The sequence below is a fragment of the Eucalyptus grandis genome, chromosome 3, assembly GCF_016545825.1.
Source record: "Eucalyptus grandis isolate ANBG69807.140 chromosome 3, ASM1654582v1, whole genome shotgun sequence".
Lineage (NCBI taxonomy): Eukaryota > Viridiplantae > Streptophyta > Magnoliopsida > Myrtales > Myrtaceae > Eucalyptus > Eucalyptus grandis.
Window position 1 is genome coordinate 14,745,919 of NC_052614.1, and position 52,053 is coordinate 14,797,971.

General features: G+C 39.1%; 6 protein-coding genes across 10 annotated transcripts in view; 5 read left to right on the top strand and 1 right to left on the bottom strand.

Annotated features, from left to right (window-relative positions):
• Positions 1 to 2,390, top strand: part of LOC104436629 (palmitoyl-acyl carrier protein thioesterase, chloroplastic) — a 5,258-nt gene extending 2,868 nt beyond the window's left edge. Inside the window, 5 exon segments of the mRNA XM_039310201.1 lie at positions 381 to 463; positions 466 to 493; positions 850 to 1,021; positions 1,141 to 1,209; positions 1,901 to 2,390. Coding sequence (XP_039166135.1) covers positions 381 to 463; positions 466 to 493; positions 850 to 1,021; positions 1,141 to 1,209; positions 1,901 to 2,173 — 625 coding nt within the window. The 3' untranslated portion in view covers positions 2,174 to 2,390.
• A 5,120-nt stretch (positions 2,391 to 7,510) lies between these two features.
• On the top strand, positions 7,511 to 9,471 carry LOC104436630 (auxin-responsive protein IAA23). The gene is made up of 5 exons (XM_010049463.3): positions 7,511 to 7,831; positions 8,377 to 8,561; positions 8,644 to 8,755; positions 9,105 to 9,166; positions 9,262 to 9,471. The coding sequence occupies exons 1-5, from the start codon at positions 7,575 to 7,577 to the stop codon at positions 9,288 to 9,290; spliced, it is 645 nt and encodes a 214-aa protein (XP_010047765.1). The 5' UTR covers positions 7,511 to 7,574; the 3' UTR covers positions 9,291 to 9,471.
• Positions 9,472 to 10,711: 1,240 nt separating this feature from the next.
• Positions 10,712 to 15,591, bottom strand: LOC104436631 (tudor domain-containing protein 3). 5 transcript variants are annotated; one of them, XM_010049465.3, is made up of 8 exons: positions 15,191 to 15,591; positions 14,874 to 15,041; positions 13,183 to 13,429; positions 12,864 to 13,055; positions 12,057 to 12,310; positions 11,750 to 11,970; positions 11,597 to 11,666; positions 10,712 to 11,113 (listed from the first exon to the last, which is right to left on the bottom strand). In XM_010049465.3, the coding sequence occupies exons 1-6, from the start codon at positions 15,560 to 15,562 to the stop codon at positions 11,803 to 11,805; spliced, it is 1,401 nt and encodes a 466-aa protein (XP_010047767.2). In that variant the 5' UTR covers positions 15,563 to 15,591; the 3' UTR covers positions 10,712 to 11,113; positions 11,597 to 11,666; positions 11,750 to 11,802. The 5 variants fall into 5 exon arrangements, with proteins under 5 accessions (XP_010047767.2, XP_010047769.2, XP_018725406.2 ...); XM_010049467.3 differs by having other exon boundaries at positions 11,589 to 11,666; XM_018869861.2 differs by having other exon boundaries at positions 10,712 to 10,873; positions 10,968 to 11,666.
• A 4,302-nt stretch (positions 15,592 to 19,893) lies between these two features.
• On the top strand, positions 19,894 to 29,596 carry LOC108958050 (probable 2-oxoglutarate-dependent dioxygenase AOP1). The gene is made up of 7 exons (XM_039309342.1): positions 19,894 to 19,957; positions 20,023 to 20,359; positions 20,498 to 20,819; positions 21,956 to 22,222; positions 28,665 to 28,780; positions 29,164 to 29,251; positions 29,342 to 29,596. Exons 1-7 carry the CDS (start codon positions 19,894 to 19,896, stop codon positions 29,594 to 29,596), a joined length of 1,449 nt encoding a protein of 482 aa, XP_039165276.1.
• Positions 29,597 to 39,350: 9,754 nt separating this feature from the next.
• Positions 39,351 to 41,584, top strand: LOC104430238 (probable 2-oxoglutarate-dependent dioxygenase AOP1). Its single transcript, XM_018867029.2, has 3 exons — positions 39,351 to 39,743; positions 39,882 to 40,203; positions 41,336 to 41,584. Exons 1-3 carry the CDS (start codon positions 39,370 to 39,372, stop codon positions 41,582 to 41,584), a joined length of 945 nt encoding a protein of 314 aa, XP_018722574.1. The 5' UTR covers positions 39,351 to 39,369.
• A 4,355-nt stretch (positions 41,585 to 45,939) lies between these two features.
• LOC104430235 (ESX-1 secretion-associated protein EspI) lies at positions 45,940 to 48,789 on the top strand. The gene is made up of 4 exons (XM_039309344.1): positions 45,940 to 46,079; positions 46,178 to 46,732; positions 47,850 to 47,993; positions 48,254 to 48,789. The coding sequence occupies exons 1-4, from the start codon at positions 45,940 to 45,942 to the stop codon at positions 48,627 to 48,629; spliced, it is 1,215 nt and encodes a 404-aa protein (XP_039165278.1). The 3' UTR covers positions 48,630 to 48,789.
• Positions 48,790 to 52,053: the final 3,264 nt, after the last annotated feature.

The following is a 52,053-nucleotide window of genomic DNA, read 5'->3' on the forward strand; positions in this document are numbered from 1 at the left end:
GAAAAATTTAGGGCTTTGTTAGTGACTTGTGCAAGTATGTACTCTACACGGTTTTAGATTTGCATTCTTTCCTATTGCCTATAACTTTTAGTATACTTTAGCTTGCATCTTTCTAAAGTCTATATACACCTGATCATTCTGTCGCGCAATTTGAAAATTTTGAAGTTTGGTGACCTTCTAGAAGATGGGTATCGTATGTGGTATTAGGAGACTGGTGACCACCCTATTATTTTTGGCAAGTAAAGACTTGTGTTGTCGGACTTGATTGTTGTAACCAAGAATCGTGGGTTCTATGTGATGCATGAGAAGGTTTGATGTGAAGTGATTTTTGGGTTAATATGAGCAAATGACAAATTATTAAATGTTTATGTTGCTTGCAGGGGAGATGTCGTTCAAGTGGATACATGGGTTTGTGGGTCTGGAAAAAATGGAATGCGGCGAGATTGGCATGTCCGTGATCTGAAGACGGAGAGACTCTTACAAGAGCCTCCAGGTATGAATCTCTGGAATAAATATAATTTGACTTGGCCTTTTTAATTACTCAAGTTTCCATAAATGATGGAAGAAAAAGCTTGTTTACTTGTATTAGCGTTCTCTAGTTAGAGTCTCACAATGGGCTTCATGACTTTGTAATTTTTTCTTTTTGCACTTTCAGCATAGATGTTTCCTTTTCACATCATGCTTTCAAATCGGTCTTTGTAATCAGTATTTTAGAGACATACACAACAATTGAACAGATGAGAAGTCAATGTTTTTGCTTCTTTGCGGCATTTGATTTGTACGATTGGTTGTGAAATGATGGGAGAATAACATGTGCATCTTTTGATATTTCTGGGTTGATATCTGCAGTGTGTGGGTGATGATGAATAAACATACAAGGAGATTATCAAAATTACCAGAAGAAGTTCGGGGAGAAATAGAACCTTTTTTTCTGAACTCTCCTCCTGTGGTAGCTGAGGACGATAGGAAGTTACCGAAGCTGGATGAGTGCACTGCAGATTTCGTCCGATCGGGTTTAACTGTAAGTTCACATCTTTATTGTAGATTTTAACTGTAAGTTCGCATTTTCTTTGTAGATATACTGGCAAAATCAAGTTAAAAGTGTTGAGATTTTTTCATTCCCGTGTTTGCTTTGTGCAGCCCAGGTGGCATGATTTAGATGTCAACCAGCATGTCAACAATGTGAAGTACATTGGCTGGATTCTTGAGGTATTCCTAAAGCGTAATAAGCCCCTATTTTGCCCCATCTCTCATTCTCTCCTTTTGTCTTATTGTCTCAATATTAATCAATGCAAGTTATCAAGTGTACTATCTGTCATAAGAATTAGCATACTATCTTCACTCAAAATCCGGATAAGGATAAAGATGGACTGCCATCTGCTCTGCTGTCCAATTAGATTAATCGGGATTGGTTCTGTCATCAATCACAGAGCCATGCGGCATCTGTTTGCATAGCTGTCCATGTTGCAGTTAGGATCACCATTTTTGTTGCATTTCCATTTTGATGACAATTATTGATAAGGTGTATCCGGGGCTCTCATTTGACATAATGATTAGGTAGCTTTTGATTCCTAGGCACATGGGGCTTCCACAAATGTTCCTGAGAAAAATAAATTAATGGATAAATCAGTGAGAAGTGCCTTCAAGGATTGTACTCTCCCGGAAGCTCCCCTCCTTTCTCAAAAGTGAAAGAGAAAATGGATTAAAGAACTTTTCTTTCACAAGCTTAGCGTTGGCAGCATATTTATATAACAGATTAGTGCCATGGGGCCGTATATCAAAGTGTTCCAGTTCATCTGTTGCTAATTTTGTTCTTTGGAGATTTTGTTTTTGGCTGTACTTGTTGCCTATGAGATTCACTTGTTCCGTTTACTGATGGGTTCATTTTTGCTAATCGCAGAGTGCTCCACTGCCCATTTTGGAGACTCATGAGCTCTCTGCCATAACCTTGGAGTACCGGAGGGAATGCGGGAGAGACAGCGTGCTGCAGTCCCTGACTGCTCTTTCTGGCAATGGCGTCGTCGATGACCTTGAAAACTCTGCTGAAGTCGAGTGCCAGCACTTGCTCCGGCTCGAAAGTGGGGGTGAAATTGTGAGGGCCAGGACCGAGTGGAGGCCGAAACCTGCCAATAACCGAGGAGTGGCGGGCGAAGTTTCCGCAGAAAGTGCTTGATGTCTCTGGTTCGCTGCCTGTCTTGCCCGTGTAGAAAATCTTGCTCGTGCTCATGCCCGCGGTTTCAGATCTATTTCTTTCTTCTTTTTATATATATAATGTCCCCGATTTGCCCTCTGGAGGGAAGAAAAGATTGAACAATACTGTAATCCTCCCTGTAATTAGCTTTTGCTCGGCCTCCATATGTTTATTCTACTCTCAACCTTCACGCAAGCTCCTCGAACATTTGCATTACGGGGGAGCTAAATCCCATTCCCGATACGTCCTCGTTGCCATTTTCTTGCTCGGGCAAAGCAGATTTGCGCTCAATCTTGTCGTGGAAATGGAAGAACCGCTCTCGTTTGAGACCCGAGACTTTGAAGTGATGGAGTTACAGCTTGATGGGCTTAGCATGGTGGCTTTGGCATTCTCAGGCTAGTGGTTCTTGCATTGACATCGTCTGCATTACACAGTTACTATCCAAATGCCGGAATTCGACACATCCTCCGGTTCGTGCTCACTTGAGTTACCTGGCCAACCCTTTTGGTGATTTGCCGTGATTCCCCGTCATGCTCAATCAGATTGCATCGCAAAGAGCAAATCAATCTAGTCAACTATCCTTTTCTTGGGCGATGGATAAAGTAAATCTAAACATCATCTCAGATGCATGCACGTACTCTAAAACCGGCTTGAGCGGGAAAAAGGTTCCCGGAAAGAAGAGACGAATGGAGTTGCAAACAGTTCGTGCATGCACATGGACATTCGTTCAGTCACTCGCCGCCTTGAAGTGCTCCTGTTCACATGGTCATTAGACTAATCAAGGGCATCAATCTCCAGAAAGACCGGTCTTTTCTTACTCGTTTGCGATACATGGAACACCACCCATTTCGATGACACATGCCAAAGAATTTGCAAAATATATTTTTTCCAAGATAATGTTAGATTGGTAGCAATCTATGGTCCCTCAAATTGCCGCCTGTTTCGTTGCGTAAACTAGATTCTTCCCTCCAGAGCGCATACGGGTTCTGAAGCCCCGTGAGCGCTTTCAGACGGCTGCCCGAATCGAATCAAGGGACTAAAATAATTTATTTAATTTCGTTTAGGGGTTCCGTGTTTTAGTTTTTAAAGTTGTTGGACTACGTTGGTTCACCTAAACGTAGGATAGCATGAGGTTTGTCAAATCTCATTCGCCTGACGATGGGACTTGGGCCGACACATGATGAATGTACAGGTTCAATGGATGAGAAATGTTGCCAATATGAAACCGGACAGGAAGAGATTATTACCAGAGAAAAATTCAGAAAAGTATACCTGATTTTTCATCAATTGACTATTTACAACGTATTTACTTTTAAAAATACATAAACTCATGCCTCCAACAAAAATCCAAAATTAAAAAGAGGAAGCTACCTTCTTCTTGGGAAAAACCCCAACCTGTTAATATTATTAAAAATCTAAAACTGATATATTTATGGCAAATTTACCATAAATTAAGTTTAAGACCAAAAAGAAACTGATATACTTATTATAAATTTATTATAAATTAATTTTTTGACTAAAAAAATCATAAATTGGTACATTTATGATAAATTTGTCATCAATAAGTTTTCGTTAAAATTGAATTAATATTATGGAAAATCGTAAATTGGTACACCCTTGACAAGCGAAGGGTAAAACCTTAAATTGGTCATCTCTAACACATATTTTGATGGAAAAATTTAATGGAAACTAATGAAAGGTAAATTTGATACATGTATATCAGTTTGCATTTTTCATGGTACCACCATTAGTGTAACAACTTGATCTTATGAGGGTGGGAGTGATCCTTGGGGCCAGAGAGAGCTTGGACAAGGTATGACTCTAACTCTAGAATGATGTGGTGGCAGGAATGAATCGAATCCCACATCACTTGGATATGGTGAGGTGAAGTGAAGTGTCATATATAGGACGATACTTGTCTTAACTTGTAACAAAACCTTTTATGGGGAGAAGCCTAGATAAACAAAATCATTTGGATTCCGGCCTAAAGTGGACAATATCATTATAAATGGTTTGGGCTTAACATTGTGGTATAGAGCCATAGCCCAGAGTGGTTGCCGAAGCCAGAGAAGTGCCATATATGGGATGTCACTTGTCTTAACTTGCAACGAGACTTTTTCTAGGGAGAAACCAAAAAACAATAAAAAAACAAAACCATGCGGGTTTCGGCTCAAAGTGGACAATGTCGTTGTGAGTGGGGCTTGAGCTTAACAATTAGCCTCCGTGTTTGCTGCACAATTGACTTCCACCTTTGCCCCCACCACGCCTCTGGAAGGCCATGGTCCATGGCGGGGCTGCCGTGGTCGTCCCATGGCTTCCATGACCTCAATCTGAGGTCGAGGCGGCTTAGCGATACGAGGTGACTAGAAGTGGTAATTTGCTCATGTGCATAGTTTCATATGCTTGAAGTTAACTTTGATAAGTTGTCACTTAGTGGCAATATACGGTAATTTTCAGCCTCACATGACTTTAGGATGAAATCTTGATCCTAACATTAGCGAATTTATCAAATTGCTGGCAAATCATCAAACCTTGGTTATATCAATCTTGCGAGTGTCAAAATTCAATCGACGCACTCGGCAAGACTAGTTAGATAAGTGTCACAGTTTATTGTCGATAACTTGAAATTGACTAATATATCGTGTTAGATTAATGACATATATCAAGGCATCTTACTCATATATATATATGCATGTTACAAGATCTAACATTTCTACATGCCTATTCGTAGTTCACGTAGCTCAATTTAGGTTGAATTAATTTAACCTACAGTTGTGTATATGATTCGACCGGAAATTAAAAATCCACGTGGCACTGTTACCACCTAATCCCAGCTAGTTAATAATGATTTAACGAAGATTGTAGGCGGAAAAAGCTGCGTGCGAGGGTTCCTGGTTTTGCAGGTTTGGGGGGTCTAGTGGTTTGACTCTGATTGATTGGAAATTTGGAATGGAAAAAGGGAAAATAGAGAAAAGGATTTGATTTGAAATATATGGAAGTAGAGTTGAGATTACTTGGAAGAATCTATATTGAACATTTGCTATATCATTATAATTATTTTTAAAATATAACTAGAAGTCATCTATTCAAACTCCAATAGCTGCTTGAAAATTACTCCAGGTCAAGGCTTCATAAATAGGTCAAATACCTGAATTTGACTGGTTCTTGAACTTCTTAGTAGTTTGTCTCTGCTGCCGTGCCCTACTATTATCAAGAGAAAAAAAAATATTAGGACTTAAATTCATAAATATGATATTTTAGAACTTTTTTGTATTTCAATCATAAGAATTTTGCAGCAATTCATTTAAAAAAAATCGATAATGATTTTGCAATCAATTTAATTATTAATGTATTAAACTTTGAATGGGTATTCGAATAATAATTTTTTTTCCCATTATATAGTGCAAATGATCTTTTCATTGGACTTATGCTTCTTCCTTATGTTAGCATCTTAAGAATTCTCAAGTACTTCTATTATACATTTATCTCAAAATGATTTTCGTATCTCAAAAATACCAAACTCATTATTCCAAGCTACACATTTACCTCAAAACTACATTTCTTGTCATAAAAAATTCAAAACTCGTACACCTACATAACAAGCGACTCATCTGAAGTGAATTAAATGTGAATTAAACTACTTTTCTTGTCATGAGAGCTCCCATGCGTTTCGGAAATCTACTGAAATCTCTCATTTTATTGGTAAGATCTTGGTAAGGGAGAGAAAGTGCAAATTAAAATTTGCCCTTCTTCCCAAAGTCAATTCATTTTCTTTAGATTGGGTTTCCTTACAACAAAATCGCTTTAAAGAACCATGTACTAAATTTTCACATCTAGTCCACATTAGACGAGTCACTTGCCATGCTATGGTGTTTATAGGATGGAAGTTAACATATAACATATTTGTTAAGGGTGTATCATTTAAGAAAGTTTTATGGTGCCCAAAATTAATATGGGGTAAATGTATCACAATTTACTTGTTTAGGTTTTCAGTGATACGATAATTTGTTGTGAATAAATGTGTCATGGCATATTAGTTTGAAATCTTCGTTGGTGTTATACCCTTTTATTTATAGCAATGTTTAAGCATAATCAAATCCTTCATTAAAAACGTGTCAAATTCTTACTAAAATACTTCATGGGAGCAATACTAGCAGCCTAGCACACAGAGTTCAGTGAAAATTGGTTGGAAGCATATTTTAAAGCATTTCTTTTTATGCGAGTCATCTTTGTGAAGACGACGAAGGCGACAACTCTGCGACAGCCAGGCAATTGCCACTTGTGTTTTGTCGCTGTAATCGAAGGATAAACTCCTGTTTAAAGATGTAATTAGATAAGGTCCAATGACTCTTCAATTGACTAAAACGTCTCTGAACTTTTTTAAAGGATACCACATTAAAAAACTTTAACCCCTCTCTTTCCGCATCTCCACCATGACCATGCTCACCTCCCTCATCTTCCGCGGCCGTGCCGTGATTGCCCTCTCTGATGACGTCGAGCAGCAGCGGTGTGGTGCGACCGGTACGGAGGCTTGCGACTGTGGCGGAGGATAGGCAACGTAAGAACAGTGGGAACGGGAAGGAGAAGGGCTTGATGAGAATGAAACCCAAAAAAGAAAACAGAAAAAGAAGGGGGGAGAAAAGAAGCTGAGCCATCTAAAACACTCATTTGTGATACTATTACCAAACCTTCTAATGAAGAAAAGGTTGATGTCATTTTCCAGCTTTTGCGTATTCATGTTCTCAATGATTCGTTACTTTCCACGCACTCAAGAGCCGACATCTCTTATTCACACGTCAAATTCAAATTTTACAATTGTGGTTGAGTAATGTAATCCGAAAATATTATGACCCTTTTTATTGACCATGCTCTACATATTACATAAGTCAAATTCGTGACATTTCACTTCGAATTTGTCAAATCTCAGCAGAAGGAGTTGCATTTTCTGGGACTAAACCCTTTTGCTTATAGCTCAAGTTATTGACTGCTGGAGCACCCCCTGCTCAATATTCTTCGAATTCACCACATTTTTCCAAATCCCAAACCCACTAGCTTCATTGTAGTTATGAAAAAGGAATAAATTGACCAAAGTTCGCCTGCCAAAATAGCGCAAAAAATTTGAAAACAAGAAAATTCCGGATTCCATGAACCGACATGTCTGACAGCTCCACTTCAAACCGTGTTTCCTTCCCTTCACAGCAAAATTCACCTACACGGACGAATACCGACCCCCCCTTTCTTTCCCACCCCCACGTGGCCTCAACCCATTTGATTCGTACAATGCTCACTATATATATATCTCATTCTGATTGAATTGCAACTCTTCACACACACAATATTCACAAGTGAGGAAACAGTGGATGATTTGCACGCGCAGCAGAAAATGCCATCATCGACGGAAACAGCCGACGGGTCGTCTGACTCCAACGCTAGCGGCATGGACACGGAACTGACCTTGGGGCTGTCCAGGGTCGGCAGCTGCAAGGCGGGGATCACCGGGGCGAAGAGGGCGTACGCCAGAACCATCGGTCTTGGCCTCGGAAGCGGCACCGGCAAGCAAAGTGGGGATACCGAGGTTGATGCAGCCGAGAATTCTGCAGCCTCGCAGGTGTCTAGTGCCGGAAAAGTCCCAGCATCCAAGTAAGATCCGCTGTGTTGACTCGTTGCAAGGGATCCTAATGTTTACAGAAGATTTTGTGTACAAAGTGGTGTGAAAGATAGTATTGTTTCATTTGATATGATGATTTGATGACACTATCTGAAGATTAACGCCAATTATTCGTAGTGAGACTAGTTTGTAATATTGATGTACTGGCACAGCGTAATAGTCTACAACTACTGTTTAAGCAAGCGGGCCATTCTCAAAATCTGATAGGAACTTCATCGCTGGAGCACCATTTTGATCAATTGGTATTCGTATTCTCGGGGCATCCAACATCTTCTCCACTTGCCTGCACAAAAACTCAATCGGATTTCTTACAACCTCTCTGTCCTAGTGTGCACATAATGCACCACCTAACCAAGAATAAATGATGAACAAAAATCAAATAGAAGACATAGGACTCTTTCAGAGTTTGATTATTTGACTCTTAACACTGTTAAGTTTCTGTATGAACTTTTCTAGTCTAGATCAAATATAGCAGATATAATCAAATTGACTTTTTCAATCTCCAATTCATATGAAGGGCACAAGTCGTGGGGTGGCCACCGGTGAGATCATTCAGGCAGAAGACATTGGAGAGCTGCAAATATGTCAAGGTGGCGGTGGATGGAGCTCCGTATCTGCGCAAAGTCGACCTTCGGACATACAACAGCTACGATGAGCTCTTGAAGGCATTGGAGGGCATGTTCAATTGCTTCACTGTCAACGGTAAGCATATGCCTATGCTTTAAGTCAGTTGTGCTAGTTTGATGTGTTCACGCTCTCATGGTGTCGTGGGATAATTGTGTAGGTAATTTTTTGGAAGGGAGCAAGGTAATGGATCCGGCCACGAGAATGGAGTATGTGCCCACATACGAGGACGGCGACGGTGATTGGATGCTAGCCGGTGACGTCCCTTGGAAGTAATGACCTTGTGATTTTCAGTGCATACTTAAATTTGCCGGGCACGCTCGCATAGATGGATTCATTAGGCGTCCCCAAAATTATGCGCTTTGGATTAGACTTTCAGATTATATTCAATAATTCCAGCTTGAAAGAACCTTAGGTCGCAAGACAGAATGTTTTGTAGCTTGATAGGGCTCCGCAAGAAAAATTCACTGTAGAAAGTGCAGATTTGCTCTCACTTTGCTTAAACTCTATCGAAAAAATGAACTAGCTAGTGTTCTTTCTTTTAGCCTACTCGCCGACAATTAGAAGGTTTACTGTTTTGATTAAGACTGACTTTTGCTGTATTGATGGTATAAATTGCAGAATGTTTGCTGAGTCGTGTAAGCGCATTCGGTTGATGAAGAGCTCGGATGCAGCTGGGATTGGTAGATAAATTTTGCTCTCGTAACTTATTCGTTGATCCGGGTATTTGAGATATCTTTTGACGGCATTATGCTAATCGAGATTAATGTTTGTGCAGCTCCAAGAACTCCAACATGTAGGGGCTGAGCGGGATCTGGCCAATTTGCTGGCCCGAGCGTTGGAAATGTAGGGAAGATCCTGGTTCTCTAATAGTCTTCTAGTTTAGCTGCCAATGTCTGTAAAATATGAAGCCATACATCCTTCTTCTTTTAGTAAGCAAAACATGAGATTAATCAGTTCTAATTGCTTCTAACAAGCATTTACTCAACTAGGCCATCGGAAAGCACCATCTTTTTTACTTTCGCTGGATAAAACACAATATTTCCTCTGCAGCGATGAAACTTTCTTCCATGTGCTACGACTTAAGCAGTCATTGCATATAATTAGAGAAAGAAAGAATCGGTGATCATAAATCATGAGATCAATATATTTAGTAACGATTCACTCGAAGATGCTTTCACACTCTACTTATATCAGCATAAATGATCAATGGAGACCTTTACGAGGAGCCCGCACTGAAATTAGTCTAGGGAAAAAAAAATCCAAATAAGGACCTAATTGGAATTATTTTCTCAAAAGAGAGCCTAAGTGAATTTTGTATCAAATAAGAGTTTGAAGAAGCTACATAAGTCTCGGATAAAGCGAAGTTGCTAGATTGGGAACCTTTGATTATTTTGGTGATCGGGATGTAGAATTTTTGTCCCAAAAAAAAAAAAAAAAAAAAAAGAGCGGTATGCTACCGCTGTTTGACTTTACGGGAGAGATGGTGGTGGATGAATGAGAATCATCAAAGGATGATGAAAGTCAAAGATAAAGTGAGGTGGGGAGAGAGAATGATCAACGAGGGAGACGAAAATGAGAAGAATCTGAAGACCAGAAATAAGAAGACCAAATGAAGAAGATGATGATGAGCTTCGGTCGGCTTCGGTCGGCTTCGGTCGCCTTTTTCTTCGAATCAGCAAAATGAAATGAAAAATCAGAATGAAGCCATCAGAAATCGAAGTTGAGGGAGAGCGATGTGAGGTCAGCGCCTGAGAAAAGAGTTCGCTTGCTCCAGGGAGAAAGAGATCCTCTGCTCCGTTCCAATGAAAATCCAATTGATTCTCTCGAGCTCTGGTCCCTTAGAAATCAGTCGTTCCAATCAACCTTCATGGTCGTGCTCACTCCAGTTTGATTCCAGTTTTGTTGCCCTAGAATGCCCCTGTCCCGATTCTACAGTTACTGTTCGATTGGCTCTCGTGAATTCTTCTTTACCTAGAGGAAAAATCAAACAATGTGACGGTTCCTCGAAACACAACCCCAATGACTTAAACTACCACCGGCAGTGGTGCAGCCTCAGACTGGCTTGACCTCTTCAAACCTTTATTTGAAAGATCTACTTCATCCCTTTTTGAGAAAATATAAGCCTAGCAGATTCTTCTTCAAAATTTTCCGCTAATCTAGTTGTCAAAAGCCACTCTTTACCCAGCTTTACAAGGTAACAAATACTCTCTTCAAGATCGACAAAGTTAAAACCAAAAGCAAAGTCGTGCTTGCATTCCATGCATTATACGCGAATGCTGTATAAGGTTCAGGACTGAAAATGTTATCCAACGTATGAGCTCATTCCGTGACACGGTTCTACTAAATCCCGATTTGCCCGGCCAATTTGTGAAACACCAAACCTATGGCTACAACAACAACCAAAAGGCGAGGATTTTAATTGCAGAAACTCATCTGTCTTCCTTCCTCAAACAAACTAAATAGTTGCCTCCAATTCATTACCCTTTCAAATCTCCGCATCAGTTTCTACACAACGGCATCCAACATCTACTCATCCTTGATTGTGAGAAATGCGATCACTCAGAAAGGAATGTATTGACATCAATAATAACGCTGAATCTTAGCCTCACCGACTGGCATCGCGACCACTGCAATAAAAGGGAAGAGACTATTAATTTAATTGATATATTCAAAGAAATTACCAAGACAAAAATGATCTACAGCTTATCTTAATTAATGATGATACACTACAAACTTAAAACAGAGTTAAGTGGAATCAAAGTGGGTGAGAGGACACCACTGCAAAGCAAATTTGACACTGGAAAAATAATTCATCATTTGAGTACGTTATGCCACTGCACCATCATATATTTTCTGATTATTTGACATATGCATTGTGAGGTATAGCCATGGTTAGTGCCATCTACAAGCACCTTATCTCAAGGGTCAGCAGCCTATTTCTATTCCTTTTATCTCATGCATTTCTTAGTTCAGTTGTGCTTATTTCAGTGGAAAGAGAAATAAAGAAACCCTTCCTGCAAGAATGAGAAAGTTTCTTCTGCGAGTAAGTAAACATGAAGCTAGCTGGGTTTGGTAAGAGGCCACTACTATAAGAAACCAAACCACTGTACATAGCCATTATCTCTGTCTTAGAATATTCACGAAGATAATCCCAGTGATGGCCGCAGCATTTCCAAGTATCTGCATGCAGCCAGAAATTTATAACTTTGCCATCTAAAGCTTGAATACATCACCAATTTGTTATACAAACATTAAAAGTATACCTGACATGAAGTTGTGAACGTCAAACCCATGAAAGATGAGAAGGGGCAGAAAATCAACCACGTCTTCCCCTCCCACGGGATCTTCCCCTCCCTCTTCCTCTCCCTCTACCCCTCCGTCCACCTCCGTATCCCCCTGAATGATTCCTATCATCGTCTCTTTCATAACTGAACATGTTCCTCCTGATTCTTTCTGCTTCTGTCTCATTAGGACCCTCTAGTACCTGAAAGGTTGAAATACTAGTGAGTCATGATGTCAAATTCTGCCAACGGAGAAAACAACAGTACCCGATGAAGAAAATATACTAACATGATGAGCATCTTCCAAGTCAAATTGATTCTGAAGCTGCCATGCCAATTCCTCATCATGAATCATATTTGGCTGCTTCGGAACGGCATTTCTTTGTTGCCATTCATTTAGAGTAAAAACTGGAGCCTCTTCTTCTTTACCCTTCCCTCTATTTCTTCGACCTTTAAAATGCTGATTCTGCATCCCTTGTTGGTTCATCTTTCGGAGGAGTTTCTGAGCAGCCGCTTGATTTTGAACAGGTGCAGAATCAGCAACTGAAAACAAAATCAGCTTCCAGTCAATAGCAATAGAAAGCCTCACAAAATAGAAAAGGCTAAAAATCACTTAGATGGGATCTTCTAGTCTTCTTGGGAACACAATCATATGGTCAGAATTAATCTAACCCATTTAGAGACTTCGATAAAAAGACAGCTACTTCAACAATTTTCATTAATAATGTCGTGACTCACTTTTGCAGTGCACCTATTATCCTCTGATATCATTCCATACTAGTAGCCTCACTTATTTAAGTCTATAAAACTGCACAAAGATGATTTAACACCACATCCTAGGTAGTTGATGATCTTTCAAAAACTGCACCTAAGATGATTTACCACCACATCCCTTCATGGCTTATAATAAAAGAAAAAAAAACAAAGAAGAAGAGAAAAGGATTCTGATGTTTCTAAGCAGAATGACTAACTACCCGATGCTGCCAGAAGCATTATTATTACCACCATTTTACTCTATAGAGAGCAAGTAGTCATTTATCATCGTAACATGCAACCTACACAAACATGCAATCTTACCAACTTTAAAAATTCTAACCTTCTTTTGGCCTCGACTCAGAGCGAGTTGGTTTTTCCTCATCTTTTCCTGTAGGTGGAGTGGTTCCCGAACTATTTCCCACAACATCTTCCTTTATTTCAAGATTCTTCTGTCCAACGACAGATCTATTTTCCAATGGCATGAGAGACTCCCTGCCTTCAAATTTCTTGCCATTGGAGGTTTCAGGGTTGTCTGCAGATTTACCACCTCAAGTTAAAATTGCACAAATGGGTCTTTAATGTCCATAAAAAGAAAAGAGAAGTCGTTCAAAGAGGATCATATATGACTTTTGCAGAGAAGAAAGCAGATGAAGACTGACTTGAATATCTTCTTTGATGAGTGGACTGACGTGCGGAAGCCCTGATCTGCAGCTTCTCAAATGGGGGAGGGCCACCTGCATCACTTTGCTGTGATAGTTTTAAAGAATCACGGGAGAAGCCAGAGTATTTTCTGTTCATTTGCCACTCGTCAAATAGAGACTGAACAACACCACCTAAGACAGTTAATGTTGTTGGAGTTAGACACAGAATCCCACTGTATACTGCAACTTTCTTTTCCAGCCGCACCTGACCACAGAGCAGGCACCAAAAACAACATCAGAAGTAGTTGAAGTTGATTTCTTCGACAGCAGTACAAAGTAAGCAAGTGACTGGAACTTGCTTTGCACAAGTTTCAACGAGAAGATTAACAAGACTAGAAACCACTACTGCGCAGCCATTAATACTTAATAGCTTAGACAAGAGGATGATTTCCTAATGCACAATTTCCAAATCAGTAGCTAAAATCAGTGGGTTTTTAGTGGATATGACCCAATAATTTCAGTAAATGCTTGTAGGGAAATACTGGATTCTACAGAGGACCTGTACTGCATTGTCAAAAAGAGCTCCAGGAATAGGACATTTGTCCAAACATAACATATGTGAACATGAATGTCACATTAAAATAGCAGAAACAGGAATCTCAGGTATGGGCGAAGAAGGACATTTGTCCAAGACAAAACTTATGCAAACATGAAAGTCATCTTAGAATTGCAGAAACAGGAATCTTGGGTATGAGCAACATCTGACTTGTAATCCCCTGTGATCCCCTTCCATCCACTTGTAGAACCAACGAGCAACCAGACTCTAGAAGACTATAGACGTTTCCAGTGCTAAAAACCCTGGAGATGGCAAAGAGTAAATTTTGGAACTTATATGAGGATCTTGATCCTTCTCCTACGTCAGTGAAAGGAAATGGCGACAAGCCCACAGAATAATGTCCTCACACCTGGTGACAATGAGGAAGTTTCTAATGCATTCAATCACTAAAGGGAGCAAATATGACAAAAACAGCCATGGCATGGACTTGTTGTGAACTTAGGGTATGTTTGTTTCACGGAAGATGAATAATTTGGAAAACATATTCCTAAAAATGATTGTTTGTATCGCTTACAAAAATGAATAAATATAAAAATATTTTCCTCTTTCCCGAAATTGTTTAGGCATCTAATTGCTATCGATAATCAAGCAATACGATTGATCATTTAAAAAAAAAAAAATGTCTTCCAAACCATTTATTTTCCACGAAACAAATGGAGCCTAAGAATCCTCCCCTCATGTCTACCTCTGTATCTCCTATCCTGACCAAGCAATTAACTTCAGACAATTCTTCCTATTTAGAATCAACAAAATCTAGATACACACTTCACAACTACAACTGCACGTCTAGTGCGAACTTCACTACAACGAGATAATGAAGCTAGGGTGTCCCAGTTCCCACATTAATTTCAACCATATCTTATCCGAATCATCTGTATGAAACGAACTATCCAAGCCACGTCAGCAATAAACAGTAACTTAATTGTGACTAACAAACTCAGTGGTAGTCTCTAAGATCAAAAACTGAAACGAACTAGATTCTATCAAAAATTTCCATACCTTCCGTGCCACGGATATGGCAACTTCAGGGCATCTATCAACTTACCAGAGAAAAACACATACCGATTATAGATAAGGCAATTTAAAGGAATACCTTAGTACCGGGAACGACATCATCGGGAAGCGATGGAATATGAGCATACTCAATTGCGGTCATCTCGCTGTGACCGTCCGTCAGCGTCAATCTCAGCATCCGATTACCACCAGAGCTCTTTGAGGCCTCGTCAATACTACTTCTCGCAATGTCCCTCACCGCAGATATCTGTTCGAGCACACAACAAAACGATCACAACCCTAAGCACAACGAGCGCGAAGCCGAAGCGAAACCAACCACGCGCCACTACACACAGGCAACGGAACCGATCGGAGGCGGTGACCTAGAAGCAAAAGCCAGCGTCGGGGCGGCCTAACCTGGAGGACCATGGGGCCGTGGAGGTGCGAGGCCTTGCGGTCGGGGAGGGTCCGGGACCCGACGGACCGCAGGTCGGTGTTGAGGAGGTCCGATTCGACGGCGACGGCGAGGGCGGCCGCGTCGGAGGGATCGTCGATGAGGGCGCGCTGGATCATGATGACGGCCCGGACGTGGGCCGCGTTGTCGAAGGACCATCCGCGCTGCCGGAGCCTCTCCACCAGCGCGGCTTCCGAAGAAGAATACGTCAACGACGCCGCCGCCGCCACCGCCGACGACGACGACGACGGAGCAGGAGCGGGAGCGGGAGCGGGAGCGGGAGCAGGAGGAGCAGGAGGAGCGGGAGCGGGAGCGGAGGACGAGCTCAGTTCCATCTCGAGAGAGAATTCTCTGCAAAAGCAAAAGCTGCGCGGCCGCGTTTTGTTGCGGGGGGAGATGCCGTTTAGGCGAGGAAGCGAATCTGCGGGCCGCCCGATCGGCCCGAGCCTGCGAGTTGCGGGCTTGAGGGTAGGCCCGCCCACGTGGCGGCCCTAGTCCTTTTTCTTTTTAATTTTTTTTATGGGAGAGACCGTAGCGAAAACAAGCAACGGGCCGCGCGCTGGGCGGGCCTTGGGGGTCTGGGTGGGCCGGTCGGCCTGCTTAGGTGAAAATACTTTTTCAGCCTACCCACGGTTTGGGAAAGATTGGATTTTCTACACGAAGTAATTAGCTTTGGACATGCCCGGCTTGTCCAAACTTGCTCGATCCCAGTTGTTTCGGGCTTGATGGGCCTCGGTGGGGCTCCCAAACCTCCAGACTCGTGATTGTGTCTAATTGATGGGGTGGATTTTGTGCGGGGTGGGGCGAGTCACCCTCAGTTGCCCCAAGGGCTTCCTTTGGATTCTTGGTGCTCAGTTAAGAGGTGTAACCTCACCAAAGGAAGGGAGCTTTCTAGGAAGGCTTTCACTGCTTGTCCGTTCGACATGTAGGGAAGACAAACTTCATTAATGAGTTCCTTATTTTAATGTATTGATGTTTGTATGCTTTCATACCTCTCGATGTACCTTCTTTCTTTTCCAAGATGAAAGAATACTTTCTAAATATTTTATATCCCAATGATCTTGAAACCTAGGCGGGGACCAATATGAACCCTTTTATGGATTTGCTTAGGTCCAATTACGCCTCAATCAAGAAAAAAAATATTTACATACAAACTTGGCCACCAGATTTTGTAAGATTTTTGTCAAAGTCCTAAAGAACTATCAATGGGAACTTCTAGTGAGATAATTTCCAATTTAAGGTCTATTTTCCTATAATGATTTAGGTGAAGTCAATAAATCTTTCCAAATTGACAAAGAGAGCATGTTGTGATGCATATTGCATTTTAGGTGGTAATTATTATTACCCGTCGAAAGCTTGCACTTTGTAAGGTCATGGAAGAGATCTTAAGATAATTTATGCCATAGTCTTAAGAAATTAAGAGCCAATATCACATTTGAAAATTGGTAATGTTTTTTATTTTACAAAATAGGAGTTTGTTAAAAGATTGGTTTGAAATATTTTACAACATGTTGATCTCCATATTTAAAGGACTCATTTCAAATTAATGAGCTCACATATAAATGTTTTTATATACAAGTTTATGGACATTTATAATTATTTATAAAGACACGAAATCATGATATATGATATAGCCATAGTTAATAATTATCGTATCTTTTTGCACCCTTAAGATAAAATGGACCCCTAAATAAATTTATTATTTAAATGCTAACTTTTTTAAAGTGACTCAAACTTGAGTTGAAGTAAAGGATGCGAAACCTCTTTGAAATATTGGCCAAAAAATATCATTGTCGCGACCTACCATCGGGGGAAGGAAATAAGTTTAGGGGTATTGCCTAAAGGACGGACCTAAGGCCTATGATTAGACGTGGGCTCTCCCAAGCCCATATTCCGAGTAACATTAGGGTATTTTTTAGGAATTTTGCAAAAATGAGTCGCTACTAGCCTATTGGGGTCGGCTAGAAATCAAGTGAGGCATGGGAGCATGCCACACATTTTACGCAATCAAAGAATCTAGGGTCGGAGACTTGATTACACTAATTGACCAATTAATGCCATTTCGGTACCTAATCTTGTTCATTTTAAAATAAAGAATTTTTGTCAAGTAGTTTGGATAGATTTTATATCTATTCACTAACATGTGAGGTGATCATGTGGGTGCGCAATCATTAAAGTAACAACCATAATTACTAATATCCTAATTGCAACAAAATTAAACAAGTACAATTAAACATAATTAGATATGCAAATTAAACATACGATATAATCAAAATACGAGCCAAAAGAGGTCTAATTACACTAAGAATGCAAAACATAGCAATTCCTAACCAAACCGTACACTTTTTGAATTTTCGTAATTTTTTTAAAATATTTTTTTAAATAATTACACACACACATTTTCCCATCGTGTTGGGCCCGGTTTGACCCGACCCACCCGGCCTAGTTAGTGGAAGTCGAGTCTGGTTGGAGACCGAACTTGGGTTCGGTCCGATCTGGGCGGGCCGTTGGCCCACTCCAAAGATATTTGGTCGGGCCCAACCCCTTTTTGCAAATGAGGCTACCCCACCCCCTTCAGGGCCCACATCCTAGATTAACTTTAGGCTGTTATTTTTGAAGACCTTACAAAATTTTATATGATATTAGAGTAAGAAGTGATTATCTCAAATCTTTGGAAAGCCCCTTTTCGCCTTTTTTGTCTCGAGATTAATATCTAGAACATTAAGACATCAATTCGGAGTTGATACCGATAATTGAATTTGTAGTCTCATTTTTTCTTGAGACTTGAGGCGTTGGTCATTGTACCAATTCGATGCAATACGTATCGGTGATGCAATTGATTTCCCCAGATATAGTTAGCATGCCTTATGGATACATCAATCGGTGCGGTAATGCAATTGTTGGAAATTTTCTATAATATGGACTTATATTAATTAATTAATTTTCTATTTTAAATAATCGGGTTAATGGATATTCCAATATTTGTTGAGCACAACAGTGATATGATTGAATTGAGCATTGGCATCTATTAATAACGGGCCTAGTTGAGCGGTAAAGTGTATGCAATTGTGTTTTTGTTTTTTAGAAGCCCATAAGGAGAATGGCCCAATTGGCACGTTGTTGATTAGGGTTTGCTAGGTCCCCTCTCTAGCCTATAAAAGAATATGTTATATCTATTAGTTGCTTTGATCCCATTGAAAGCTGTTATACTGAAATAGGTCATAGAGAGAAAGATCTGACATTCCAATAGATCTTGATTATCAGGTTGATCTAATTTTTTTTTTAAAGTGAAGTGATGGCTCAAACAGGTACGCTTTAATTCCATTGTGCTTATTGATCGTAGGTAAATTGCTCCCGGTTGTTCAATCATTTGATAACCAGAGTCATTCTTTGATAAATGATCTCGGTGTTTTACAGTCATATATGGATTCAATTCTTCTTGATTAATGAGTTAAATTATGTGAATAATTTTCTACATGTGGTATCAAAGCAAATCATATATGATTGTAGAATCCATTATTTTTAATGGAAAAATTCGAAATTTTCCTCTTTGAGCCAAATATCGGCATCATTTTTTCATGTGGAATTTTTGCTCGATTGATCCTGAAACTATAGGGCTTTCGTTCTACGTGTTGAGATCTTTCCAACCATATATAATTTGTATAATTTCGTTGAGAATTGAGAGAGAATTTTAAATTTGAAATTCTAGAGTTTATGCATGAAAAAGTTCCAAAATTTCCAAATTACTTGCAATTGATTGATGTTCGTTGTAAATTGTTGAATGGGTATTATTATGTATATATATTAGCATCATTTTGTTGCATTAAAATAAGTTTTTAGGGCTTAAATTTAAGAAATTCGAAATTCGGCCATGGAAGGTTTAGATCCAAAACTTTGAAGCTTGAATATGAAGATTTTCTTATTTGTTTTTCGTTTAATTCAATCTAGTCAATTATATTGATGTTATATGCAAGTCTCATGGAGAAATTTCATCAGAAATCAAGTTAATTTGTGTTTTTGGAGTTTCGGGTCGAAACCGGGTCGTCTGACTTGGTTTGCAGGAAATTCGGGACTCGGCTAGAGGTTGAGGAAGACCTCCAGCTGGGCTAGGCCAATAGATGGGCGTAAGCCCATCCTTTCCTCTTTTTTATTTTTTATTTTATTTTTTTAACGAATTAAAAAAAAGGAAAATTAAAAAATAATTCGAATAAAAAGAGAAAAGAAGAAGAAGAAAGGGGATGATGAAGTGATGATTTATAGGGGATGATGAAAGTGAGAAAAATGTTTTTCACTTTTCAAAAGTGGAAAACATTTTCCCTAGTTTAGAAGATTTTTTTCCTTTTATGAAAAACATTTTCCTTAAAGAATTTATTTTCAAATGAAACAAACGCCGGAAAATCCGAAAACGTTTTCCTAGAAATTATTTTTCGCGAAACGAATGGAATTAATTTAGAAGATTTTTTTCTTTTCATGGAAAATATTTTCCCAAGAATTCATTTTTCATAAAACGAACGCCTAAAGAAATACGGAAAATCTTTTTCCAAAAATATTTTCCATAAAATGAACGGAGAGCTTTAATGACATTCGCAATATGCCAAGTCGTGCATATATATACAAGTGCTTTTCAAGAAAGCTTCATGTTCTTTGCATTTTTGCACTCTAAGTCATGGCATGGCCCTTTAATCCGGCAGAAACTAAGAAACTGAGGGAAACGATCGCCGAGGATCGAAGTCTCGCAAGAAAAAACGAAGGCTTCGGCATGGGTTCAGGTCCGGCGCTCGAGCTTCCTCCATAGATTTTTCCGGATTGGGCGATTCGGAGCCTGGAAGCGGCGGCTGGGATTCCGTCCAAGATGCTGTCCGGCGAGCGCTGGAAGAGTATGGCTGCTTCTTGGCTCTGTACGACAAGGTCACCGAGGAGCTTCATGACGAGGTCTTCCATCAGATGGAGGAGATGTTCGGTCTTCCGGCCGAGACTAAGCGCCGGTTCGTCGACCCGACGAGGCCGTACGATGGCTACCTTGCTAACCTCCCTCCTAACCCGGAGACCATGGGGATGCGCGAGGCCCTGAACTCCGGCGCGATCGAACGCATGGCCGGTCTCCTGTGGCCAGAGGGAAACGCCAAATTCTGGTACGTACGGCGCGAATTACATTCGCGAACTTCCATCGGCCATGCTCGAGTCATTTACGTTCTGTCGAAAATTGTTCATCGTGAAGAACTTCAATTACAAAAAAACTTGGTGAATTCGCCTCTCTGAATCGCTTGCAGCGAGCTGCTGAACACGTACGTGAGGAGGCTGTCCGAGTTAGACTACACGATCCAGAAGATGGTGTTCCGAAGCTTTGGCGTTGAGCGCTATCTCGACTCGCACACCGCGTCGACGGTATATTCCCTTCGCCTCCTGAGGTACGGAGCGCCGGAGGTGGAGGAGGTTCGGCCCGGTGGCATAATTCATTACGACCCGAACTCCGTGACCATGCTGCAGCAGAATCACGTGAACGGATTGGAAGTGGAGACGAAGCATGGAGACTGGATTAAAGTCGCGCCTTCGGCTTCCTCTACTATCGTCATGCTTGGAGAGTCATTCCATGTGAGTCTCTCTCTCTCTCTCTCTCTCTAATAATATCTTCATTATATCCTACCTTTTACAAAATAAGATTAAACGAAGTGGATATGCAAAAAGTATAAATTTTGTCTAAACCATTAAAGCATATTCTAAAGAAAAATACTACGTAAGAGATTTTATACACAATCGATTTGAGAGGATTTGACAGAGTAGATAATTATAATCCTCATATCAAGGTTGTTTGTATGAAATTTTCTTTATGCCGGAGGTGCGCGTGCTATATAATTTTATAACTAATTTGTGAGCTATATTTTTCTTGGACCAATCAATTTGTGTTGATTGCTCATTCCTTTAAAGTCTTTGTTTACCTAACATTTGTTTCTTCTATCATTAAATTTATAAGTGATTTTAGAAATTCACAACTTTCCACTAACCACCAGGATGCTTAGAAAACTGAACAGTAAGTAATTGCAAATTGCCCTTTGAAATAGATTTGTGCCTTTATTTTGGGTTCTCGTGTGATTCTCAACAATCCATATGCATGATGCTTGATTTGGATAATTTGTCAATATTTTCAAATTGTAATTACCTAACGGAGAAAATTATGAGAAAAGTCTTAAATTTATTGCACTATCAATACTAAACTTTTCAATTTGACCAATTTAATCCTAAACCTTTTGATGATTTGCCAAGAGTGTCCCTCAAATCAATTTTCTAATTTTTTTTTCTCTTTTTTTCTCTTTCCCTATTATTTGCCCGTCATTGTCCATAGGCGAGGGCAACCTTCGCTATATGGTGGCGACCTCTAGTGGCCATTGTTGACGCCTCGTCGACCAGCATAGGGAAGTAGCAAAAAAAAAAAAAAAAAAAGAAAAAGAAAAGAAAAGAAAAGAAAGAGGGGGAAAAAGTGCCAAAATTTTGGAAAATAAAATAATTGGCAAAGGAAAAAAATGATTTATGATTGAATTGATCGCAATAAAATAAGTTGAGATTTTTTGGACAATTATCCTTAAGACAGGTGAGTTGTGTAGTAATAAGAGTACACAAGATGTTTACCCCGATTAAAATTCATGCAATAATCTCCTTGATTAAGAGATGCATGCACGGCTGTATGTATAACTTTCACCTCAGCTGTGACCTCTTTCATGGTCTTTTCTTAGGGATGGAGCAACGGAAGATTATACTGTCCTCGACACCGTGTGATGATGCGCGGGCACGAGGCCAGGCTCTCCATCGGGATCTTCTCCGGCGTCAAAGGAACCGTTCGGTGCCCCGACGAGCTTGTGGACGAGCAACACCCTTTGCTTTTCAAGCCCTTCGAGCCTGAGGACCTCGTCCGCATCTTCGCCACGCCGGAGGGATGGAACGGAGCTTCGGCCTCAAAACCTTTTATAGCGTTTCTAATTGAACGTGATCTTTCTTCAGATGTTGGTGATCGTTGTTTTTCTCCAATCCCCATCCCCCAAAACCGCAACCTTTCTCTCCCCATGTCATGTGGTAATAAAATTAATAATCGCGAGATTTAGCGGATGACCTATCTATGTACATCCATGGTTAAAATTCCTTTATCCCTGGAATAGAAATTTCGACCTTTTGTCGACGTCACAGAATAAAAACATACTAGGAATAAGTGTATTAAAAGTCTTAAAATTTTATGATTTAATTGCACTTTTTGAAATTTTTAGGATTCAAATGTACTTTTGTGACGAAGTTTAAAACTTTTAATGCATTTATCCCTTTACAATAATATGTACGTAACGGTTATTCAATACAGATTCATTGCATATAATTATATCACTTTTCTACCTTCAAAAGAAGGCCACGTTCCAAATGCGATTTTAGACAGCGACAATGGCTATGAAAAAGCCAATATCATATTAAAGTCAATGAAGGAAGGAATACACGATCGATTATAGGAGTAGAGTTTAATCAACTTATTCGTTGGCTATAGCCATAGTAAATACATACCGTGCTCAAACTAAACAATCTAGTCCGCTCCACATTAAATTTAGCCATTGCGAATATGGGAGAAAAGTGTTAAAAAAAGTTTTAAGCCTTTTGCATTTGTGCCAATTTAGTCTTAAGCCTTTTGTTGGTGTCAATTTATTCCTAAACTTTTTCATTTAGTGTCAAGTCATTTCCAGCTAATTTTGACCGGATTTTACTAATTGGACGCCGGCCAACTGATATGACATGATCAGTACTAACATTGATAACTTTTAATAATATTTAAATATTTTTGAATTTTTTCCTTTTCCTTTTCCTCTCTTTTTTTTGTTTTCCTTTTTTTCCTTCCTTCCTCCAACCGCCGTTGGACCTCGCCGATCGGCCAAAGCCGACCTCAACCTTGTCGGCCATTGGCGAGGGCGATCTCATGTTGGGCGGTGAGGCTCGCCCTCGTCGGATTTGGTGAGGGTCAAGCCTTGCCGGCCATCAGCTCTGGCCGGTCGCCAAGGTCTGGTGACTAGCTAGAGGAAGGAGGATGAGAAGGAAAAAAAAAAAAAAAAAAGAAAAAAAAAAAGAAAAAGAAAATTCAAAAATATTAATATATTATTAAAATTGTCCTCGGCATGCCGACCGGTGCCCGATTAGCAAAATCCAGTCAAATTTAGCCGTAAATGATTGAATTGGCACTAAGTGAAAAAAATTATAACTAAATTGACGCTAATAAAAGGTTTCTGACTAAATTGGCACAAATACAAAATGTTAAAGACTTTTTAAACACTTTTCTTGCCAATATGGTATTGAAATTGACAAAATTATTATTTGGCACTTAAAAGGCTTGTTTCTGTAAATTAAGTTGTTGTTGATTTAGACAATTGGCATGTCAGCTAACTACGGATATCATTGTTGGTGAAGGATCAACCAATTGACAGACCCATGAAATTGTATACGGCGTCAGAGCAAGATGTCATGATCTCAAATATTAGTGCGGGAATACTATAATATCAAACAATGTTTTTATCTAATATTTTAAGCTTTAAGTTGAATTTTGTAGCCTCGTGTTCCTCAAGACACGAAGTCTTAGTCGCCATGTTTGTTAGAGTTGACATGTATTGCTTTGCGATTAATCTCCTCGGATATAATTAACGCACTTTATTAAAACCTTGGGTAGGTGTCACTTGGGGATTGTTGCTTGAAACATATTCATCAGATGATTTTTCAATGGGAAATACAATTTCTGAGCTGGGCTTCATAACTTAATTATTACTTACTAGAAGTCAAACACTGCTTTGTTGTGGAAGAAAGCGATCAAATAATAAGTTTAAGTATTGGCTTTGCTCAAATGATATATTTGACGAAAAAAGTTCTAAATGTATTCTAATTGTGCAAATTCAGTCGTGAACAATTTTTTTCTTTTAGTCAATTTAGTTTAAACCTTTTATATTTGTGTCAATTCAATCTATCTAGCTAAATTTAACAGGCTAGCACTGACGTGGATGCTGGCCGTCACCAACCATCCGAACGACGCTGATATGGCAATTTTTTATTAATATTTTTTTTGAATTTTTTTTCCTTTTCTTCGTACTATTTTTCTTCTTCCCCCCTACCCTAGTGGTCGGTGAGGATCTTGTGAGTCTCCTTGGCCACCGGGTGAGGACTGTGAAGCCCTTGATGGCCGCCGGGTGAGGGTCCCAGCCCTCATTGAGCCTTGCCCAAATCTAGGAAGGTTAGGGGTTACAGGCAGCCTCGCCTAGATCTACGCGAGGGTAGGCTCGCCATGGCCTTGCCCACGGTTGTGAGGCCATGGCCGCCTTCACTTGCCTCCGTGAAGTCCTTGCGGCCCCGGCCTTTATGAGGTGCCTCACGGTCCTCCCCTTTGTCTCGTGTACTCTCTCTCTCTCTCTCTCCCCCAATGGTTGTTGGGCTTGCTTGAGCCTAGTCGCCGCACTTCAACGTCAATTTGAGGTAGTCGCGCCTCGCAAAGGCTTGGAGGCCGTAGGTGAAGGTGGCCATGACCTCGCAATCACATGCAAGGCCGCCTTCACCCCTGACCGGTGAGGCCATGGTGAGGTTGCCCTTGCCCAGATCACCTCACCTACATCTGCATGAGGTTGGGGGAAGAAGAAGAACAATAGGAAGAAAATTAAAAAGAAAAAGAAAAGAAAATATAACAAAATTAATAAAAAATTCGAATAAAATAAAATATTATTAAAAAAAATGCGGTGTCGGCGCGGCCGATGGTCGATGCTGGCTTGCGTCATGTTCGTGCTAGCCAACCAAATTTGGTTAGATAGATTGAGTTGGCATAAATGTCAAATGTTTAGAACTGAATTGGCAAAAAAAAAAAAAAAATGGGTTCAGGATTAAATTGGTACAATTGCAATAGGTTTAATATTTTTTTTTCTTGATAATTTTCCTTAACTATGAGATAGAGTATATCTACCTAAAAATGTCTTGTAGATAATGCTAATAATGAATTTATTTGAAACGAATCGTTGGCTAGGGATGGAGCAATGATCGAGTGCACCGCCCTGCACACCGAGTGATGATCAATGGGAACGGCGAGGTATTCGATCGGCTCGTTCTCGTTCATAAGAGGAGTGGTCAAGTGCCCGCAGGAGCTGGTGGACGAGCAACACCCTTGCTCTTCAAGCCTTTCGACGAAGTCGGTCTGTTCCGACTCTACGAAACAAAGCAAGAACTCAAGGACGAATCGACTCTTAAGACGTTTTAGTGCTTGAACATGGCTAATTGTTATTTTTATGAACGCTATGCTATTATTAGTGAAAGAGTAATCGGATGCTACTCTTGCATTATCGAAGTGTCATTATTTGTGAGTGTGTTTGTCTAGCACGGAGTGCTTGTACCCTGTGTGTTTGTGTATAGAGAATATGTTCATATCTACATGACCATATGGCATATGCAACGTACCAAGTGAGGACAGGTCATATCATGTGACGACGTTCTATGTAATGTGATGAAGATTGTGTCATGTGATGATATTATGTGGCAATGTTCTTGTGATGATATGTCGCTAGACAACATGATAGCTTGAATCCTTGCGTGGTGTGTATGCATGTCCGATTTACTAGATGATTTGATTCTTAAAGAATCCTAGCAGGCCTCTCCAGCATCAACAAGACCAAAGAGGGCCAAAATGGAGCTTCTGCAATTGATAACTTTTTTTTACAGAATTTAAAATCTCCCTTCCCGTGGAGAAATTTGTTGAAGTGCTTTTGAACCACCATGTGTCCTAAATTTTTTTTGATAAATTTGAGGCGTTCCTATTTTTTAAAAGAGGAAATTTGTTATGAAATACATGAATGGATAGAATACATGAATGAATATTCATTATATTCATCTTATCCAATGTACTTATTATGGTACCTTTGTATCAAATGTTCTACGTTAATCTCCCTATACAATGAACGTTCGTCTCCCTTATCCTGTACATGTATCATTCGATATATTGATATTAATGATAAGTACATTTGTGTTCTCCTATAAATAGGAGTTTAGTTTTGATGTACAATACACAATCACACAGAAACACGACAATGAGATACTAGAAATAAAGTTCTCTCATCTTGCTACTATCTCTAGTGTTCACTTGCTTTCTCTTCTTTAATCTCTTCTCTATTATATATTCGCAACGCGATATTTTACAACACGTTATCAGCATGAGGATCTACCGATTGAGTAAGTAACTTTTGCAAGCACGAAGATCTACCGACTGAGTAAGTAATTTTTGCAAGGTGGGTATTCTTATTATTGATCAACTTATACTTCATCTTTTTCTATCAATTCTTCATTTTTATTTTTCTTGGCCCGAAGCCAAAATTCAAATCTAAAAGTATCATTCTGCTCCTGAAGTAGCGGTGGATATTTGGAAATCCTTTTAATTAATTTAAGGATTTATTTTTGCAAGGATTATGACAAATATTGAAAAGTCCAAATTCCACATCCTGGAAGTGAGTGTAAAGAATTATCTATCCTGGCGCCTTGACATGGAAATGCACCTCCAAGGGCAAGGTCTCGCTAATACAATTACAGAGGATGGAACCTCAAATGAAAAGGATAAAGCAAATGTGCTGATTTTTATTCGCCGTCATTTGCATGAGAGCCTGCAGACTCAATATTTATCCATTCGAGACCTGCATATCTTGTGGAGGAGGTTGAAGGATAGGTATGATCATACAAAAACTGTTATCCTCCCTCAAGCACAATATGATTGGCAAAATCTCAGACTGCAAGATTTTAAATCAGTGTCTGCCTATAATTCTGCTTTATTTGATATCGTTTCTCGACTTGAGTTATGCGGTATCAAACTCACTGATGCAGAATTGCTTGAGAAAACTTTCTCCACCTTTCATGCTTCGAATATTGTATTGCAACAGCAATACTGGCAACGTCAGTTTGCCACATATTATGAATTAATTTATGTGCTTCTTACTGCCGAGCAAACTAATGAATTGCTGCTAAAAAATCATGATCTTAGACCTGCTTGCTCAAAAGCATTGCCTGAAGCACATGCTAACTTTGAGAAAAATACTGGCCATTTTAAGGGCTATAAGCGCAGGCAAGAATATAATCCTAGAAGGGATGGCAAGAAATTTAACCGCCCTAGGAAATCAAACTTTGGCCTGAATCATGGCAAAGAAAAGAAGCAAAACAAGGTGATTAATGAAAGTATTTGTCATCGCTGTGGCATGACTGGGCATTGGTCACGTACCTGTTGTACGCCAAAACATTTTGTTGACCTATACCAGGCATCTTTAAAGAATACGGGCAGCGTGGTGAATTTCATGCCATTGAAATCAATCCTACTCCCACAACCACTGTTGAAGTCAACGATATCCCCGTTGGTGGGACTCCTCTTGCTCATGAAGTAGCAAATGCATCATTGGATGTCTCTGATTTCTTTGAGGACCTCTGATTACTTTGATGAATCAGATTGGTGGATAATAATTTGAACTTTGAAATTTATGATGTATTACTTTTTTTTATTGTTCTTTATGAAATACTTATGAAGCTTATATAATATTTATCTTTGAAATTTTATTTGACTATATAACTAATATGCAACTTTTATGATACTTGACACCTGAAGTTGTCAATATAAATGCAAATGGAAAATACCGAGAAAAAGGAAGATGTTTGTTTGCTTGATAGTGCAACAACACATACTATATTTTGTAGTAAACACTTTTTCTCGAGTATGACATTGCGTAAGGCACAAATCCATACAATATCAGGTCCTGTTTCGATTATTGATGGTTTTGGGAATGCTACAATTATTTTGCCAAATGGTACAATCCTGCATATTGAGAATGCGTTTCTAAGCATTCAATCAAAAAAGAATCTGCTCAGTTTCAAAGATATATGCCGTAATGGGTACCATATTGAGACTATTTATGAGCAAGATAAGGAATATATTGTCATTTCCTCTTATAAGATGGGCCTAAAGACCATCTATGAGAAGCTAGAAGCTTCTTCTATGGGTTTGTATTGTGTCATGATTAAAGCTGTTGAAACCTTCCGCTACCATATCCTGGAGATTGGTAAGCCCTGATCAGTTTGGACTGTGGCATGATCGCCTTGGTCATCCTGTCGCTTCAATGATACGTAGGATAATTCAAAATACAAAAAGGCACCATTTAAAGGATATAAAGGTATTGTTGTCCAAAGATTATAATTGTGAGGCTTGCTCACAAAGGAAAGCTCATTATCAAACCTTCTATAACAAAGGTTAATTTTGAATCTCCTTTATTCTTGCAAAGAATTCAGAGTGATATTTGTGGACCAATACAACCACCAAGTGGACCATTTAGATATTTTATGGTATTAATGGACGCATCCTGTAGATGGTCCCATGTTTGCCTATTATCTACGCGCAATGTCGCATTTGCACGTTTACTTGCGCAGATTATAAAGCTCCGGGCACAATTCCCTGATTATCCAATTAAGAGCATAAGGATGGATAATGCTGGTGAATTTACATCAAAGAGTTTTGATACATATTGTGCTTCACTGGAATTGAGGTTGAGCACCCGGTTGCATATGTTCATACTCAAAATGGATTGGCAGAATCCTTGATTAAACGTATCCAAATCATTGCCCGCACTCTATTATTGAGAACGAATCTCAACGATACAGCATGAGGTCATGCAGTTTTGCATGCGGCAGCTCTAATAAGATTACGCCCCACTGCTAGTATTTTACAATCTCCCCTTCAAATGGTTCTTGGTTATGAACCAGATATTTCACATCTACGCACCTTTGGTTGTGCAGTACAAGTGCCTGTAGCACCGCAAAAAAGGACGAAAATGGGTCCCCAACGCCGTTTGGGCATTTATGTTGGGTTTAATTCACCATCTATTATTAGGTTCTTGGAACTAATTACTGGTGATCTTTTTACTGCCAGGTTTGCAGATTGTCATTTCGATGAGACTAGGTTTCCATCAATTGGGATACCTACAATTTCCATGACTGCAAAACAAAAACCAGTTAAGGTTTTCTCCTGAAATGAAAAAAATTTATCTCAATTAGACCCAAGGACTCCTGAATGTGAAAACGAGGTGCAGCGCATAATCCATTTACAGGCTATGGCCAATAGACTTCCTGACGCATTTAATGATGCTACTAAGGTAACGAAGTCTCATATTCCAGCTGCAAATGCTCCAGCTAGGATAGCTGTTCCTGAAGAACAGGCTAAAATGGATCAAAATGCACTTGAAGCGTGGCAGACCGATAGGATCAAAAGATACTGCTCCTCGAAAACGAAGGGGAAAGAATCAGGAATCCGCTCCAGAAGAGCTTGGCGTTGTGCTTGCTCCGAAAGAGCTTATTGCCCTTGAAGAGGCGCAAACCCATGAAAGGAGCACTAGCCCCGGGAATACCGAAAATTCCATTACATATTGTAATGAAATTTGGGATCGAAATGAAATCATCATTGATGATGCTTTTGTATTCTTAGTTGCTCATCAAATTATGGATGATGATTGTGAACCACAATCTATTATTGAATGTCGTCAAAGGCAAGATTGGCATAAGTGGGAGGAAACAATTAAAGCTGAATTAGCTTCCCTAACTAAACGAGAGGTTTTTGGACCTGTAACTCGTATCCCTGATAATGTAAAGCCCGTTGGATATAAATGGGTATTTATCCGAAAACGAAATGAGAAAAATGAGGTTGTTAGGTATAAAGCCCGACTCGTTGCCCAAGGATTCTCCCAGAGACCTGGGATTGATTATAATGAGACATATTCACTTGTGATGGATATGATTACTTTTCATTTTCTCATTAGCCTAGCAATCTTTGAAAGATTGAAAATGCGTCTTATGGACGTTGTGACGGCATATCTATATGGCTCATTAGACTCTGCTATTTATATGAAAATTACTGAGGGATTTAAAATGCCTGAAGCATGCACTCCCCGCAATTTATTCTCAATAAAATTGCAAAGATCCTTGTACGGGTTAAAGCAATCCGGTCGCATGTGGTATCAACGCCTAAGTGAGTACCTAATTAAGGAATGGTACAAAAATCATCCTATCTGCCCATGCGTGTTTATTAAGAAATCAGAAACCGGATTTGCTATTATAGCAGTTTATGTCGACGATATAAATTTAATTAGAACTCCAGAAGAGTTAGCTGAAACTGCTGAATATTTGAAAATGGAGTTTGAAGTTAAAGATTTGGGTAAAACCAAACTTTGTCTTGGTCTAGAGATTGAGCATAAAGCAAATGAAATAATCGTCCATCAATCAGCATATGTTGAAAGATTGCTTAAACGTTTCAATATGGACAAAGCTCACCCATTGAGCACCCCTATGGTTGTAAGGTCTCTAGATCCCCAAAAGGACCCATTTCGTCTTAGAGAATTTGATAAAGAGATACTTGGTCTTGAAGTACCATATCTCAATGCAATTGGGGTTTTGATGTACTTGGCACAATGTACGAGACCAGATATCGCTTTTGCGGTAAATTTATTGGCACGTTTTAGTTCGAGCCAACTCGAGACATTGGAATGGAGTTAAACATATTTTCCGTTATCTCCAAGGAACCATAGATTTGGGATTATATTATTTCAAGGATTCCACTAACTCTGGTTTAGTTGGATATGCTGATGCTGGATATAGATCCGATCCACATAAGGCTCGCTCTCAAACCGGGTATTTATTTTGTTATAACGGCACCGCTATTTCTTGGCGTTCTACGAAGCAATCGCTAGTAGCTACATCTTCTAACCACTTTGAGATTATTGCTTTATATGAAGCTGGAAGAGAGTGTGTTTGGTTAAGATCCGTTATAACACATATTCATAATTCTTGTTGCTTAATACTGGTTACCAATTCTCCCACTATAATTTATGAAGATAATGTTGCTTGTGTTGCATAAGTTAGGGGAGGATATATCAAAGGTGATAGGACCAAGCATATCTTGCTGAAATTTTTCTATACTCATGAACTTCAAGAAAGTCAACAAATTGATGTTAAACAGATTCGATCCATAAATAATCTTGCAGATCTTTTTACCAAATCATTGCCAACATCAACTTTTGAGAAATTAGTATATGGCATTGGTATGAGGCGAGTTCATAAGATGTAAGATTGATAAGCCCCATAAGTGGCTATATGGCTCAATTGAGGGGGAGATATTATGAATTATACATTGCAGCATTGATGTGTGGCTAGTTCACAAGATGCAATAATGATTAGCCCCAAGAGTGGCTATATATGCATTGCACTCTTTTTTCTTTATGTCCGGTTTTTTCCCATCGGGTTTTCCGGCTTAAAGTTTTTAACAGGCAATTAATGCATCCATAAAAGGGAAAGATCATAACAATTGTGCTCTGCACTCTTTTTCCCTTTTGTCCGGTTTTTATCCCACTGGGTTTTTCCGGCTTAAGGTTTTTAATGAGGCAGTATCATTCAATGTACATTTGTAATGAATATGATGAATATTCAAGGGGGAGTGTTATGAAATACATGAATGTATAGAATACATGAATGAATATTCATTATATTCATCTTATCCAATGTACTTATTATGGTACATTTGTATCAAATGTTCTAAGTACATTTCCTTATACAATGAACGTTCGTCTCCCTTATCCTGTACATGTATCATTCGATACATTGATATTAATGATAAGTACATTCTTGTTCTCCTATAAATAGGAGTTTAGTTTTGATGTACAATACACAATCACACAGAAACATGACAATGAGATACTAGAAATAAAGCTCTCTCATCTTGCTACTATCTCTAGTGTTCACTTGCTTTCTCTTCTTTAATCTCTTCTCTATTATATATTCGCAATGTGATATTTTACAACAAATTTTTTTTTATCAGAGTTTAAAGAAATTGGTAATTACAGAAGGAAAAAAAAAAAACAAAGAAACGTCGTCAGGGTTTAGTTGGTAATCACTCTGATTAGGGTTGGTAATTCTAAATAGTTAGTAAGCAAGGAAAATAGAAGTTAATAAATCCAGAGAAAAAGTTCACAAAGTCTTAAAAAAAGGAATTAAATAAACGTTGGTAAGCAACTTGAATGATCAATTTAGGGCGTTGTATGAAAGACAAATAAAAGTTGGTAAATAATAAAAAGAGTGGACATATTAAAAGAAATCAAATATTAGTTGGTAACTAACTCAAATGAAAATATGCAGCCGAAAAGCAGTTCGTAATTTAATCAAAAAAATTTAGTCAATCATTCCAGCAAAAAAATGTTAAGCTTATATGAGAGTCGGTAAATTCAAGACATTGGTAAGGAAGTTAAGCAAAATTTAGTAAGATATTTAAAAAAAAAAATTACTAATCCAGAATCTATAAAAAAAAAAAAAGGAATTAGCAATCTTGTAAAAGAGGTAGTGATTTATCAACAAGTTATCTGAAAATTTGGTGATAGGTAATTTTTTTTATCAAAAGTTTTTTGGACACTTATTGACTCTTTGAGAAATCTTTCAACACAAAAAAAATAAAATAAAATTCTTTGTTGTGGTGAAAATGAAATAATAAAATTGTCTTTGATTCCTTATTGGACAAACATCTCACCCATCGTGCCTCGGGGAAGGGAGGGGGGGGAGAGTTATTCCAAAAGTCTTAAACCTATTATACGGTGACTAACTTAGCCTCAAACATTTCAATTGTGTGAATTAAGTTCTAAACTTTTTAATAATTTGCCAATTTAGTCATTTTGGCCAATTGGTCGGAACTAACCTTGTTTGAGGCTAGCGAGGCTTGACCCTTGCTAGCTCACCAACCTTGGCACTCCTTGCTTGTGGCCGGATGCTGGGCATTGTTGAGGCTTGGCAATGAGTAGAGGAAGAAGAAAAGGAACGTAAGATAATTGACACTAACTACGTTGCCATGTTAATGATTTTTTGCTAAAATTAGCCGAAAAGACTAAATTAGTAATTCATCAAAAGGTTTTGGCCTAAATTAGTATAATTGAAATGTTTACGACTGAATTAGCTGCCATATAATATATTTAGGATTTTTTGAATGATTATCTCATTTCTAGATGGATGTGATAGGGTATTAGTACATCCAACCAATCACTATAAGTGTACAATCATGCATGAGATTACTGAGACTAACTTATAAAATTGATTTAATAATTAATGTGATAGGCTGTTCTAAATGCATTATGGAAATATAGCCGCTTGTTCTAAATGCTAAAATGTGTTGTATGTCGCATCACTTAATAATCAATTTGGTAATATTTAGGGTATTATAAGATCGTTGATGCTTGTCGCTAGTGACAAAAATAGACTGTAGGTCATCATCAATTGAGAAGATTCGGTTCCGATTATAAAAAGTAGCGAGGAATTGGTTTTGTCCAGCTTTCTGCCTATGGCTTGGGGTTTTAGTCTTAAAAAATTCCTAGGCGTCTCAAAAAGTCATTAAATAACTCAAATGACCTCATGTATCTTTATTATATTACTAGAAATTTACAATATTTAAATTCCTCGTAGTATTCGGCTCAAAATACCTTTGCCACGGTTTGAGCCCTACCAAGTCATTCACTTTTGTCGTTTGCGATGCAATAATCAACTCCACTCGCTATTTGACAAAAAATAAAATAAATCTTCAACTAGCTAGAGAGAACTCGAATACAGTAATTAGATAATATCCATTCAAAATATAATGATCATGTTTAGTATATATCTCTAGCTTAACAACGTCAAAGAAATCCAATCCAAATAGAAATTCTAATGGTGCGTTTGTTTTACGGAGAACTAAAAAAAATGTTTGGTTATATCATTTAGAAAAATTAGTCGACAAAAAATATTTTTATTATCAATAATATTTTATACCTAACTATTTTCGTTGGCGATAAAAAAAATTCATTCATTCACTTTTATTAGCGATACAAACTATTATATTTTATAAAATATTTGCCAAATCTTGAGCTTTCTGTTAAATAAATGTACGGATTTATGTTTTAACATCCGAACAATCAACAGATGATTACAATATTTCCATGTTGGAGTTGGATTCCTAATTTAAGTGGACTAAAAGGAATTTCCTATTTTGCATGTGAATTGTAAGAGGTGGAAATCTGCTCGGTTGTTATAGAATAGAGCAAACAAGATGAGTTTTAGGGTTTCTTTTTTTCTTTTTTTGTAAGTGTTCTGAGCAATAAGAATGGGAGGTGTTAACCGAGGTTGAGCTATTTTTGCATAGCATCTCCCCTATAGTATTGTCGCCACAATAGAGAATAACCGCCAGTTTGAGATGGATTGATGTGGTTCCTTTTTGCCCATGAACAAAGAATGGCCTGACAGAAAATCATATTGGCGAGTGGTGAGACCCCAATTCTTGATTGGAATGAACACCAAAGGCCTCTACCGTTCCATCCCATAGATAGATAAAGATAGAGAGGGATGACATAGGTTTTTTAGGGGCTTTTTTGTCTTTTCTATTAGATTTCCTTTTAGGTTAAAAGTGGTACCTATATATTAGCAATGACAAAACCCCAGCCGGCAAGACGCTGAAAAAGGAAATAGAGAGGCAAGAAAAAGAGAGAAAAAAAATGAGTTTTTTTTGTTTTTAATGAGAGTTCTCAATCTCTTTGTGCCATGATCTTGAGATAAGATCGTCGTTGTATTCCAACTTTTTCGGAAGTCTAGTGGATTCGCAGAGTGCCTCTGCGCGGAGACGTAGCCCAAGTTTGGGTGAACTTCGATAACAATTTTTCTGGCGTGTTCATCTGATTCTGCTATTTTATTACTATATTTTGTTTGGTGAATTGTTTGCGAGCATTATTTTTTTGGAATCGACGTGCGATTTCGTAACAGGAAGCGAATCTGCGGGCCGCCTGATCGGCCCGAGCCTGCGAGTTGCGGGCTTGAGGGTAGGCCCGCCCACGTGGCAGCCCTAGTTCTTTTTTTTTTTTTTTGGGAGAGACTCGTAGTGAAAACAAGCAACGGGCCGCGCGCCGGGTGGGCTTGGGCAAATCCGGCGGGCCGGTCGGCCTGCCGGGTGAAAATACTTTGTCAGGCCCGCCCATGGTTTGGGAAAGATTGGATTTTCTACACGAAGTAATTAGCTTTGGACGTGTCCAACTGGACATGCCCAGCTTGTCCAAACCCGCTCGATCCTAGTTGTTTCAGGCTTAATGGGCCTCAGTGGGGCCCCCAAACTGCCAGACTCGTGATCGTGTCTAATCGAAGGGGTGGATTTTGTGTAGGGTGGGGTGAGTCACCCTCAGTTGCCCCAAGGGCTTCCTTTGGATCCTTGGTGCTCAGTTAAGAGGTGTAACCTTACCAAAGGAAGGGAAGTTTCTAGGAAGGCTTTCACTGCTTGTCCGTTCGACATGTAGGGAAGACAAACTCCATTAATGAGTTCCTTATTTTAATGTATTGATGTTTGTATGCTTTCATACCTCTCGATGTACCTTCTTTCTTTTCCAAGATGAAAGAATACTTTCTAAATATTTTATATCCCAATGATCTTGAAACCTAGGCGGGGACCAATATGAACCCTTTTATGGATTTGCTTAGGTCCAATTATGCCTCAATCAAGAAAAAAAATATTTACATACAAACTTGGCCACCAGATTTTATAAGATTTTTGTCAAAGTCCTAAAGAACTATCAATGGGAACTTCTAGTGAGATAATTTCCAATTTAAGGTCTATTTTCCTATAATGATTTAGGTGAAGTCAATAAATCTTTCCAAATTGACAAAGAGAGCATGTTGTGATGCATATTGCATTTTAGGTGGTAATTATTATTACCCATTGAAAGCTTGCACTTTGTAAGGTCATGGAAGAGATCTTAAGATAATTTATGCCATAGTCTTAAGAAATTAAGAGCCAATATCACATTTCAAAATTGGTAATGTTTTTTATTTTACAAAATAGGGAGTTTGTTAAAAGATTGGTTTGAAATATTTTACAACATGTTGATCTCCATATTTAAAAGACTCATTTCAAATTAATGAGCTCACATATAAATGTTTTTGTATACAAGTTTATGGACATTTCTAATTATTTATAAAGACACGAAATCATGATATATGATATAGCCATAGTTAATAATTATCGTATCTTTTTGCACCCTTAAGATAAAATGGACCCCTAAATAAATTTATTATTTAAATGCTAACTTTTTTAAAGTGACTCAAACTTGAGTTGAAGTAAATGATGCGAAACCTCTTTGAAATATTGGCCAAAAAATATCATTGTCGCCACCTACCATCGGGGGAAGGAAATAAGTTTAGGGGTATTGCCTAAAGAATGGACCTAACGCCTATGATTAGATGTGGGCTCTCCCAAGCCCATATTCCGAGTGACATTAGAGTATTTTTTAGGAATTTGCAAAAAGGAGTCGCCACTAGCCTATTGGGGTCGGCTATAAATTAAGTGAGGCATGGGAGCATGCCACACTTTTTACGCAATCAGAGAATCTAGGGTCGGAGACTTGATTACACTAATTGACCAATTAATGCCATTTCGGTAGCTAATCTTGTTCATTTTAAAATAAAGAATTTTTGTCAAGTAGTTTGGATTGATTTTATATCTACCCACTAACATGTGAGGTGATCATGTGGGTGTGCAATCATTAAAGTAACAACCATAACTACTAAGATCCTAATTCAACAAAATTAAACACGTACAATTAAACATAATTAGATATGCAAATTAAACATACGATATAATCAAAATACGAGCCAAAAGAGGTCTAATTACACTAAGAATGCAAAACATAGCAATTCCTAACCAAACCGTACACTTTTTGAATTTTCGTAATTTTTTAAAAATATTTTTTTAATAATTACACACACACACACACACACACACACACATTTTCCCAGATCGTGTTGGGTCCGGTTTGACCCGACCCGATTCGGCCTAGTTAGTGGAAGTCGGGTCTGGTTGGAGACCGAACCTAGGTTCGGTCCGACTGGGGGCGGGCCAGTTGGCCCACTCCAAAAAGATATTTGGTCGGGCTCAACCCCCATTTTGCAAATGAGGCTACCCCCCCATTTCGGTAGGTCCATGGGCTATTATTTTTGAAGACCTTACAAAATTTTATATGATATTAGAGTAAGAAGTGATTATCTCAAATCTTTGGAAAGCCCATTTTTCGCCTTTTTTGTCTGAGATTAATATCTAGAACACTTAGACGTCAATTCAGAGTTGATACCGATAATTGAATTTGTAGTCTCATTTTTTCTTGAGACTTGAGGCGTTGGTCACTGTACCAATTCGATGCAATATGTATCGGCGATGCAATTGATTTCCCCAGATATAGTTAGCATGCGTTATGGATACATCAATCGGTGCGGTAATGCAATTGTTGGAAATTTTCTATTAATTAATTAATTTTCTATTTTAAATAATCAGGTTAATGAATATTCCAATATTTGTTGAACACAACAGTGATATGATTGAATTGAGCATTGGCATCGGCATCTATTAATAATGGGCCTAGTTGAGTAACAAAGTGTATGCAATTGTGTTTTTGTTTTTTAGAAGCCCATAAGGAGAAGGGCCCAATTGGCAAGTTGTTGATTAGGGTTTGCTAAGTCCCCTCTCTAGCCTATAAAAGAATATGTTATATCTATCAGTTGCTTTGATCCCATTGAAAGCTGTTATACTGAAATAGGTCATAGAGAGAAAGATCTGACATTCCAATAGATCTCGATTATCAGGTTGATCTAATTTTTTTTTTCAAGTGAAGTGATGGCTCAAACAGGTACGCTTTAATTCCATTGTGCTTATTGATCTCGGTATTTTACAGTCATATATGGATTCAATTCTTCTTGATTAATGAGTTAAATTATGTGAATAATTTTCTACATGTGGTATCAAAGCAAATCATATATGATTGTAGAATCCATTATTTTTAATGGAAAAATTCGAAATTTTCCTCTTTGAGCCAAATATGGGCATCATTTTTTCATGTGGAATTTTTGCTCGATTGATCCTGAAACTATAGGGCTTTCGTTCTACCTGTTGAGATCTTTCCAACCATATATAATTTGTATAATTTCGTTGAGAATTGAGAGATAATTTTAATTTGAAATTCTAGAGTTTATACATGAAAAAGTTCCGAAATTTCCAAATTACTTGCAATTGATTGATGTTCGTTGTAAATTGTTGAATGGGTATTGTTATGTATATATATTAGCATCATTTTGTTGCATTAAAATAAGTTTTTAGGGCTTAAATTTAAGAAATTCGAAATTCGGCCATGGAAGGTTTAGATCCAAAACTTTGAAGCTTGAATATGAAGATTTTCTTATTTGTTCTTCGTTTAATTCAATCTAGTCAATTATATTGATGTTATATGCAAGTCTCATGGAGAAATTTCATCAGAAATCAAGTTAATTTGTGTTTTTGGAGTTTCGGGTCGAAACCGGGTCGTCTGACTTGGTTTGCAAGAAATTCGGGACTTGGCTAGAGGTTGAGGAAGACCTCCAGTTGGGCCAGGCCAATAGATGGGCGTAAGCCCATCTTTTCCTCTTTTTTATTTTTTATTTTATTTTTTAACGAATTAAAAATAATTCGAATTAAAAAAGGAAAATTAAAAAATAATTCGAATAAAAAGAGAAAAAAAGAAGAAGAAAGGGGATGATGAAGTGATGATTTATAGAGGTGTCAGATAAGAGAGATCAAGTGAGAAAAATGTTTTTCACTTTTCAAAAGTGGAAAACATTTTCCCTAGTTTAGAAGATTTTTTTCCTTTTATGAAAAACATTTTCCCTAAAGAATTTATTTTCAGTGAAACGAACGCCGTAAAATCCGAAAAACGTTTTCCTAGAAATTATTTTTCACGAAACGAACGGAGTCTAATTTAGTAGATTTTTTTTTTTTTTCTTTTCGTGGAAAACATTTTCCCCAAGGAATTCATTTTTCATAAAACGAATGCCGAAAAATACGGAAAATCTTTTTCCAAAAAATATTTTCCATAAAATGAACGGAGCTTTAACGACATTCGCAATATGCCAAGTCGTGCATATATATACAAGTGCTTTTCAAGAAAGCTTCATGTTCTTTGCATTTTTGCACTCTAAGTCATGGCATGGCCCTTTTAATCCGGCAGAAACTAAGAAACTGAGGGAAACGATCGCCGAGGATCGAAGTCTCGCAAGAAAAAACGAAGGCTTCGGCATGGGTTCAGGTCCGGCGCTCGAGCTTCCCTCCATAGATTTTTCCGGATTGGGCGATTCGGAGCCTGGAAGCGGCGGTTGGGATTCCGTCCAAGATGCTGTCCGGCGAGCGCTGGAAGAGTATGGCTGCTTCTTGGCTCTGTACGACAAGGTCACCGAGGAGCTTCATGACGAGGTCTTCCATCAGATGGAGGAGATGTTCGGTCTTCCGGCCGAGACTAAGCGCCGGTTCGTCGACCCGACGAGGCCGTACGATGGCTACCTTGCTAACCTCCCTCCTAACCCGGAGACCATGGGGATGCGCGAGGCCCTGAACTCCGGCGCGATCGAACGCATGGCCGGTCTCCTGTGGCCAGAGGGAAACGCCAAATTCTGGTACGTACGGCGCGAATTACATTCGCGAACTTCCATCGGCCATGCTCGAGTCATTTACGTTCTGTCGAAAATTGTTCATCGTGAAGAACTTCAATTACAAAAAAACTTGGTGAATTCGCCTCTCTGAATCGCTTGCAGCGAGCTGCTGAACACGTACGTGAGGAGGCTGTCCGAGTTAGACTACACGATCCAGAAGATGGTGTTCCGAAGCTTTGGCGTTGAGCGCTATCTCGACTCGCACACCGCGTCGACGGTATATTCCCTTCGCCTCCTGAGGTACGGAGCGCCGGAGGTGGAGGAGGTTCGGCCCGGTGGCATAATTCATTACGACCCGAACTCCGTGACCATGCTGCAGCAGAATCACGTGAACGGATTGGAAGTGGAGACGAAGCATGGAGACTGGATTAAAGTCGCGCCTTCGGCTTCCTCTACTATCGTCATGCTTGGAGAGTCATTCCATGTGAGTCTCTCTCTCTCTCTCTCTCTCTCTCTCTAATATCTTCATTATATCCTACCTTTTACAAAATAAGATTAAACGAAGTGGATATGCAAAAAGTATAAATTTTGTCTAAACCATTAAAGCATATTCTAAAGAAAAATACTACGTAAGAGATTTTATACACAATCGATTTGAGAGGATTTGACAGAGTAGATAATTATAATCCTCATATCAAGGTTGTTTGTATGAAATTTTCTTTATGCCGGAGGTGCGCGTGCTATATAATTTTATAACTAATTTGTGAGCTATATTTTTCTTGGACCAATCAATTTGTGTTGATTGCTCATTCCTTTAAAGTCTTTGTTTACCTAACATTTGTTTCTTCTATCATTAAATTTATAAGTGATTTTAGAAATTCACAACTTTCCACTAACCACCAGGATGCTTAGAAAACTGAACAGTAAGTAATTGCAAATTGCCCTTTGAAATAGATTTGTGCCTTTATTTTGGGTTCTCGTGTGATTCTCAACAATCCATATGCATGATGCTTGATTTGGATAATTTGTCAATATTTTCAAATTGTAATTACCTAACGGAGAAAAATTATGAGAAAAGTCTTAAATTTATTGCACTATCAATACTAAACTTTTCAATTTGACCAATTTAATCCTAAACCTTTTGATGATTTGCCAAGAGTGTCCTCAAATCAATTTTCTAATTTTTTTTCTTTTTTTCTTTCCCTATTATTTGCCCGTCATTGTCCATAGGCGAGGGCAACCTTCGCTATATGGTGGCGACCTCTAGTGGCCATTGTTGACGCCTCGTCGACCAGCATAGGGAAGTAGCAAAAAAAGAAAAAAAAGAAAAAGAAAAGAAAAGAAAAGAAAGAGGGGGAAAAAGTGCCAAAATTTTGGAAAATAAAATAATTGGCAAAGGAAAAAAAATGATTTATGATTGAATTGATCTCAATAAAATAAGTTGAGATTTTTTGGACAATTATCCTTAAGACAGGTGAGTTGTGTAGTAATAAGAGTACACAAGATGTTTACCCCGATTAAAATTCATGCAATAATCTCCTTGATTAAGAGATGCATGCACGGCTGTATGTATAACTTTCACCTCAGCTGTGACCTCTTTCATGGTCTTTTCTTAGGGATGGAGCAACGGAAGATTATACTGTCCTCGACACCGTGTGATGATGCGCGGGCACGAGGCCAGGCTCTCCATCGGGATCTTCTCCGGCGTCAAAGGAACCGTTCGGTGCCCCGACGAGCTTGTGGACGAGCAACACCCTTTGCTTTTCAAGCCCTTCGAGCCTGAGGACCTCGTCCGCATCTTCGCCACGCCGGAGGGATGGAACGGAGCTTCGGCCCTCAAAACCTTTTATAGCGTTTCTAATTGAACGTGATCTTTCTTCAGATGTTGGTGATCGTTGTTTTTCTCCAATCCCCATCCCCCAAAACCGCAACCTTTCTCTCCCCATGTCATGTGGTAATAAAATTAATAATCGCGAGATTTAGCGGATGACCTATCTATGTACATCCATGGTTAAAATTCCTTTATCCCTGGAATAGAAATTTCGACCTTTTGTCGACGTCACAGAATAAAAACATACTAGGAATAAGTGTATTAAAAGTCTTAAAATTTTATGATTTAATTGCACTTTTTGAAATTTTTAGGATTCAAATGTACTTTTGTGACGAAGTTTAAAACTTTTAATGCATTTATCCCTTTACAATAATATGTACATAACGGTTATTCAATATAGATTCATTGCATATAATTATATCACTTTTCTACCTTCAAAAGAAGGCCACGTTCCAAACGCGATTTTAGACAACGACAATGGCTATGAAAAAGCCAATATCATATTAAAAGTCAATGACGGAAGGGATACATGATTGATTATAGGAGTAGAGTTTAATCAACTTATTCGTTGGCTATAGCCATAGTAAATACATACCATGCTCAAACTAAACAATCTAGTCCGCTCTACATTAGATTTAGCCATTGCGAAATGTTAAAAAAGTCTTAAACCTTTTGCATTTGTGCCAATTTAGTCCTAAGCCTTTTGTTGGTGCTAATTTATTGCTAAACATTTTTACTTTGTGTTAATTCAATCATTTCTAACTAATTTTGACCAGATTTTGTTGATTGGGTGTTGGCCAGCTGACATGACATGATCGGTGTTGACATAGATGACTTTTGATAATATTTAAATATTTTTGAATTTTTTCCTTTTCCTTTTCTTTTTCTTTCTTTTGTTTTCCTTCTCCTCCTTCCTTCAACCAGTTGCTAGACCTCCGCGACCAGCCAGAGGTGACCTCGACCTCGCTAGCCACTGGCGAGGGTGACCTCATGCTGGGTGGTGAGGCTCGCCCTCTCTGGTTTTGGTGAGGGTCAAGCCTTGCTGGCCATCGTCTCTAGCCGGTTGTCAAGGTCTGGCGACTAGCTAGAGGATGGAGGATGAGAAGGAAAAAGAAAGAAAAGAAAAAGCAAAGGAAAAAGAAAAAATAAAATGAAAATTCAAAAATATTAATATATTATTCAAAATTGTCTACGTTAGTGCCAATCGTGTCACGTCAGCCGACCGGTGCCCAATTAACAAAATCCAATTAAATTTAGCTAGAAATGACTGAATTGGCACTAAGTGAAAAAATTTATAACTAAGTTGGCACTAATAAAATGTTTCTGACTAAATTGGTATAAATACAAAATGTTGAGGACTTTTTTAACACTTTTCTTGCCAATATGGTATTGAAATTGACAAAATTATTATTTGACACTTAAAAAGCTTGTTTCTGTAAATTAAGTTGTTGATCAGTCAATTGGCGTGTCATCTAACTGCGGATATCATTGTTGGTGAAGGATTAACCAATTGATAGATCCATGAAATTTTATATGGCGTCAGAGCAAGATGTCATATTAGTGCTGGAATACTATAATATCAAACAATGTTTTTATCTAATATTTTAAACTTTAAGTTGAATTTTGTAGCCTCGTGTTCCTCAAGACACGAAGTCTTAGTCGCCATGTTTGTTAGAGTTGACAAGTATTGCTTGCGATAATCTCCTCGGATATTATTAATGCACTTTATTTAAACCTTGGGTAGGTGTCACTTGGGGATTGTTGCTTGAAACACATTCATCAGATGATTTTTCAATTGGAAATACAATTTCTGAGCTGGGCTTCATAACTTAATTATTACTTACTAGAAGTCAAACACTGCTTTGTTGTGGAAGAAAGCGATCAAATCATAAGTTTAAGTATTGGCTTTCCTCAAATGTAAATATTTGATTGATGAATGATATATTGTTAGCCCGTTGCGCGATAATTAAAAGCTCATAAGATGTAATTTTCTAAAAGTAAAGAGTTATATCTTTGCTTGCAGGGGTTGCCGTTTCTGAGTGGGGCAATAACATCGGCTTCAATTTTCTATTGACTGCTGATTTGTTTCCATGTACTCCACGTAGGAGAAATGCAGGAAGAGGAGGGCAACCTTTATCATTACTCGAGTTAAAGTCAAGTCATTAGCTATCCGAAACCTATATGTCCAAAAGAAAAGGGCAAGAAAATGTAAATACTAATCTCTTCATGGAAAGATTGCTACTTTGAAATTGCAACAATGACTACCACAAGGATGCACAAGCCCTATAAATCCAGCAGAGGACCACGCCATGAAACATTAGGAGAAATATCTAAAAAAAAGTAGACATAAGAAACCATGACCTCTATATGTCAACACTGAAGCTTTTGTTGATAGATCTGTCCCAATTAGATGGTTCAAAGCTAGGGACCGGTCCACGAGGCTACTAGTCTCTCCCGCCTCTATGAGACCAAAATGGAGCTTCGACGATGATATCTTTTATAAAAGAGAAAATGACACAAATAGTTTATGAATTTTGGCTTAATGTGTAATATTGTTCTTGAACTTTTAATTTGTTTGATATAATTTTTGAACTTTTGATAAATGTTCAATCCCTTCCTTGAACTATATGAAAATGTAGAATGTCATCCCTAAACTTGAATTAATTGATGGATAACATTGGATATTTTCATATAATGTAAGAATTACATTAGACTTTTACTAAAAGTTTATGGATTATATTAAACAAAGTAAAAATTTAGGGACGGCATTGTATATTGGGCTAAAGTTCATGGACCACATTAAATAAATTAAAAAATTGGGAACGATATTGTATATTGGGTCAAAATTCATAGATTATATATGTTATTATCCTTTTACAGAATTTAAAAATCTCCCGTTCGCTAAGAATTCATTTTGAGGTGCTTTTGAAGCACTGTGCGTCCTCTCAAAATCGATCAATTATAATCAGCCAAGTTTTAGTGAAGCATTTTTTCATCGTGTTATTGATTAATTGAGTGGATGGTCGATAGTATTCGAGAAGCATACGAGGGTTTTCCTTTCTTATCCCACTTCGGAGCTACATGTGCTTCCGGCTGTTGATGACGATGGGATCGCTTCTAGTAGCCAAGAATTATAGAAAAAAAGCTGACAAATAAATTGGGGTTCATGGAGACGAAAAGAAATCTTTAATTATTTCCTACTGGCAGCAAAAAGCAAACTAACTACTTACAAAAAATTTCAAAAAGAAAAATGGTTCGTGCAAATAAGGTTAGCTCATGAGCCAAAAAATGTCTCCATAAACACCAATCTTTTATCTCAATAACTCATGGATCGGCGCTTTCGTAAGGCTCTCAGACCTTTTGCCATGTCAAGCGAGCTATCTTACGGTAAATCACACAACCAATCCTAAATCTAGAAAATGAAATTGCACTTGCAATTTGATATTGCAAGTGTAAATATATGCAATATAAAATTACGTGCCTTCACGAAATAAGATGATTCCAGTTGATTCCCTTTTCAATTTTTGATCATGGCTAGTTATGCCCAGCCAGACCGCGACAATGAAGCTTTGTCAACGGTGTGGGTTGAAGTACAAATCATTAAACGGTACCATAACGAAGCTTGGACTTATTTTATTAGACGTGGATACATAAAAAAAAGATAATAATAAAAAAATATATGAAAATTCTTGGACACAACCTTATTGCCTCTATTAAAACTTCGATACGCACACGAAAAATATCACGAAAAAGGAAAGAGAACACAAAAGGAGAAGCCGATATGGATTTCGCTCTCATCTCCGAAGCTTCCCTTGATAGATCTATGCAAATATGACATGAAGCCAGGAAGCACCGACTGGGATTCAACGCAAAAAGAGGTTCTAAAAGCACTTGAAGAGTGGTTGCTGACACCTAAATTTTACTATTTTACTTAAAACTTAATCGCATACAAAATTAGGAATTAGTTGCTAAAATAAAATCCAAAAAAAATTGTCATAAAAAGAAAAAAAAAACAAAAACAACAAAAAAAAAAAAAAAAATGCTTAAGGGGGTCGAGTTGGGCCTGATCTGGCCTAGGCCCGGCCCAGCTTCCTTTCCCCTCCAACCCACGCCTAGCTGTCTTCCTCCTTCGCATGCAGACCTGCAAAACAGAACAGAAACAGAGGCTGGGCAAGAGAGAGGGGACAAGAGAAGAAGAGAGAGGGGACAAGAGAGGGAGGGAGCAGTGAAAATGGGGGAGCCTCAGCGGCTCCGCCCCGCGGCCGCGGGAAGCCTTCGCTGCGTCGGCCGCCGCGTGGCGGAGCCGCTCGTCCGCGAGCACAGCGCCACCACCACCGCTCCTCAACCCGCTTGCAGCCCGCGCGTCCGTGACCCCCTGCTGCAACTGCGATGACTCGACGCTCGCGCCACCTCCACCAGGCGCTCGACGCCCTCTCCGCCCGAGCGCCGCCCGTCGACCTCACGCCACCTCCGTCCAGTGCTCGCCGCTCCACCACCTACCGCTGCAGCACCTCTGAGCGACTCCTGCAGTAGCTCACCTCCAGCGTCCCTGCCTCTGCCCACTTGACGCCGCGCTAGCAGATCTGAACCGGTTGCCGCGCCGCTGCCGCCCTGCAACCGTTTGAAGCTCCGCCCCGCTGTCACTGTTTCCGCGCCCTCCGCCGGTCTCGCCGCTCCCGCAGCTAGCACCGGGCCCGCCCCATCGCGCCGGAGATCCGCCAAAGGCCCGAGATCTGATCACGCCGATCGATCCGGGAGTCTTTCCCCTCCGCCACATCATCCGCCGCCGCGCCACCACCGCCGCGCCCGACTCGCCCGCAGCCCGAGCTTTCGCGACCCTCCGCAAGAGCCTCCTCCTGCCGCCCTCTCCGCCCCCCTACGACGCCGTCCGAGCCGCTCCTCCGCCCGGCCGCGACGCCGCCGCTACCCACCGCCGCCGACGCCACTCCTTCGATCCCGTCGCGGCACCCGCACCGCGCCGTTCTTTGCCCGTGCCGCCGCCACCCGCTGCGCCGCCGCCGTCGCCGCCATCGCTGCCTAGTGTCAGTGCCGCCAAGAAGCCTTGGAGAAGGAGGCTCAAATCGGGTCGGAACCGGGTCAAGCGACCCTCCAAACCGGGTAGGGTTTGGTCTTCGAAGTGGGTCAGGCTTGGGTCTGTCTTCGGGCCGGGCTTCAAATTCAGGTAAATTGGGCTGGGCTCTCGCGGGCTTAGGAAATAGGTGGGTCTTTTAATTTTCTTTGGGCCTTGACTAAAGTATTAAAAAAAAGAATTTTGGGCCCACTTGGGCCCGTTGCCGCCGACTAGGCCGAAATCGGTCCGGCCCCGAATTTTATTTTTAAGTTTATTTTATTATTTAAAAAGAAATTAAAAATATTAAAAAAAAAAAATTCGAAAATCCAAAAAAAATATTAAATATTGAAAATAGTCTTAATTTTGTTTAAAAATTAAAAAATTAAAAAAAAATTAAAATCAAAAATAAAAAATTTCGAAAATCCAAAAAAATATTAAATATTGAAAATAGTTTTAATTTTTTTAAAAAATTAATTAAAAAAAAATTAAAAAAAAAAAAAAATTAATTTTGTTTAAAATTTTTAAAAAATAAAAAAATAAAAAATAAAAATAAAATATTTCGAAAATCCAAAAATGATGGGATTTGGTTAGGAATTGCTATATCTTGCTTTCTTAGTGTAATTAGACATCTATTTGCTCGCATATTGATTATGTCGTATGTTTAATTTGCATATTTAATTATGTTTGATTGCATGTGTTTAATCTTATTGCAATTAGGATCTTGGTAGTTATGATTATTACTTTAATGATTGCGCGCCTACATGATCACCTCACATGTTAGTGGATAAATATGAAATCAATCCAAATTGCCTGCCAAAAATCATTTTGTTAAAATGAACAAGATTAGGTATCGAAAGGGCACTAATTGGTTAATTAGTGTAATCAAGTCCCCGAACCTAAATTCTCTGGTTGTGTAGGAAGTGAGGCACGCTCCCATGCCTCACTTGGTTTCTAGCCGACCTCAATAGGCTCGTGGCGACTCCTTTTATGCAAAATTGCTTAAGAATATCCCAATGTCACGCGGGGTATGGGCTTGGGAGAGCCCGTGCCTAGTCATGGGCTTTAGGCCCGTCCTTTAGGCAATACCCCTAAACCTGTTCCCTCCCCCCGAGGGTAGGTCGTGACAGGCTCTATATGATAAAATCAGCGTCGAGCTTCACAACGATGTCTTCAAACAATTGGAGGATTTGTTCAATATTCCGGCTGAGACGAAGTGCCGTTTTGTCAGCCCGTGGAAGCTGAAAGAGGGTTACCTCGCGAGTCGACCTCAGTCGCCTCTCTACGAAGCCATGGGAATCAGCAGCGTGCTGGACTCTGGAGGCATGAGGAACTTAGCCAATCTCATGTGGCCTCAGGGAAATCCGTTGTCTTGGTACATTTACTTCGTCTGAAACCGGTAGCCCATGAGCGGCCTCGTTATCGCAGCATGTGTAGTTTGAAAATTACTTCACTATATAAATGCGAATACTTGTGTTGATCAACTAGGGGAAAGAAATTTTTTGATTTTACGGTTCTTTTGATATCCCAGTTGAAAATTCTTTATTTGCCAAAGGTATATTTCCTAGCATTGTGAGCTGTACTTTTTGGTAAAATTAAGCGTACTTTTCACAATATAATCAAATTTATATGCAGTGAAACACTGGATTCGTATGCTAGGAGGTTCTCAGAGTTGGAGCAACTGATCACCATGATGGTGTTTCGAAGCTTAGGCGTGGAAAAATATCTGGAGTCGCATAACGAATCTTTAAGTCACACGATCCGAGTCATGAAATACGAAGCGCCGATGACTCGGGAGCCTCAGATCGGAGCAAGATCTCACTATGACAAGACCTTCTTGACCATACTTCAGCAGAATCGCGTGGACGGATTGGAGGTGCAAACGAAGGATGGAAAGTGGTTTCAAGTGGCACCTTCGGCTTCGACCTTCATAGTCATGGTTGGAGAGTCGTTTCTGGTGATCATCTTTTCTTTCTCTCATGCCAAGGCCTGTAATTCAGATTCGTCGTAGTAATGGTGATGGTTGGATAAACTCATTTTACTATATGAACCAAATCATTTAAAGATGTTCTATATCTAAATCCTATTAGGACTCTCAAGAGAATACATGTCTCGATTCTTGTGTTTTTCCTCACATATTATACACTTTGAGGATATTTTAGTTGCTTCAACACCGTTCCTTTCTATTCGAAACACTTTAGAAAAGGGATCACCATATCCTGTCCACATCAATCCTTGATAATAAAGAAACACAAGTATTGTAATACTTATTCCATTCACATTGGTCGACCATTCCATTCCATCGTATCAAGAGTGATATTAAGGGACAAGGTAAATAGAATCATCCAAGCATTAAGAAAAAATGGGTCATTTAAGATAGTGATCACAACATTCGCATTACCACAGTTAACTATGAGGGGAAAATTATTAAAAAAGTTCTAAATTTATTGTAATTGTGCAAATTTAGTCGTAAACAAATTTTTTTTTTGTTAATTTAGTTTAAATCTTTTACATTTGTGCCAATTCAATATCTAACTAAATTTGGCTGGCTGGCGTTGACGTGAACACTAACCATCATTGACCATCTGATCGACGCTAATATAACAATTTTTTAATGATTTTTTTTTAAATTTTCCTTTAATTTTTTTTCCTTTTCTTCCTACCGTTCTTCTTCTTCCCCCACCCCCTAGTGGTCAGTGAGGATCTTGTGAGTCTCCTCGGCCATTGGGTGAGGACTGTGAAACCCTTGACAGCCATCGGCGAGGGTTGCGGGCCCTCATTGAGCCTTGCCCAAATCTGGGCAAGTTGGGGGTTCCAGGTGAGGCAGCCTCGCTTAGATCTATGTGAGGGTAGGCTCGCCATGGCCCTGCTTATCACAGGTGAAGGCGGCCTCGCCCATGGTTGTGAGGCCATGGCCACCTTCACTTGTGGCCAGTGAAGCCCTCGCAGCCCCTAGGCCTTCTCTCTCTCTCTCTCTCTCTCTCTCTACAAATGGTCGTTGGGCTCGCTTGACCTAGTCGCCGCACTTCAACCTCGATTTGATGCAGTCTTGCCTCGCAAAGGCCTGGAGGCCGTAGGTGAAGGTAGCCATGGCCTCGCAATCATAGGCAAGGCCGCCTTCACCCCCAACTGGTGAGGCCATGGTGAGGCTTCCCTTGCCCAGATCGCCTCGCCTACATCTGGGTGAGGTTGGGAGAAGAAGAAGAACAATAGGAAGAAAATAAAAAAAAAAAAAGAAATAAATAAAGAAATAAATAAAAATTCAAATAAAATAAAATATTATTAAGAAAATGCCGTGTCGGTGGCGGCCGGATGGTTGGTGCCAGCTTGTGTCCATGCACTTCAACCTCGATTTGATGCAATCGTGCCTCACAAAGGCTTGGAGGCCATAGGTGAAGGCGGCCATGGCCTCTCAATCGCAGGCAAGGCCACCTTCACCCCTGACCGGTGAGGCCATGGTGAAGCTACCCTTGCCCGCATCGCCTCACCTAAATCTGGGTGAGGTTGGGGGAAGAAGAAGAACAATAGGAAGAAAAGAACAAAAAAAAAGAAAATAAAAGAAAAATTAAAAAAATAAATAAAAAATTCAAATAAAATAAAATATTATTAAGAAAATGTCGTGTCGGCGATAGCCGATGGTCGGCGCCGGCTTGTGTCCACGTTCACGCTAGTCTGCAAATTTAGCCGATGGATTGAATTGTCACAAATGCCAAATGTTTGAAACTGAATTGGCAAAAAGAAAGGGTTTAATATTAAATTAGCACAATTGCAATAGGTTTAAGATTTGTGTGTTTTAAAAAAAAAAAAAATATATATATATATATATATATATATATATATATATATAATTTTCCCTAACTATGAGACAAAGTATATCTACCTTAAAATGTCTTGTATATAATGCTAATAATTAATTTATTTGAAACGAATCATTGGTTAGGGATGGAGCAATGACCGAGTGCACTACCCCAGACACTGAGTGATGATTAGTGGGAACGAAGCGAGGTATTCAATCGGCTCGTTCTCGTTCATAAGAGGAGTGGTCAAGTGCCCGCAGGAGCTGGTGGACGAGCAACACCCCTTACTCTTCAAGCCTTTCGACGAAGTCGGTCTGTTCCGACTCTACGAAACAAAGCAAGAACTCAAGGACGAAGTCGAGCTGGGCGGGCCTGGGCGGGCTGGTCGGCCTGCTTCGGGTGAAAATACTTTTTCAGGCCCGCCCACGGTTTGGGAAAGATTGGATTTTCTACACGAAGTAATTAGCTTTGGACGGGCCCAATGGGATGTGCTCGGCTTGTCCAAACCCGCTCGATCCCAATTGTTTCGGGCTTGAGGGGCTTTAGTGAGGCCTCCGAATCACCAGACTCATGATCGTGTCTAATTGAAGGGGCGGATTTTGTGCGGGGTGGGGTGAGTCGCCCTCATTGCCCCAAGGGCTTCCTTTGGATCCTTATTGCTTGGTTAAGAGGTGTAACCTCACCAAATGAAGGGAGCTTTCTAGGAAGGTTTTCACGGCTTGTCCATTTGACATGTAGGGATGACAAGCTCTATTGATGAGTTCCTTATTTTAATTTGTCGATGTTTGCACGCTTTGCAATCCTTGATGTATCTTTTTTCTTTTCCAAGATGAAAGAATACTTTCTAAATGTTTTGCATCCTGATGATCTCAAGATTTGGACGAGAATGGAAATGAACCCTTTTAGGGACTTGCTTAGGTCCAATTACACGCCAATCAATAAAAATATGTTTACATACAAACTTGGCCACCGGATTTTGTAAGATTTTTTTCAAAGTCCTAAAGTTAAGAACTATCAATGGGAACTTCCAGTGAGATAATTTCCAAATTAGGATCTATTTTCCTATAATGATTTAGGTGAAGTCAATAAATCTTTCCAGATTGAGCATGCTGTGATGCGTATTGCATTATAGGTGATGATTATTACCCATTGAAAGCTTGCACTTTGTAAGGTCATGGAAGAGATCTTGAGAAAATAATTTAAATTTATGCCATAGTCAGAAATTAAGAGTTAATATCACATTTAAAAATTGCTAATATTTTTTTATTTTACAAAATAGAGATTTTGTTAAAAGATTGATTTGAAATATTTTACAACATGTTGATCTCCATATTTAAAAGACTCATTTCAAATTAATGAGCTTACATATAAATGTTTTTATATACGAGTTTATGGATATTTCTAATTATTTATAAAGACATGCAATCATGATATACGATATAGCCATAGTTAATAATTATCGTATTTTTTTGCATCCTTAAGATAAAATGGACCACTAAAAAAATTATTATTTAAAGGGAAAAAACCGTAAAAAATCCTAAACTTTACTTAGTATGATAAATTTACCTCATTTTTTTTTTGTGATATATAAAACTCTAAACTTTTCCAACTGTGACACATTTACCCCAATTTTTTTTT

What these genes read in the sequence shown, in the direction of transcription:
- LOC108958050 (XM_039309342.1), top strand. Translation starts at nt 19,894, where the DNA reads ATGGCATGGCCCTTTAATCCGGCAGAAACTAAGAAACTGAGGGAAACG. An exon ending in AACGATCGCCGAGGATCGAA is followed by an intron (nt 19,958 to 20,022) that starts GTCTCGCAAGAA and finishes CTTCCTCCATAG; the next exon opens with ATTTTTCCGGATTGGGCGAT. An exon ending in AACGTGATCTTTCTTCAGAT is followed by an intron (nt 22,223 to 28,664) that starts GTTGGTGATCGT and finishes TTACTTGCGCAG; the next exon opens with ATTATAAAGCTCCGGGCACA.
- LOC104430238 (XM_018867029.2), top strand. Translation starts at nt 39,370, where the DNA reads ATGGGTTCAGGTCCGGCGCTCGAGCTTCCCTCCATAGATTTTTCCGGA. An exon ending in GAGGGAAACGCCAAATTCTG is followed by an intron (nt 39,744 to 39,881) that starts GTACGTACGGCG and finishes AATCGCTTGCAG; the next exon opens with CGAGCTGCTGAACACGTACG. An exon ending in TGCTTGGAGAGTCATTCCAT is followed by an intron (nt 40,204 to 41,335) that starts GTGAGTCTCTCT and finishes GTCTTTTCTTAG; the next exon opens with GGATGGAGCAACGGAAGATT.
- LOC104436630 (XM_010049463.3), top strand. Translation starts at nt 7,575, where the DNA reads ATGCCATCATCGACGGAAACAGCCGACGGGTCGTCTGACTCCAACGCT. An exon ending in GGAAAAGTCCCAGCATCCAA is followed by an intron (nt 7,832 to 8,376) that starts GTAAGATCCGCT and finishes ATTCATATGAAG; the next exon opens with GGCACAAGTCGTGGGGTGGC. An exon ending in CAATTGCTTCACTGTCAACG is followed by an intron (nt 8,562 to 8,643) that starts GTAAGCATATGC and finishes ATAATTGTGTAG; the next exon opens with GTAATTTTTTGGAAGGGAGC.
- LOC104436631 (XM_010049468.3), bottom strand. Translation starts at nt 15,562, where the DNA reads ATGGAACTGAGCTCGTCCTCCGCTCCCGCTCCCGCTCCTCCTGCTCCT. An exon ending in TCATCAAAGAAGATATTCAA is followed by an intron (nt 13,056 to 13,182) that starts GTCAGTCTTCAT and finishes GTAAATCTGCAG; the next exon opens with ACAACCCTGAAACCTCCAAT. An exon ending in ACTTGGAAGATGCTCATCAT is followed by an intron (nt 11,971 to 12,056) that starts GTTAGTATATTT and finishes TCAACCTTTCAG; the next exon opens with GTACTAGAGGGTCCTAATGA.
- LOC104430235 (XM_039309344.1), top strand. Translation starts at nt 45,940, where the DNA reads ATGACTCGACGCTCGCGCCACCTCCACCAGGCGCTCGACGCCCTCTCC. An exon ending in GGGCCGGGCTTCAAATTCAG is followed by an intron (nt 46,733 to 47,849) that starts GTAAATTGGGCT and finishes CCGTTTTGTCAG; the next exon opens with CCCGTGGAAGCTGAAAGAGG. An exon ending in CAGGGAAATCCGTTGTCTTG is followed by an intron (nt 47,994 to 48,253) that starts GTACATTTACTT and finishes ATTTATATGCAG; the next exon opens with TGAAACACTGGATTCGTATG.